This window comes from Oryx dammah, unplaced genomic scaffold, assembly GCF_014754425.2.
Source record: "Oryx dammah isolate SB20612 unplaced genomic scaffold, SCBI_Odam_1.1 HiC_scaffold_2, whole genome shotgun sequence".
Lineage (NCBI taxonomy): Eukaryota > Metazoa > Chordata > Mammalia > Artiodactyla > Bovidae > Oryx > Oryx dammah.
Genome location: NW_024070186.1, coordinates 26,133,888 through 26,205,976, shown reverse-complemented (window position 1 = coordinate 26,205,976; position 72,089 = coordinate 26,133,888). Strand labels below are relative to the sequence as shown.

The 72,089-nt window shown below is 42.3% G+C and overlaps 1 protein-coding gene across 2 annotated transcripts; it reads right to left on the bottom strand.

Annotated features, from left to right (window-relative positions):
- Window positions 1–27,373: 27,373 nt before the first annotated feature.
- CLDN18 (claudin 18) lies at window positions 27,374–55,187 on the bottom strand. Of its 2 annotated transcripts, none has more exons than XM_040233330.1 (5): window positions 54,968–55,187; window positions 34,664–34,828; window positions 33,937–34,054; window positions 31,087–31,197; window positions 27,374–30,076 (listed from the first exon to the last, which is right to left on the bottom strand). In XM_040233330.1, exons 1-5 carry the CDS (start codon window positions 55,185–55,187, stop codon window positions 29,905–29,907), a joined length of 786 nt encoding a protein of 261 aa, XP_040089264.1. In that variant the 3' UTR covers window positions 27,374–29,904. The 2 variants fall into 2 exon arrangements, with proteins under 2 accessions (XP_040089264.1, XP_040089256.1); XM_040233322.1 differs by lacking the exon at window positions 54,968–55,187 and adding an exon at window positions 45,041–45,363.
- Window positions 55,188–72,089: the final 16,902 nt, after the last annotated feature.

Below are 72,089 nucleotides of genomic sequence, written 5' to 3'. Positions count from 1 at the left end.
GACTCTGATGCTGGGAGGGATTGGGGGCAGGAGGAGAAGAGGACAACAGAGGATGAGATGGCTGGATAGCATCACTGACTCAATGGGCACGAGTCTGAGTGAACTCCGGGAGTTGGTGATGGACAGGGAGGCCTGGCGTGCTGCGGTTCATGGGGTCACAGAGTCGGACACGACTGAGTGACTGAACTGAACTGGACTTACTTTCTTAATCTCTCTGCCTTGTCTCTGAATCCTTTTGTGACAGAGAAAGAAACTTGCATTCACTGGGAACAGAAAAATGCAAACCTAAAAGCTGCAGGTTATGTTTTATTCAGGGACCTTACTGAGGACTAAAGCCTGGGAAGGTAGCCTCTCGGATAGCTCTGATGAATTGTTTCAAAGAAGTAAGAGAGGAGCCTGGATATATAGAAATTTTTGCTGAAAAGAAAAAATCAAACGTAGTTGAATATTGAAAGATTGCTGCTAACCACAAAAGACATCTAAAGTTAATAATAGTGATTTTCTGTATTTATGAAAAGGCAAGAATTTGGATTCATCGCAATTTTTTCTTAGATTTGCATCCTAACTATCCAGGACCAGGATCCCATTATTCTTCATCCAGAATTCCTTTCATAGAGTACCATTGGAGGTGGCTGCGGTGGCTGATGGCTTGACGGTGGATAGCATTTGTTGTTTACTGGAACTGCAGACAACATTTTTTTGGTAAGCACTGGTACAGCATCCTGAGATCCTGGGATGCTAACACCTAGGATCACCTCCTGGTAAGCCTGGCTGTCTTCTCATGCTTCTTAAACCCACAGGCAAGTGGCGCTGCCACAAGGTTTTCCAAACAGCCAGGAAATCAAGGCACATCTTCCTGGGCTATCAATTTTATTCAAATATGAGGGGATAAAGTTGATCATTTAAACTAGCTTTAACCCTTAAAACATTACAAGAATAGATATATTGTGAAACAGAATGCAATGTGCAATGAGTCCCTACCTAGAGGTGTAATTGAGTCTGGGCTCTCCAGGCCTCCCAAGGACAAGTTTCCCAATGCTGAGTTTCTCTATTTTTAAAAACATGTTTAAAAAACTGTTTTTTGAGATATAATTGTTAAAAAAAATTGCACAATGTGAGAGCTGTAAGTTAGGCTTTATTTGGGGGCAAAATGAGGACAGCAGCCTGGGAGACAGTGTTTTAGATAATGCTGAGAAACTGCTCTGAGGAGGTGAGGGAAGAAGCTAGGATATTTAGGAGTTTTTGCAACAAAAGGAAGGTAGTTGGGAACATCAAAAAATTACTGTTGATTAAAGAAAACCAGATACCCCAAGTTAAGGAATTTAGCACTTTTCTATGTATGAAACATTTAAGAGTCTGGGCTTACTAAATTGTTCCTTTGATCTGTGCCTCGGCTATCTGGGGCCAGTATCCTGTGCTGTCTCATCCCTCAGGGCTCACCTTAGGGAGCGGCTGTAGTCTGATGCCTGCTAGATGGCAGGTATTCCTCCTTTCCTGAGTTCCCTCAGGGCTCACCAGCTCACCATCTGTGGTGGCTGCAATCTCTGAGGACCGTGCCATTCTTGTTTACCGATACGGCAGGAAATATCCCATTTCTGAAATTTGTATAACATAACTGTCACCACTTTAAAGTCTACAACTCAGTAGTTTTTAGTATATTCACAATGTTGTGCAACCACCTCACTACTACCCTCTTTTTAAGGCGTTCTTTTGTGAAAACGTTTGGGGTGCTGCCTGCCAGCCACTCTGCCTGCAGAGGAGAATTCAGTGTCAGGGACAGGAGGTGGGTAAAAATCCTTATTTGTTGGGATGGGTTTTGATGTCATGGGGATGCATTTTCATTCTTATCAAGTCCTTCCACTTAGGCAATCGTCTCTATTTGAGAGGCAGCCCATTCCTTAAGTATTCATGCTGTGCTGTGGATAGATTATCCCTAGAAGAAACAAGGATGAAACCTTCCTGCCATAGAAATGACTAAATCACAAAGGACTAAACAGCTTAGAAACTGTGAAGACTCCTGAGAATAGTAGGGGCTGGACTTGCTTTTAATCAGGTTTCAATGCAGAGACAGGTGTCCTGTCAATTCTCTCATTCAGGGACACATTTGTTGTGACATTAACAAACAAAATCAGCATTCCCTGGAGACCCATGAAAGCCTGATCCAATGTGAGTCTGTTTTTCTGTAAAGATTTGCGGTAGGATTCCAGGCAGTTTGGGGCTTCCCAGGTGGCTCAGTGGAAAAGAATCTGCCTGCCAATGCTGGAGACACAAGAGATGTGGGTTCAATCTTGATCCAGTATTCTTGCCTGGAGAATCTCATGGACGGAGAAGCCTGGTGGGCTACAGTTCACAGGGTCACAAAGATTCTGACATGATTGAGCACACACACACTCCAGGCAGTTTAAATAATAGCCTTCCTCTCATGGTCCATGGCTATTCAGGGGGCCAGACTATTCACAAGCAGGCTCCAACAATGGTAGGTCCTCTTGGCATTCTTGCTCAATATCTACCCTGAATAAGGATGTGAGAGTGGGAAATGAGTCTCTGAACTTACCTCTTCTTACAGACTTTCTGGGGATTCTTGAGACAAACACAGGCTTTCTCAAAGCCATATAGCAAAATTCTGTTATCTTAGATTCTAGAATTTATACCCATAAACTTGAAAATTTGGTATGCAGGAAAATGGCTCCTGTCTCTTTGAGAAATGGTAATTTACATAGCTACAAAAGTGTTTTCTATATCTATATTTATAAGAAATGGCAATTTGCATAGCTCTGAAAGACACGGTGTCCCCCCACCTCTGTGTCTGAGGCCGGGGGCTGGGGGATGTGGGGGGGACATGCTGCCCAAGAGAGGGAAGAGAGAAAGAGAGCTCATGCTGAGGCCCTGACCTGTGGGGCCCCTGGCCAGTCCCCTTTTGGGAGCTCCCTCGTGCCAGCAAGCGGTCTTTTGGATGTGCCCCTGGGGTTTCCCTGGTGGTTCACAAGGTAAAGAATCCACCTGCAATGTGGGAAACCTGGGTTCGATCACTGGGTTGGGAAGATCCCCTGGAAGACGCCATGGCAACCACTCTGGTATTCTTGCCTGGAGAATCTCCATGAACAGAGGAGCCTGGAGGGTTACCGTCCATGGGGCCACAAAGAGTTGGACATGACTGAGAGACAAAGCGCATGAATGTGTTAGTGCTCACTTGTGTCCGACTCTTTGCACAGCTATGAATAACAATAATTATTCTTTGCAGGCTAGTTCCACGTGCTAGTTGTTTTTATACATAAGATTTTTAATCCTCAAAACAACTTTGCAAGGTAGGTGTTAGTCCATGTTGACTGGGCTGCTGAGGCTGAGAAAGGTTAGTAACTGGCTTGATTTTGTACAACTCACTAGCAAATAGTTTGGCTCCAAATTTCCCAGGACTCCTCCTTGACCTTTCCTTTGAGCCTCACTTCTCATATGGTCCATTGTCTTGGTGCATTGAAACACTATGGGCTTTGAGTCTGTTGACTGAAAAAGAGTCCACACCTTAAAACCGAGAATTATGTTTTATTTAGTACATTTACTGAGGACTTAAGCCCTGGAGACAGCTCTGAGGGACTGATCTGAAGGGATTAGCAAGGAGCCATAACATACAAAAGTTCAAACAAAAATACCCAGATAGATGGAACATCAAAAGGTTACTGCTAATTAGAGGAAACCAGACTTCTCAGGTTAATGAATTTAGTGCCTTTCTATGCATGGGAAGATGTAAGAGTCTGGGCTCCTTTAAATCATTCCTTTGACATACACCTCAGTTATCTAGGGCCAGTGTCCTGCTTGTCTCCATCCTGAATCCCCTTAGGGTGCACAGTCAGGGACTGAGTTGGTTGATGGCTTGATGGTTCCAACACCCTTTTTTTAATGATGTGACAGGCAACATTTTTGTCCACAAGTCAGACAGACATGATTCTAATGCCAACTCCACTAATCACTAGAAGAATGACTGGACAAGTCATGTAACCTCTCCGAGTCTCAATTTCCTCAGCTCTAATTGTGAGAATGAAGCTTTGGGATGTTGCTATGGGGATGAAATGAGCTGAAGCACTTCCAGTTCCCTGGCATGGTATTGGGACATTACATATCACAGCAGAATCTCAACAAGTGATATTTTTTTTCCCTTCTTTATTCATCTCTGTATCTGCCATGGCATCTGGTACAAAGTAGGTACTCAAGAAATATTTGAGGAAGGTAAATCCATGGCCTTATCTCATAGGGACGCTGTGAAGTTGGACCCTCTCCAAAAGCTCCCTGAAAGAACAAAAGCAGTTTTGAAGTACGTCAAAGCTACTCATGGTTAAAATCTTTAGGATGAAAGCAGGAAGACAAGAAAAATCCTAAAATAACAATAACGCTAAAATTCTGAAGTAAAATTCACTAGGTGGAGTGCTGTTGATTTTCAAGAAAGAGCAAGTTGAGGAGTGTCAAGTTGAGGATTGGCGAGGCACAATAAATGTGATGAGAATGGCTCTTGTGCTTGAAGGATTGTTCAGCAATGCCTGAATTGGTTGGAGACAGTGCACTTTTGTAAGTGTATCCTTGTTTAAGAGCTTAAAGAATAAAACATAAGATTTTTGAATACACAACGTGTTGGAGGGAATGCATCCTCCCTGTGATGCAGCTGGTGGTTGGCTGAGGTCTTAAAAGGGATTTGGGAGGGCAGGCGGGTGGCATGGGTGCTGCCTGTCCCCAGCCAGTTCCTGACAGATGCTGCTTACTGACCATGGGAGTCTCTCATGCCTGAGTCCTTCTCAGCAGGGGCGTGCTGTACTAAGCCGCTTCAGTTGTGTCTGATTCTTAGAGACCCTATGGGCCATAGCCTGCCAGCCTCCTGTCAATGGGATTCTCCAGCCAAGAATACTGGAGTGGGTTGCCATGCTCTCCTCCAGGGGGTCTCCCCGACCCAAGGATCCAACTCACGTGCTTTTTGTCTCCTTCCTTGGCAGGCAGGTTCTTTACCACTAGCACCACCTGGGAAGCCCTGGTTCTCAGCACAGTCAGTTGGAATCTGTCTGACCTTTAATACCCAATCATTGTTGTCCCTGGCTCCAAACAGGGAGACATATGTGCCCATTTAATACCCACAATTCAAAGACCTCTCTTCCCTCCAAGGAGGCTTCACTCTAGTCTCCTGACATGGCTAGGTCATAGCTCCAGACTACTAGAACCTCTCAGGATGCCGTTAAGATTAGTTCCCTGTTATCCATGGGGATATGTTCCAAAAGCCCAAGTGGATGCCTGAACCCTCGGATAGTTCTTAACCCTATGTATACTGTATTTTTTCTATACATACATGCCTAAGATAAAGTTTAATTTGTGAATTAGATGCAGTGAGATACTTGTTAAATGATAACTAATAACAACATAGAGTAATTATAACAAGATACTAATAAAAGTACATTTATCATGCTCTGTGGCTATAAATTCTACATTTTGAGGTATGATAGCACAACCAGCACAAACTTTTTTTTCCTCTTCCACAATTTCACAGATAGAAAAATCATTCTGATCATAAGTCTTAGTGTATTTTTTCTTTTCTATGTCAAGAACTTTCACATTTTCACTTAAAGGAAACACTTTATGGCTTCTTTTTGGCACATCTGAATTTCATCAGTACTCTTGTGCATTGGAGTCGTTATTAAGTAAAATAAAGGTTACTTGAATACAAGCACTTTTATATCAGGACAGTTGATCTGATAACCAGGATGGCTACTAAGTGACTAATGGGAGGAAAATGCTGGACAAAGGGATGATTCATTTCCTGGAGAGGACACAGTGGGACAGAGTGGGATGACATGAGATTTCATCATGCTGCTCAGAATAGTGCATAATTTAAAGTTTATGTATTGTTTACCTCTGAAATTTTCCTTTTAATATTTTTGGACCGTGGTTGATGGAGGATAACTGAAACCACAGAAAGTGAAACCACAGATAAGGGGAGGACTATTATTGTCATTAGTACACTTTGTTTTTGTAATGCACTTGCACTAGACTCAAACACAAGTCTATGTGTGCACACTAGACTAGATGACAATCAAAATGACAACCTTCACACTGCATCCAGAATCATCCCTACTCATGCTTCAAGCAAATCTGTTCTTTGTCACTTTTCTTCTCTTGGGATGTCCTAGGATATTCTTTATTCCTCATGTTCCTCAAGTCTACCAAACCCACTTGGCACAGTGGGTATTTCTGTGGGAACTGTACCTGCTCAAGACCTCTGAGAAACCCTGGCCTGGGTGTCCATGATTCTTTGGATTAAAATGCATTGGCTTTGAAGTGAAGTGAAAGTTGCTCAGTCATGTCCGACTCTTTGTGACCCCGTGGACTATACAGTCCATGGAATTCTTCAGGTCAGAATACTGGAGTGGGTAGCCATCCCCTTCCAGGGGATCTTCCCAACCCAGGGATCAAACCCAGGTCTCCTACATTGCAGACAGATTCTTTACCAGCTGAGCCACCAAGGAAGCCCAAGAATACTGGAGTGGGTAGCCTATCTGTTATCCAGTGGATCTTCCTGACCCAGGAATCAAACTAGGCTTTCCTGCATTGCAGGCAGATTCTTTACCAGCAGAGCTGCCAGGGAGTAGTAGTAAATCTATACTGAAATTTAGTTATGTAATAAAGAAAGCTAACTATCATATATCACAAACAGTTTAGAGATGAAATGTCTGCAAATGAGCAAAAATTTAGTGGTCTGGCTCCACTTTTCCTAGGCTTCTCTTCTTCTTTCCTTCATCTTCAGGCTGGTAGCAACCTAGCTTCATTGTTTTCAATCAGCATTTTAAATCTTGATTATGCTTAGAGGAGGGGCTTCCCTGATAGCTCCATTGGTAAAGGATCTGCCTGCAATGCAGGAGACCCTGGTTCATTCCTGGGTTGGGAAGATTCCCTGCAGAAAGGAAAGGCTACCCACTCCAGTATTCTGGCCTGGAGAATTCCATGGACTATACAGCCCATGGGATCACAAAGAGTTAGACATGACTGAGTGACTTTCACAGTTTCTATGCTTAGAGGAGGAAAGGTGTGTGTGTGTGTGTGTGTGTGTGTGTGTGTGTGTGTGTATCTTGGGGCATGGTTCTGTAGATTTTGCTGTCTTCTCATTATGAGAGAAGAAATCTGTTTTAGAATCTTCCCACAGATTTTCTTTTAGGAATCACTAGTGGAAACTGAGGAGAAGGCAATGGCAACCCACTCCAGTACTCTTGCCTGAAAAATCCCATGGATGGAGGAGCCTGGTAGGCTGCAGTCCATGGGGTCGCTAGGAGTCGGACACGACTGAGCGACTTCAGTTTCACTTTTCACTTTCATGCATTGGAGAAGGAAGTGGCAACCCACTCCAGTGTTCTTGCCTGGAGAATCCCAGGGACGGGGAAGCCTGGTAGGCTGCTGTCTCTGGGGTTGCAGAGAGTCGGATATGACTGAAGTGACTTAGCAGCAGCAGCAGCAGCAGCAGCAGTCAAAACTGGATCATATGCTCTTTTCTCTAAACCAATCACTGGGAAGGGGAATGAGCCACTATGATTGACTTATGTCAATCAAAATATATCCCTTGAGCGGTAGCTACACTTATTTAGCAAGAAAAAGTGATGGTTATAGATTGGATGTTGAATAGCTAAGTCTATTGCAGGGACAGAACTAATTGGATCACAGGTGAACCCTTCACAAAGGGTGACAAAACTTTCTGTTGATTAGTGATTAGAAAATCAGTCAGATTCTCATGAGAATAATTTAAGAGAAACATAGGTTCTGCTTAGAGTGTAATAGATACTTTAACTAAAAGTTCATGCAGAGTTGGACCTGGGTGGCGTAACCATTTTTAGCTGAGGAGTAAGCACCTGACAGAGAGGCCCCAAATTTTACAGTGGGTTTTCTGCTCCTGTATACAAAAAGACTTGATCAGGATATTCATGTATGTTTGCATCCGAGGTTGAGAACAATGTAGATTTAGCTGATCCCTCTGCCTACCTAGAATGTGTTGTTATCTTTGTGCTTCTCAAACTAATGAAGTAATTTTGATGTATAAAAAGCACTAAAGCTAAGAAGATGCTTGATCTTTAAGGGCCCACTTGTTCTTGAGTGTCTGAGTATAATCCTCAGTAGTACTTTCTTGGGAATATTAGGAATATTTCTAGGGACTATTAGGTTGGAAAATATCCACCTAGTAAGGTCAACAAGATCTCTAGTTCCTCAGACATGACCCTTTTCCACTGGGGGAATTCTGGGTGGCTCATACATTCACATTGTATTCACTGCTTTCTGAGCACAATGACAGCTGGAATGGCTAGTATCTCTATGCTGGTCCCTGGAAAGCCTTCATCTTGTCCTTACTTTGAAATGATAGCCTAGCTGGGTGTAAAAATCTAGCTTGAAAATTGTTTTTCCTCTGAACTTTGAAGATATGATTACAAAGTCTTCTGGTATTTGTTGGTATTGATGTCAGTCTCATCGCCATGGATTTATAATTATTTTTTACTTATTTTAAGATGGTTTTCTTATTCCTGATATTCTGAATTTTCACGACTGTGTCCCTAAGTGCAGCTTAATTCATTTCCTTTACTCACTCTGCTGAGATACTGTGCTATGTCTGGTCCACTATTTAATTTGACCATGATTCTTAGATCAACAACTAAGTCTTAAATTTCCAGCATTTTTATTTGGTTCATTTAAAAATACCACCTGCTTTCCCCCACCACCAATTCTTTTTTTGGAGGATACATTTAAAGTGTCCTTATTTTACAGCCTCATATTTTTCTATTAGTCATAGACCCTGATTTCTGATTCCTCTTGGTTGTCAAATCCAGGGACTTCCTCATCATGATTTATTTCCTTACATGCCTTATAACTTTTGGTAGTAAGCCTAACTTTAGTGAAAGATGTTTTTGTGAGGGAAGCTTGTATATGGTGGGATGTGGATGCACCCACCTGCTCTGGGACCCTATAGTTTCAGTTATTTCAGGCCATTTTCTTTCTTTCTCTCTTTTCACCTACCTTCCTTCCCTTTTCTCTCTTTCTTTTTTCATTTCCATCACTTGTGGGTGCCCCACTCCAGTTTGGCTAAAGAGAAGAAAAAATTTTTGGCCAATTTTATATAGCATTTCTGTGTAATTGAACTGGTGGTGGTTGGGGGTGAGCATCCTGTGTCTGCTCAATTGCCACCTTGACTGAGAGGCAAGTGTTGCCACTCCAGCTGACACAGGCATCAGTTTGCTTAGTTACTTCTGTCTGAGCTGGGAGGAGGCTCTCATCCAAGAGGAATGCCACCCACCCAGTTCCAAACTCCTCTGCCTAAACCTTGGCATAAGCTCCCAAGGGCTGAGACAAGGGGCTAGGGAGCAATGCCAGCCTGTGTCTGACTTTAAAATGTCCTATGCCAGATATGCTGAATCACTGATCCAGGACCCACTGGGGCACTTAGCCTCTCTCCTGCCTCAGAGTGACTTTTTTCTCTTCATGTATAGCCCCTTCCTTTGTAAACTGGGAGACAGACTTTGTCTTCTCTTGTCGCTAAAGCCTTAACCTCGTGTGCCAGGATCTAAGTGTTAGTTGCATAGACGTCTGTCATCTTTCTCCCAGATCCTCTGGCAAAAAGGTTTCCCGCATGGTGGATGTTCTGTTGTGTAAGAATTTCTGAATCGGTATATAGGCTGTACCCAACTCCACTTCTCCTGTTCTCTCCTCTCCTATACTGATCCCTTCATTTCCTCTAAGGTCCTATTTTCTTCTAGATACACACAAAAAGAGGTGATTAATGTTTTTCCCTTCAAAGTTGTCTGAAATTTTACTTTCCTAAAGGAAAGAATTGATGCTTTTGAACTGTGGTGTTGGAGAAGACTCTTGAGAGTCCCTTGGACTGCAAGGAGATCCAACCAGTCCATTCTGAAGGAGATCAGCCCTGGGATTTCTTTGGAAAGAATGATGCTAAAGCTGAAACTCCAGTACTTTGGCCACCTCATGGGAAGAGTTGACTCATTGGAAAAGACTCTGATGCTGGGAGGGATTGGGGGCAGGAGGAGAAGGGGACGACAGAGGATGAGATGGCTGGATGGCATCATGGGTTCGATGGACGTGAGTCTGAGTGAACTCCGGGAGATGGTGATGGACAGGGAGACCTGGCGTGCTGCGATTCATGGGGTCACAAAGAGTCGGACATGACTGAGCGACTGAACTGAACTGAACTGAAAGGACTTGCTGTGGGATTGGCATACTTGCTGCAGCAAAAATGTTAAAAGAAGGGATTTAATATGTTGCTTTCTCATTCCTTCCTGGGATGCGCAGTAGTAGGGAGAGGGTTGAGGCCGAGGGGGCTCCAGGTCCCAACTCTAGCCTGGGGAGAAGGGGGAGGGAGGAAGAGCCTATTACAAATGTGCATTGGATACTATTAGCTAGGTACATCAAGAGGAGATAAAGCTAAAGGTTATGTGGGAGGGGTCTGACCTGGGAAAGTCCCGTAGAGTCCTTCTTGGTCACAATACCAAAACTGCTGGCCCATGGACCATACTTGGAGTATCAAGGCTTTTCAATTCAGAGGTACAGCCAGGTGCTCACCTCAAGGGAAGGGAGACTAGGGGCTGGACAAAGATGAGATGTGGGAGTTTTTCCATAGTTCCAGACCTTTGCCACAAGGGGGCAGTACCAATGGAGGCATAGAGAAATGAGGTGTCATGTCTCGGCAATGAAATTGTACTTTTACATACTTCATAAATCTGTCTTTGCCTGGGTTTGATTTCAAAGGGAGAAAAGTCCACACAGAGAAACAGAAATATCTACATGACTACTATGTGCTGTGAAATTTTATTTTTCGCTCGTGTTTTCAGATTCTTGGGCCAGCCTTCAGTTCAGTTCAGTACATTTCAGTCGCTCAGTCGTGTCCGACTCTTTGCGACCCCATGAATCGCAGAACTCCAGGCCTCCCTGTCCATCACCAACTCCCGGAGTTCACTCAGACTCACGTTCATCGAGCCCGTGATGCCATCCAGCCATCTCATCCTCTCTCGTCCCCTTCTCCTCCTGCCCCCAATCCCTCCCAGCATCAGAGTCTTTTCCAATGAGTCAACTCTTCCCATGAGGTGGCCAAAGTACTGGAGTTTCAGCTTTAGCATCATTCCCTCCAAAGAAATCCCAGGGCTGATCTCCTTCAGAATGGACTGGTTGGATCTCCTTGCAGTTCAAGGGACTCTCAAGAGTCTTCTCCAACACCACAGTTCAAAAGCATCAATTCTTCAGTGCTCAGCCTTCTTCACAGTCCAACTCTCACATCCATACATGACCACTGGAAAAACCATAGCCTTGACTAGACGGATCTTAGTTGGCAAAGTAATGTCTCTGCTTTGAATATGCTATCTAGGTTGGTCATAACTTTTCTTCCAAGGAGTAAGCGTCTTAATTTCATGGCTGCAGTCACCATCTGAAGTGATTTTAGAGCCCAGAAAAATAAAGTCTGACACTGTTTCCACTGTTTCCCCATCTATTTCCCATGAAGTGATGGGACCGGATGCCATGATCTTCATTTTCTGAATGTTGAGCTTTAAGCCAACTTTTTCACTCTGCACTTTCACTTTCATCAAGAGGCTTTTAGTTCCTCTTTGCTTTCTGCCATAAGGGTGGTGTCATCTGCATATCTGAGGTTATTGATATTTCTCCCAGCAATCTTGATTCCAGCTTGTGTTTCTTCCAGTCCAGCGTTTCTCATGATGTACTCTGCATAGAAGTTAAATAAGCAGGGTGACAATACACAGCCTTGACGTACTCCTTTTCCTATTTGGAACCAGTCTGTTGTTCCATATCCAGTTCTAACTGTTGCTTCCTGACCTGCATACAGGTTTCTCAAGAGGCATGTCAGGTGGTCTGGTATTCCCATCTCTCTCAGAATTTTCCACAGTTTATTGTGATCCACACAGTCAAAGGCTTTGGCATAGTCAATAAAGCAGAAATAGATGTTTTTCTGGAACTCTCTTGCTTTTTCCATGATCCAGCAGATGTTGGCAATTTGATCCCTGGTTAGGGACTTCCCTGTTGGCTCAGATGGTAAAGTGTCTGCCTACAGTGCAGGTGACCTGGGTTCGATCCCTGGGTCAGGAAGATCCCCTGGAGAAGGAAATGACAACCTACTCCAGTACTCTTGCCTGGAAAATCCCATGGACAGGGGAGCTTAGTAGGCTACAGTCCATGGGGTCGCAAAGAGTCAGACACGACTGAGTGACTTCACTTCACTTCACTTCTTCCTCTGCCTTTTCTAAAACCAGCTTGAAAATCAGGAACTTCATGGTTCACGTATTGCTGAAGCCTGGCTTGGAGAATTTTGAGCATTACTTTACTAGCATGTGAGATGAGCGTGCACTTGTGCAGTAGTTTGAACATCCTTTGGCATTCCCTTTCTTTGGGATTGGAATGAAAACTCACCTTTTCCAGTCCTGTGGCCACTGCTGAGTTTTCCAAATTTGCTGGCATATTGAGTACAGCACTTTCACAGCATCATCTTTCAGGATTTGAAATAGCTCAACTGGAATTCCATCACCTCCACTAGCTTTGTTCATAGTGATGCTTTCTAAGGCCCACTTGACTTCACATTCCAGGATGTCTGGCTATAGGTAAGTGATCACATCATTGTGATTATCTGGTTTGTGAAGATATTTTTTGTACAGTTCTTCTGTGTATTCTTGCCACCTCTTCTTAATATCTTCTGCTTCTGTTAGGTCCAGACCATTTCTGTCCTTTATTGAGCCCATCTTTGCATGAAATATTCCCTTGGTATCTCTAATTTTCTTGAAGAGATCTCTAGTCTTTCCTATGCTGTTCGTTTCCTCTATTTCTTTGCACTGATTGCTGAAGAAGGCTTTCTTATCTCTTCTTGCTATTCTTTGGAACTCTGCATTCAAATGCTTATATCCTTCCTTTTCTCCTTTGTTTTTCACCTCTCTTGTTTTCATAGCTATTTGTAAGGCCTCCCCAGACAGCCATTTTGCTTTTTTGCATTTCTTTTCCATGGGGATGGTCTTGATCCCTGTCTCCTGTACAATGTCACGAACTTCATTCTATAGTTCATCAGGCACTCTATCTATCAGATCTAGGCCCTTAAATCGATTTCTCACTTCCACTGTATAATCATAAGGGATTTGATTTATGTCATACCTGAATGGTCTAGTGGTTTTCCCTGCTTTCTTCAATTTAAGTCTGAATTTGGCAATAAGGAGTTCATGATCTGAGCCACAGTCAGCTCCCGGTCTTGTTTTTGCTGACTGTATAGAGCTTCTCCATTTATGGCTGCAAAGAATATAATCAATCTGATTTCGGTGTTGACCATCTGGTGATGTCCATGTGTAGAGTCTTCTCTTGTGTTGTTAGAAGAAGGTGTTTGCTATGACCAGTGCATTCTCTTGGCAAAGCCTTTGCCCTGCTTCATTCCGTACTCCAAATTTGCCTTACTCCAGGTGTTTCTTGACTTCCTACTTTTGCATTCCAGTCCCCTATAATGAAAAGGACATCTTTTTTGGGTGTTAGTTCTAAAAGGTCTTGTAGGTCTTCATAGAACCATTCAACTTCAGCTTCTTCAGCGTTACTGGTTGGGGCATAGACTTGGATAACTGTGATATTGAATGGTTTGCGTTGGAAAAGAACAGAGATCATTCCGTTGTTTTTGAGATTGCATCCAAGTACTGCATTTCGGACTCTTTTGTTGACCATGATGGCTACCCCATTTCTTCTGAGGGATTCCTGCCTGCAGTAGTAGCTATAATGGTCTTTTGAGTTAAATTCACCCATTCCAGTCCATTTTAGTTCGCTGACTCCTAGAATGTCGACGTTCACTCTTGCCATCTCTTGTTTGACCACTTCCCATTTGCCTTGATTCATGGACCTGACATTCCATGTTCCTATGCAATATTGCTGTTCACAGCATTGGACCTTGCTTCTATCACCAGTCACATCTACAGCTGGGTATTGTTTTTGCTTTAGCTCCATCCCTTCATTCTTTCTGGAGTTATTTCTCCACTGATCTCTGGTAGTGTGTTGGGCACCTACTGACCTGGGGAGTTCCTCTTTCAGTATCCTATCATTTTGCCTTTTCATACTGTTCATGGGGTTCTCAAGGCAAGAATACTGAAGTGGCTTGCCATTCCCTTCTCCAGTGGACCACAAGAAACAGTAAAATTACATCAGTTAGAAATACATTCAACAGAAAATGCAATGACAGTGGGGTTTATTGGTTTTACATAATGGAAAGTCTGAACCCCTGGGTAGTGGGATGTTAGCTCAGACCTCCTTGTTCTATATGCCTCCAGAACTTGGTTCTCAACTCTGGCTGAATGAACTAGGGAATTAAAGAAAATCAGGATGTCTAGAGCACAGCCCAGGCTGATTAAATCATAATTTCCTGGGTCAGGACCCAGGGATCAGTATTTATAAGATCTCCCCACATACATCACTAATGGTTGAGAACTTCTGCTCTTGGCCTTGCTGGTGCACAGCTTTCTCCAACATTTCGCATCATGTTCTTAACAACTCTCAGCACCTGACGGCGTTACAGCCAGCATCTGTGTGGGTCTCTTGACCTTTTCAGCTTGGTTACCAGGTGCTTGCTGCAGCCTCAGTCACTCCATTCTAGACAAGAAGGAGGAGGAAGGGGAAAGGCAGGTCTCCGACTTCCACTGACATCTCACTTGTGAGAACTGTAACGTGCCTTCTGCTAGGTCAGAGGTGGCTGAAAAAGTGGACCATTTGAGTTTTCCAGCCTCTTTAGTACAAGCAGATAAGAGTAATGAGGGTTGGGAGTAGCTATGAGGTGAGAGACAATACTGTCTTTTAGAGTTGATTATTATTGAGAAAATAAAAATTACCTGCCTGTTATAGAAATTTTAGAAGAACAGAGTAGAAGAAAATAAACTTACCATAGTCTCAGCACTTCAGGACAAGAACTATCAATAGTTGATGCATTTCCTTCCAGATTCTTGTTGGTTTCCCTATGATTCAGATCATATTGTATTTACAATGATGAATTTTACCTTTTCTTATAATATGAAGGATGAGCATTTCTCTGTTATGGTGATTTCTTAAACATCATTTTATTGTCTGCATCATACTTCACTATGCTACCACATCATAGTTTAACCTCTTCCTTGCTGTTAAGAATAAAGTTCCCTCACCCCACTTTTCTAGTCTTACAGAATTAAAAACAACCCTGTCCTGAACTTCTTTGTGCCCAAATCCTTTCCCTGCCTTTGTTCCTGTCTATCTACCTATCTTGTGTCTATCATCAATAATCTAGTTTGGTGGGAGAGGAAGAGGTTAAAAAGAAAAGTTTCCTGGCTTTCAGGACAGTTTGAATTCCACTTAATGTGTGATGCTTTCTGAAGTCCAGTGTGTTCATTTGGACCTATGTGGAATGTTCCTTGTGTTCTTGGTCTCATGTGAAAGATATTGACATTTTGGCTTCAAGAATAAATTAAAAAATCATAAGTACAACTTCTGTTTGATTTGGGTCTGAGCAGATTACAAAGCAACTATTTAGCAACAATGGTCTCAAATATTTAAATACTCTGTGAAACTGTAATTAATTAAAGAACTGTTGATTCGAACAACTGTGCAACAAAGGCAATGAGGAGAGAGTTTTAAGTCTGGATGCCAAGTTCAGATCAAAATATTAATAATATCCTGCTCACATCTGCAGCATCTGTAATAGAATAGGGGGAGAGGATAATAAGAATTACATGAATAATGTTAAATAAAAGTGTTTCTAAACCAGGAAATTTTTTCCATTAAATTTGCCACTTATTCTAGTTCAACAAAATGCTTATAAGGAAAATAACTATTTAAAGCATTGTTACATTGTTGCTATTCAGAACTTCATGAGAGGGAAAGAATGAACACCTATCAACTCTCCTGCTTTAAACTTAAGTATTTGTCTTAAAATATATTATTTTGTAACTTGAACATCTACTTAATGCCTTGAAAAGTCCAAGAAGAAAGTAAAATTATATTGAAAGCCAGCAATGGCATCAATCATCTAGTCAGATGTTTGCTGGTAGATTTTGGTATCTAAAGCCCTTTTCCCTCACATTGCACAGATGTTCCTTTTATAGACACAGCCCTGGCAGTAATGAGAACCTGGGTTGGTGCATAGAACTTTTGTAAATTCTGCAAGTGGAGGACTTATTCTCTCAATATCGACTGAATTTTGTTTGTTTAGAAGGTAAAGTTTTATTTTTGTTCAGCTTTCTCCCACCACTTTCAGTGGTATTTCTTGCACATGGAAATACATATATTGTCTGATACTAGTACCAGAAGTACTATCAAGTACCTTCAGTTGATGGTTTCCTTAGCTGCAGACCAAGTTTTTTTAAGTCAGAATGATCCCCTTTTGGGTCTTCCCAGGTAGCACTAGTGGTAAAGAATCTGCCTGCAATGTAGGAGAAGCAAGAGACCTAGGTTCAATCCTGGGTGGGGAAGATCCCCTGGAGAAGGAAATGATAACCCACTTCAGTGTTTTTGCCTGAAAAATTCCATGGACAGAGGAACCTGACAGACTGCAGTCCATGGGGTCACAAAGAATTGGACGTGACTGAGAAACAGCCTCCACGTGCATGATTCTCTTTGGGCAGTTTCTCAGGAAGTGAGCATGGGCTCACAGAGAATGAACCAGGTAGGGACTTGGAGTATGTTGCCAAAGTGGCCACGAGGGTCATTCTGACACCAAGTCTCCAGTGCACTCTTCCCTGGCTTCTCTCTGCCCCACTGGCTGTGCCTCTTTGCAGATGAATGGGGCTGGTTTTACTGAACAAGGGTTACTGGTGGGAGGGTTCTGGGAGCTCTCAGGAGAAGACACAGTCACATGCACCCTCCATTGACTTTCAAAATAACTCTACCCACATTCTGACCCCTCAGCCCCACCCCTCAAAATGTTTGCTGGACACTTTTCTTTCTCTCACTCTCTCTTAGTTATAACTTAACTCCTGAGACTTGGGCAAACACTCCCAGGATCATAAGGGATTGGCTGGCTGGGTGGCTTCTGCCCCGTTATGGTATTTTATTCACCCTTCAGCCAGACTCCATCCTCCTTACCAGAATCATTGCCATGGCAACTGTCCTCCTTTGGGCAATGAGTATGGGTGCCAAAGTCCTACATGATTAATATGTTTGATATTTTACCTTTCAAAAAATTCTCTGGGGAAATTCAAGTTGGCTTGTGGAACAAAATAAATATGCTTTTTATTGTCAACAAAGGTGAAGGGCGGCAGCTTTGATAACAGAGAAAGGCTGGACTGGTTACAAAACTGAGACCAGAGTGAGCAGATCATATCCAACTCCACTCGAGACAAGAAAGGAATGGAAAAACTCTTGATTGGTGGAGACTGACTGAGATCTCAGATTGCTAGAGAGCTCTAACCTGAGATTAGCACTGAGATGAAATGAGCCTCAGCCCAAACCCGACCCCAGTGAGCTTTGGGTAGCTTTTGGCTATCATCGCTTGAGGGATCAGGGATTTCACCTGCAGACAGGGGGCCATGAGCCTTCCGTGACTCTCTGGGGGGCATCACACCTCAGACTCCCTTAGCTGGGGAACCCTTTGAAGTGTGCCTGTATCACACAGCACATTGAGAGTTTTGTAGAGGCCAAATGTGTTAGCTCAGAGGAATCAGCTAGTCTGATGTCCTCCTCCATCCCTGCCATCTCTCTGTCCACCATTTACAATAGATTTGACCTTTCTTTGATACTTTTTAAAATTTGAGAATTAAAAGTTAAAGTTTTACTGTATATTGTTTTAAGTATTATGTTTCTTGGCTTCATAGGCAAATACTTTTTCCTTTAAAGTAGATTTATTCCCCCTTTTATCCTCTCTTTCTCTTTCTTCCTCCCTCTTCCTCTCCATCCCCTCTCCCTCCCTTCCTTTCCTCTTCTGTGTGTGCATATAGGTATGTATTTTCCCTTAGTGGGATTCACTCTAGCATAGTGGAAAGAGAGTGAGGTGTGAAGCCAGACAAACCTTCGTTGAAGTTCATGTTTTCTTATTACCTATGTAGCTTTGGCATAGGGTGACCAGATGTCCTAATTTGCTGAAGGCTAAGGGTTTTCCTAGAAGGCAGGACATTCAGTGCTAAACCCAGGATGGTACTGAACAAATCAGGACAGTTAGTATCTAAATCACCTCACTTAGACAAGACACTTAACCTCTCAGAGCCTAGGTTTATTCATTTGTGAAATGTTGTTGTTCAGTTGCTCAGTCATGTCCGACTCTTTGCAACCCCATGGACTGCAGCACACCAAGTTTCCCTGTCCTTCACCATCTCCCAGAGCTCGCCCAAGCTCATGTCCATTGAGTCAGTGATGCCATCCAACCATCTCATCCTCTGTTGTCCCCTTCTTCTCCTGCCTTCAATCTTTCCCAGCACCAGGGTCTTTTCTAATGAGTTGGCTCTTCGCCATCAGGTGGCCAAAGTATTGGAGCTTCAGCTTCAGCATCAGTCCTTCCAATGAATATTCAGGGTTGATTACCTTTAAGATGGACTGGTTGTATCTCCTTGCAGTCCAAGGGACTCTGAAGAGTCTTCTCCAACACCACAGCTCAAAAGCATCAATTCTTCAGTGCTCAGCCTTCTTTATGGTCCAACTCTCACTTCCATTCATGACTAACTACTGGAAAAACCATAGCTTCGACTAGATGGATCTTTGTCAGCAAAGTAACATTTCTACTTTTTAATATGCTGTTTAGGTTGGTCGTAGCTTTTCTTCCAAGGAGCAAGCATCTTTTAATTTCATGGCTGCATTCACCATCTGTAGTGATTTTGGAGCCCCCCCCCAGAATAAAGTCTGTCACTGTTTCCATTGTTTCCCCTTTTATTTGCCATGAAGTGATGGGACTGGGTGCCATGATCTTCATTTTTTGAATATTGAGCTTTAAATAAGCTTTTTCACTCTCCTCTTTTACCTTCATCAAGAGGCTCTTTAGCTCCTCTTCACTTTCTGCCATAAACATGGTGTTATCTGCGTATCTGAGGTTATTGATATTTCTCCTGGCAATCTTGATTCCAGCTTGTGCTTCACCCAGCCTGGCATTTCCTATGATGTACTCTGCATATAAGTTAAATAAACAGGGTGACAACATACAGCCTTGACATACTCCTTTCCTGATTTGGAACCAGTCTGTTGTTCCACGTCCAGTTTTAACTGCTGCTTCTTGACCCGCATGCAGATAAGGTGGTCTGGTATTCCCATCTCCTGAAGAATTTCCCACAGTTTGTTGTGATCAATACAGTCAAAGGCTTTAGCATAGTCAATGAAGCCGAAGTAGATGTTTTTCTGGAATTCTCTTGCTTTTTCTATGATCCAACAGATGTTGGCAATTTGATCTCTGGTTCCTCTGCCTTTTCTAAATCCAACTTTAACATCTTGGAGTTCTTGGTTCATATACTGTTGAAGTCTAGCTGGGAGAATTTTGAGCATTGCTTTAATAGCATGTGAAATGAATGCAATTGTGTGGTAGTTTGAACATTCCTTGGCATTGCTTTTCTTTGGGATTGGAATGAAAACTGACCTGTTCCAGTTCTGTGGCCACTGCTGAGTTTTCCAAACTTGCTGGCATATTGAGTGTAGCACTTTAACAGCATCATCTTTTAGGATTTGAAATAGCTCAGCTGGCGTTTCATCACCTCCACTAGCTTTGTTCGTATTAATGCTTCCTATGGCCCACTTGACTTTGCACTCCAAGATGTCTGGCTTTAGGGGAGTGATCACACCATCATGGTTATCTGGGTCACAGATCTTTTTTTGTATAGTTCTTCTGTGTGTTCTTGACACCTCTTCTTAATATATTCTGCTTCTGTTAGGTCCATACCGTTTCTGTCCTTTATTGTGCCCATCTTTGCATGAAATAGTCTCTTGGTACCTCTAATTTTCTTGAAGAGATCTCTAGCCTTTCTGATTCTATTATTTTCTTCTATTTCTTTGCAGTGTTCACTTAGGAAGCCTTTCTCATCTCTCTCTACTGTTCTTTGGAACTCTGCATTCAGATGGGTATGTCTTTCATTTTCTCTTTGGTCTTTCATTTCTCTTCTTTCCTCAGCTACTTGTAAGGCCTTCTCAGACAACCATTTTGCCTTTCTGTTTCTTGGGGATGGTTTTGATCACTGCCCCCTGTACAATGTTATGGACCTCCATCCATAGTTCTTCAGGCAGTCTTTCTATCAGGTCTAATCTCATGAATCTATTTCTCACTTCCACTGTATAATTGTAAGGGATTTGATATAGGTCATACCTGAGTGGTCTAGTGGTTTTCCCTACTTTCTTCAATTTAAGTCTGAATTTTGCAGTAAGGAGTTCATGATCTGAGCAGCAGTCAGCTCCCGGTCTTGTTTTTCTTGACCATATAGAGTTTCTCCATCTTCAGCTACAAAGAAGATAATCAATCTGATTTTGGTAAACACCATCTGGGGATGTCCAGGTGTCTTGTGTTGTTGGAAGGGGGTGTTTGCTGTGACCAGTGTGTTCTCTTGGCACAACTCTGTTAGCCTTTGCCCTGCTTCATTTTGTACTCTAAGACCAAACTTGCCTGTTACTCCAGGTATCTCTTGACTTCCCACTTTTGCCTTCCAGTCCCCTATGATGAAAAGGACATCTTTTTTTGGTATTAGTTCTAAAAGATCTTATACGTCTTCATAGAACTGTTCAGCTTCAGCTTCTTTGGCTTTGGTGTTTGGGGCACAGACTTGGATTACTATGATATTGAATGGTTTGCCTTAGAAATGCAAAGAAATCATTCTGTCATTTTTGAGACTGAACCCAAGTACTGCATTTTGGACTCTTTTTGACAATGAGGGCTACTCCATTTCTTCTAAGGCATTCTTGCCTGTAATAGTAGATATAATGGTCATCTGAATTAAATTCACCCATTCCAGTCCATTTTAGTTCACTGATTCCTAAAATGTTGATGTTCACTCTTCCCATCTCCTGTTTGACCACTTTCAATTTACCTTGGTTCATGGACCTACCATTCCAGGTTCCTGTGCAATATTATTCTTTACAGCATCAGACTTTACTTTAACCACCAAACACCAAACCTCCAAACCTCCTTCAACATCCACAACTGGGCATTGTTTCCACTTTGGCTCAGCCTCTTCATTCCTTCTGGAGCTGTTTCTCCACTCTTCTCCAGTAGCATATTGGGCACCTACTGACCTGGGGAGTTCATCTTTCAATGTCTTATCTTTTTGCCTTTTCATCCTGTTCATGGGGTTCTCAAGGCATGAATGCTGAAGTGGTTTCCCATTGTCTTCCCTAGTGGACCGTGTTCTGTCAGAACTCTCCACCATGACCCATCTATCTCAGGCGGCCCTACACAGCATGCTCATAGTTTCATTGAGTTAGACAAGGCTGTGATACAGGTGATCAGTTTGGTTAGAAAGTGAAAGTCACTCAGTTATGTCTGACTTTTTGTGACCCGTTGGACTGTACAGTCCATGGAATTCTCCAGACCAGAATATTAGAGTGAGTAGCTGTTTCATTCTCCAGGGGATCTTCCCAACCCAGAGATCAAACCCAGGTCTCCCACATTGCAGGCGGATTCTTTACCATCTGTCACCAGGGAAACCCTATGTTAGTTGGTTAGTTTCCTATGATTGTGGTTTTCATACCGTCTGCCCTTTGATGGATGAGGATAAGAGGCTTGTGGAAGCTTCCTGATGGGAGGGACTGGCTGTGGGGAAAACTGTGTTTTGCTCTGGTGAGCAAGGCCATGTTCAGTTCAGTTCAGTTTAGTCGCTCAGTCATGTCCGACTCTTTGCGACCCCATGAATCACAGCATGCCAGGCCTCCCTGTCCATCACCATCTCCCGGAGTTCACTCAGACTTACGTCCATCGAGTCCGTGATGCCATCCAGCCATCTCATCCTGGGTTGTCCCCTTCTCCTCCTGACCCCAATCTCTCCCAGCATCAGAGTTCAGTAAATCTTTAATCCAATTTTCTGCTGATGGGTGGGGCTGTGTTCCCTCCCTGTAGTTAGGTCTGAAGCTGAACTATGGTTGGGTAATGGTGGTAACGGTGACCGCCTTCAAAAGGACTTATGCCAGCATGCCATAGCTCCCAGAACTGTTGCAGTCAATGCTCCTGACCCTGCGGCATTTTACTGTTGACCCACGCCTCTGCCAGAGACTCCTGGACATTCACAGGCAAGTCTGGCTCAGTCTCTTATGGGGTCACTGCTCTGTTTTTCTGGGTCCTGGTGTGTGCAAGGTTTTGTTTGTGCCCTCCAACAGTCTGTTTCCCCAGTCCCGTGAAGTTTTGCAATTAAATCCCTCTGGCCTTCAGAGTCAAATTCCCTGGGTTTTCTCAGTCCCTTTGCCAGATCCCCAGGTTGGGAAATCTGTTGTCAGCCCTAAAACTTTTGCAACAGTGCGAGAAATTCTTTCATACAATTGTACCTTAGTTTGTGGGTCTTCTGCTCAGAGGCTCACTGGAGCCAATGGCAGCCTCCTCCAAAAGGACCCATGCCACATGCCACGCATCCCAGGTCTGCTATAGCCAGAGCCCCCATCCCCATGGCAGGTCACTGCTGACCCGTGCCTCTGCAGGAGCCACTCAAACACTCAAAGGCAGGTCTGGCTCAGTCTCTTGTGGAGGTCACTGCTCCATTCCCTGGGTCCTGGTGTACATGAGGTTTTGCTTGCACCCTCTGAGCATCTATAGTGAGTCTGAGATTTGATTTTATATATGACTGCCTGCCTCCTACTGTCTTGTTGGGGCTTCTTCTTTGCTCTTGGATGCAGGGTATCTTTTTTAGTGGGATCCAACATTCTCCTGTTGATGATTGTTTGGCAACTAGTTGCTGTTTTGGTGTTCTCTCAGGAGAAGATGAGCACATGTCCTACTCTGCCATGGCTTAGTGGGATAGTAATATTTGTCCCATGAATTATTTTAAGGATTGGGGCTAGTGTACAAAAAAAAGGCCTGAAGCTGTATCTGAAATCTCCTAGATCTCAATAGATGATTAGTCCAGTTCAGTTCAGTCGCTCAGTCGTGTCCGACTCTTTGCGACCCCATGAATTGCAGCACGCCAGGCCTCCCTGTCCATCACCAACTCCCGGAGTTCACTCAAATTCACGTCAGTCGAGTCAGTGATGCCATCCAGCCATCTCATCCTCTGTCATCCCCTTCTCCTCCTGCCCCCAATCCCTCCCAGCATCAGAGTCTTTTCCAATGAGTCAACTCTTCACATGAGGTGGCCAAAGTACTGGAGTTTCAGCTTCAGCATCATTCCTTCCAAAGAACACCCAAGGCTGATCTCCTTTAGGATGGACTGGTTGGATCTCCTTGCAGTCCAAGGGACTCTCAAGAGTCTCTCCAACACCACAGTTCAAAAACATCAATTCTTTGGTGCTCAGCTTTCATGATAGCAAAATTAATATTAGTAATTTTCTGTATTTTTTTAAGCCTCAAAGTGATCTTTCATCATTATTCATTTCTGCTATCAAAGCTTTTCTCTCAACTTCTAATGTCTGTTCAGGAAAGGGGAGTTTATTTTGGTTTCTTCATTTAAAAACATATTTAAAAAATATTTATACTTATTTATTTGGCTGCCCTGGGTCTTGGTTGTGACATGTGGGATCTAGTTCCCTGATCAGGGATAGAACCTGGGGCCCATCCACTGGGAACCAGGAGTCTTAGCTACTTGACTACCAGGGAAGTCCTTGTTTTTTTCATTTTTATGTAAGTCCTAGGTTTCTGAAACTTTACTTTCCCCAATTAAGAAAAAAAAAAAACTACTAAATTTTGCCTGATTCCTAACATCTCTGAGTGGAGTCTAATGGTGACACACCAACTGAGCTTCAGATTATCTTTTAGAAACCCTGAGAAACTCACTGAGGCCCCTAAAGGCTTCCTCTTCACATGCAAGACACACAGCTTATACTAATCTCTGTTTTTCTCAGATGCAGGTTTGACGTGTCCCAGGTGTTGAAGGCTTGGGAGCTGAGGGTCTGCTCGAGATATTTCCCTACACAGGGGAGTGGAGGTCTAGACCATTGGCTGACGTTAGATCATCCGCCCCACAGCAAGTTTGTCCTTGCTCTTTTGGGCTGGTCCTTCTCTCAGAAAAAGGAGTTGGGAACTGGGGAGGCCAGTGGAGTGGGAATGTGTGATCTTGGGGAGAAAGTAAGAGATTAAACACAGGCGTGGACTCTCGTTCCTGGCTCCCCTTAACTCTCTTCTGATCCTCATCCTTTATGGGGTGTGGACCTCTGTCTCCCATCTTCAAGGATGAGTAAAGGTGATGAAATGGAGAAATGAATGCCACAGGATCTCCAGAGGGGAAGAAAAACAGAAACAATTCAATAGAGGTCCAATTTCTGGGCTCATGAGCATTTCATTTTATTAGTTCAGAATAAACACTGAGCTCTGTTCAGCCAGGACTTATTAGCTTCCTCCCACCAAGTTGCCTGAGATGGTTACGTCTCCAGGTAACAGGCTGCACCTGCCTTGTGGACTTCCTGCTTGGATGTGATTTTTAAATTGTAGTTAAAAAGGCAAGTATCATAAAATTTACCATATTAACTGTTTTGAAGTGTATATTTAAGTATATTCATATTGTTGTACCATGACTGAATCTCATTTTCAAGTTTTTGTTTCTCCATAAATTTTTAGTTTTCTTTGGATATGAAATGAAGATATTCTCATTGAAGAAAATTTGGAAAATCTTGAGACGTATAAAGAAAAAGAATCATTATACCACTGTAAGAGCAACCACTTTAAAATATTTTAGAATATATTTCTTTCCACAGCATTTTCAATGCACTACTTAAAAGAATTAATATTTAAAATATCTTACTAATTTAATGGTTGTGTACTAATTTATGACTAATGAATAAATTATTATTTATTTAAGTCTTCTAGTTGGATTTTAAGTTGATCCAGTTTTACTCTTCCAAACAATTGATGTATATCTTTGGGTGTAAATATTTATGATTATTTCCTTAGGGAATATGAAAAAGGAACTGCTGGATTAAAGAACAAATATTTTAAGCCTTTTTTCATATTCAGTTCAGTTCAGTCGCTTAGTCGTGTCCGACTCTTTGCAACCCCATGAATTGCAGCACACCAGGCTTCCCTGAGAAGAAGGCAATGGCACCCCACTCCAGTACTCTTGCCTGGAAAATCCCATGGACGGAGGAGCCTGGAAGGCTGCAGTCCATGAGGTCGCTAAGAGTCGGACACGACTGAGTGACTTCACTTTCACTTTTCACTTTCATGCATTGGAGAATGAAATGACAACCCACTCCACTGTTCTCGCCTGGAGAATCCCAGGGACAGGGGAGCCTGGTGGGCTGCTGTCTATGGGGTCGCACAGAGTCGGACATGACTGAAGCAACTTAGCAGCAGCAGCAGGCCTCCCTGTCCATCATCAACTCCCGGAGTTCACTCAAACTCACGTCCATTGAGTCAGTGATGCCATCCAGCCATCTCATCCTCTGTCGTCCCCTTCTCCTTCTGCCCCTAATCCCTCCCAGCATCAGAGTCTTTTCCAATGAGTCAACTCTTCCCATGAGGTGGCCAAAGTACTGGAGTTTCAGCTTTAGCATCATTCCTTCCAAAGAACACCCAGGGCTGATCTCCTTTAGAATGGACTGGTTGGATCTCTTTGCAGTCCAAGGGACTCTCAAGAGTCTTCTCCAACACCACAGTTCAAAAGCATCAATTCTTCGGCACTCAGCTTTCTTCACAGTCCAATTCTCACATCCTCCTCAGGATTCCTCAGAGATTTTTATGGGTAACAGTGATGAGGCATATTTTAAGCATGTACATTGTGACTTAACACTCTGTTTTTACACAGAGTCTTCAGAATGTCCCTAATCTTAGTTTTCTACTATCCAGTTTGGTAATCCTACTTGTTTAAAAATTGAATGTGAAGGTTTTTATATTTTTTGGGTCATTTTTAGGTTATAATTATAAGTTTCCCATGAGAATAAAACTGGTCTGCCAGACCTTCCCTCTCTGTACTGTAAATACTGTGCTGTTTGGTGAATGGTCAGAGAGGTTCAGAGGTTGTGCCTCTGAGGCTTTCCTTGGAGCTCAGGTTCAACCAAAGGGGCTAAAAATGAGGCAAAGCAGTAAGTGTCTGATTGCTAAGGACTCTGGGTGCCTAGAGTACAGTCTTTGCGCATGTGAGCTCAGTCGCTTCAGTCACGTCTGACTCTTTGTGACCCTATGAACTGTAGTCCACCAGGCTCCCACAGTCTCTCCATGGGATGCTCCAGGCAAGAATACTGGAAGGTGCTGCCATTTCCTCCTCCAGGGGATCTTCCCAATCCAGGGGTCAAACCCGTGTCTCCTGCGTCTCCTGCGTCTCCTGCGTCTCCTGCCTTGCCGGCGGGTTGAGGCAAGTGATGAATCTCTATATTTTGACTGAGGGACCCAGGCTTATTTAAGCTAAATACCATTGCTCTGGTTATAGGAAGAGGGTTAGGGATGGATGCATGACTCAAATAGTCCAGTGAGTTTTATCAGGACTTTTTTCTCCTACAGATATCAGGAAAGTTTGACAAGTTTCCCTAGCTGAAAGATGGCCTATGCCTGGAAATAAGATCCATCACTGCTATCCTATGGGGGCAGGCTGCCTGAGAAGCACACCAACTGACAGGAAAGCAGATGTTAGATGAGGGCAGAAAAAGGTAGAGTCTTGATCCTATCCCTTGATCCAGCTGTGCCTGAGACCTACCCTGGCCTCATATCCTAGCTACACAAGACAAGGCCCTGTTTGTCTTAAAGTTGTTCAAGTCAGATGTTTTCACTTAAATAGATCCTTTACTTACATTATTCCATTAGCCTAATTATTTCTATTCTATAGATAAGGAAACTGAGATTCTGAAAGGTTATGTGCTTTGCTCAAGCTAACACAGCTGGGAATTGATGCGACCTGAATTAGGGGTTGGGCTGTTCTGATTCATGTTGTTCCCAAAGACTACTGCAGCCTCAGTGAGTACGGCTAACTGAGATGGTCAAGCCAGCCCTTGATGTCATCAGGGCACAGGCACTGGATGTCTTGTTTTACTAGCTCCAAGGCTGATTGATGACATTAGACATCCAGGCTGGTGCACTCAGGGTCAGACAAACTAATCTTGGTTTTTGGACCCCATGCTGCATGCCTGGCAGCTCTGGGAATCCCTTTTCATTCAGGCTTCCCAACCTTCAGAAACTACTAACTGGACTGGAGCAGACCTGGCCGACCTCCAGGCAGCCTGGCTGCTGCTGAGAAGACATGGATTCTGCAAACAGAACACCCCAGGGAGATGCGCTCAGCTTTGAGGTGCTGAGGCTCTTAACTCCACTCTCTGAAGCTTAGGAAAAAAGAGCAGAAGCTGTTCAAAAGTGAGATAACAGTATCTTTAATATTTAAGTAACAAAACATGCAGGTCAATACTCAATGCATATACAATAAGACAGAGCAACAAAAAAAATTACAAACCATACTGTAACTACATGGAGGCTTTCAAACAATTCAGTGTTGATAGAGAACATGCTAATTAAAGAGCCACACCTCAGGGCCTCAGAACTGACCAGGACTCTGCCCTGGTGGGAGGGAGAATTGATTGTGCCCACGGCCTTCAACGCCAACCCTGAAGACTCTGAACAATCTCCATTTCTTACATTGCTCAGCTTTTTCTCTCCCAACCCCTACTTTTTTGGTGTGCATGCATTTGCTGATTTATTTATTTATTTATTTATTTTTACAGTAGGTCATTTTGGTTATCTATTTTAAAGATAGCAGTGTGTACAAGTCAATCCCAAACTCCCAGTCTATCCCTCCCTCAACCCTGCCCTTCTGGTAACCATGAATTCTTTCTCTAAGCCTGAGTCTGTTTTTGTTTTGTAAATAAGTTCATCTGTATCATTTTTTAAGATTTCACATACAAGTAATATCATATGATATTTGTCTTTCTCTGACTTACTTCACAGTATGATCATCTCTAGGTCCATCCTGATTTTGTTTGTCCATTCTTTATCCCATCTTAGAGTTTCATGAGTACTGATTTGGTCTTTAAACACTGCTGTCTCAGTGAGAGGGCTTCTCCAGTGGCTCAGTGGTAAAGAATCTGCCTGCAATGCAGGAGACCCAGGTTTGATCCCTGGGTTGGGAAGGTTCCCTGGAAGAGGGAATGGCAACTCACTCCAGTATTCTTGCCTGGAGAATCCCATGGACAGAGGAGTCTGGGGAGGTTACAGTTCATGGGATTGCAAAGAGTCAGACATACCTGAAGCAACTGAGCACGTGTGCATGCATGTCTCAGTGAGTAGGGTCTCTGGGTTGACTCTTTGGGTTCTTGGTGAACATGATTCCTCTCTGTTTAATGGGCCATGGTCTGGAGTTCCCCTGAACATAGTCTTTCAATCCTGAAGACCCCTATGAATATTCCTTGTTTCCTTGGAAGCCACTTTCACATGCACTATTGGCATGAGGGCTTCCTCCCCCACCCTCTCAAATAATAACCCATTGGTCAGATTCCCTCAGTGGCAGTGCTGCTGCCTGACTAGGTAGTTTTGAGAGAGTAGCCTTACCACAGTTCCCTGGTGGGGCCTGTTCTGGCTCTGGTGCTGGGATGGGATGCTAGTGGCCTGGAGGAAGGAGGTTAGGCTTTTGGCAGCAGTGACACAAATGCAGGGAAGGTGGGTCGCTGCAGAGTGTTCTTGAACATCTAATGGTCCAACCAGTGGAGGTGAATTCAGAGAACAGCAAGTAAGTGCTACCCTCAGCTCTCAGCAGCCTGTAGGCTTGTGAGTGTGCCCGCATGTCACTGGGAAGCATTATATCCAGGCTCACCATATTTCAAAATAGAACTAGTTTCAACTCACTTCCTAGGACCTGCTGTGTCCCATTATTTGGTTTTTACATGGATTACACTGATTCTATCATCCATAACCAGAGTCCAGGAGACCTCAAAGGGAAAGAAATAGGATCAGTGAGCATTTCATGAAATTCAGACTTCAATGTGATTTTACCAAGTACAATACAGACAACATCAAAGCAATTATTTTTTCTTTTTCTTCTATTCATGTGCAGGGGTGAGGCTAATTCACAGAGACAGTGTATCATTTCACTAATACATTATTTATTCTAACTATATTTAGAATACCAAATATATTTAGATTACAAAAAAAATAAAAAATAAAAAGGAAAAAGAAAAAATCCTTTTCTTGTTCCTCCAGAGACTTTCTGGCCTGTGACAGAAAGAGGACATGCAGTGGGGAGTCCAGCAGATGTTAGCAGAGGTGGAAATGTTGGTTTCCTCCAAGTGAAATCACTTTGGCCCAAGTAATGTTAAAGATCACAGTGTAAGAAAACTCAGATAATGAACTGCAGATATGATAAATATTTCCCCCTCTCCCTATCTCTTCTTTAATCAGTGTTTATTAGTAGCCAAGTGAGGGCTGGGGGTGGGAGGGGAGGCAAAAGTGAAATAGTAGAAAATGATGTCTTTTGATTGACTCATTTTTTCCTTTCAGAATTGTTCTGGGGGATAAGCTGGGAAATAGATCATCAGTGGGCTGTTAGCTAGGAGGACAGACATTTTGCCTAAGTGATCTAAGTGATTGATAGGAATTCAAACCATATTCTATCATCAGATTAAAAAGGTTATGTCAAAAAAAAAAGATAAGAGGACTGGCAGATGTGGGCTCTAGCCTCTAATGCCATATGATAACTCAGCTGTTTTGTGATGGAACAGTTAGAGACAGAGGCATGTAGCCAAGACCATCTGGCCTCACCACAGGGGAAACCAAGGCTTTCTAACTTCCAACTGTGAGTCAAAACCTATGGGAAATCAAGGTAGAATTCCTTGTTTTGGGGTGAGATCTTGAGGGGTTTCTTTTGCCCTTGCCCGGGTAACTTGCAGGGAGGGCTACACGTAGTCGTACTTGGAAGGATGAGACTGTCCCTCATCCTCTGTGCGGGCACCCCCATCATATATCTTCTTGTTTCTGGTGTTGGACTCAAAGCCAGTGCTGGCTTTGAAACCTCCAGGCCTGTAGGCGACGTTGTGGCCTGAGGCGTGGTAAGAGACCGCTTTGTAGCTGAAAGAAAAAGAAACACTCTATGACCAACTAGAGATGTATTTGGTAGCAGGACAAATTACCCATTTTCTTTAGGATGTCTGACTTTTAGCACTGAAAGTCCATTGTCCCAGGAAACCCTTAGTTCTAGGTAAACTGAGACAGCTGCTGTTTTGGGCTTTGAGACGCTGGCTTTTCAGCCTCTGCAGTGGAGCAGAATTTCTTGCTTTGTATTAGACTTGGGGGTTAGTGACCAGTGAGTTCCATCTGTTCATCAATTCAGATGAAGCTGAACCGGAAACAATGTGCAGGGGAACATGGTTATGCCAAAGAATCATAGAATTTGTAAGCTGATCAGTATGTATGAGCAACCCATCTCCACTATCTGCTCAGTATGTGGATGAGGTAACAAAGGCTCAGAGAAGGCAGATGACTGGCTAGAGGTCCCCGGACTGGTAAGCAGGAGAACCAGACGAAGCCAGGTCTCCCAATGCCAGTCCCAGTGAGAGAAGTACAATAGGTGTTCTCAGCAATAGTGTTACTAATGTTCTGAAACTGAAAATCTTTGTTGTAGGGGCCTGTCTTGTGCTTTGCAGGATGTTTAGCAGTATCCCTGGCCTCCACCCACCAGATTTCAGTATCACTCAACCCTCCACTCCAGAGCTGTAACAATCGAGAGTCTTTAGATGTTGCCAAATATCTCCTGGAGACCAGGGCAGGGGTAGGGGGTGGGGAGAGGTGGGGAGGTGGGTACATTGCTCCCAGCTGAGAATCATCGACTTATGGAGTACTGGAGTTGGGGGACAGCCTAGAGGGCTGTTCCGTTTTTCCTTTAAAAGCATCACTTCTAAATCTTCTCAGGCTGACACATTCCTGTTCTGTTCTTTAGGCTTCCCCATAAAAGATAAGGTTCGTGATCCTTTAGTCAATAGCATTCTTCTGTATACATATGCTGATCGTTCTGGCTGCAAATGATACGTTAAAATGGACTTGGATCAAATGTCTGATTACATTGGGATGGGGAGACTCACTTGGTTTCCTCAGGGGCCAGACCCCGGCACGCGATGCACATCAGCACACCCCCAATCAGCGTGAGGCCTCCAGCGACCCACCCGACGAACAGAGCCGCACCAAAGGTGTACCTGGGTGGGGAGACAGTGGCTATGAATGTGGCTGACTCAACTGCTCAAGCTCTACCCTGTGAAACTGGCCGCGCTCATCCTCTCCGTCCTCACTTTCGGATTCCACCTACTCCAGCCCGCCCCTGAACACACAGTCCTTCGGGTCACGGTCAACTGAATCAGGTGCTCTGAGATCAGAATTGGAACTGAAGCTACTCAGCAAAACAGTTGTGAGATTCTTATGCCCCTAACATCACTCAGGCATAGAATTCACTGTGAGTCTCTAATTTCAAGCACCTCAGGAAAATTCTACTTCTTTCCTATTGGCAAAGGGAAGTGTCTTGAAGGTTTGGTAAGAGAAGTTTGAGCGATATGAGATCAGTCTCAAGTTATTATTTCAGAAGGAATTTTGGTCTCTTGAGTTTTTACTGTGGACCAAGAAGCTTTTATTATCTCGAACTCAAGTAACCCTGGTAACCATCCATGCCAGTAGGAGCATGGATGCTGTTTTTTGAAAGACCTAATGTGAAGAGACCATTCATTTCTTCATTCATTTCTTTACTTACTTGGTCAACAAGTATTTATTGATCTCCTACTGTGTGCCTCCTACTGCCTGGCACTGGAACAGAGGGATGAACAAGATAGATACAGACCATACCCTCATGGTGCTTCTGCTCCAGCCCACACTAAATTCTAACCTGTGGAGGTCTGACTGTAAAACTGGTGACCTTCCCCCTTGTCAATTATATCCAAACAGGATTATCTGAGAACAAAAATCTCTGAAGTTACCTGTCCAAGAGACATGGGCAGGTTCTAAGGAGATGATGTAAGAGAGCAATGGTGGGCATTAGCCCTGGATCCCCGGTAGTGGGTGACTTTTTCAGACACTGCAGACAAGGTGGGCTTTTCTAAGTAGGGTGACTAACCATCCTGATTTGCCCGTGATAGAGAAGTTTCCTAGGATCTGGGCCTATCAGGGCTAAAACTGGGTAAGTCCCCGGAAAACAGTGACAGACTTTACTTTCTTGGGCTCCAAAATCACTGTGGACAGTGACTACAGCCATGAAATTAAAAGATGCTTCCTCCTTGGAAGAAAATCTATGACAAACCTAGACAGTGTATAAAAAGCAGAGATCTCTTGCTTTTTATAGCCTCTTGCATATAGCCTTGACTATATGGACCTCACAGACAAAGGTCCATATAAAAGGCAGAGACCTCTTGCTTTTTATAACCTCTTGCATATAGCCTTGACTATATGGACCTCACTGACAAAGGTCCATATAGTCAAGGCTATGGTTTTTCCAGTAGTCATATATGGATGTGAGAGTTGGACCATAAAGAAGGCTGAGTGCCTAAGAATTGATGCTTTTGAATTGTGGTGCTGGAGAAGACTCTTGAGGGTCCTTTGGGAAGCAAGGAGATCAAACCAGTCAATCCTAAAGGAAATCAACCCTGAATGTTCATTGGAAGGACTGATGCTGAAGCTGAAGTTCCAATACTTCGGCCACCTGATGCAAAGAGCTGATTGGTTGGAAAAGACCCTGATGCTGGGAAAGATTGAAGGCAGGAGAAGTGGGTGACAGAGGATGAGCTGGTTGGATGGCATCACCGACTTAATGGACTTGAGTTTGAGCAAGCTCTGGGAGATGATGAAGGACAGGGAAGCCTGGCAAGCTGCAGTCCATGGGGTCGCAGAGAGTCAGATATGACTTAGTGACTGAACAACAAAAGCAACAACCCAGGGAAACCAGGATGAGTTGATCAGCATGCTTCTTAGTTGTCTTTGTAGTCAAGAAACCATGGGAAGACTGTAAAGAAGGATGAGGTCACCTTATGGGGATCATATCTTTCCGATTCTCAAAACAACGCAGGAACACACATGGTGAATGGAGTTCCAGGGAGCCAGAGAGTAATGGATTTATCACATGCTCACACTCATCTGTCTTCCATGATGGTGTTGCTGGAGAAGTACCAAGCGTATCCACTCCAGAGATGATGGGTCACTTAAGTATAATGTTTACATGACTCTCCTAGAAAAAGATCTTTCTCCTTCAGGAATTTGCTGCTGCTTCTTGCTATGAAATACATTCCTTTGAAGTGGCTAAATGAATACAGGTGTTGGAATTCCTCTTGCATCTTTGAAAAGTTCTACTCTGCTTGCAACACCAAATTACAGTGAGGTTTCATCTCCCTCTGTTAGGCTGTGACCCCCATGAGAACGAGGACTTTGTTGTTATTCCAAGAACTCAGAATGATTCCTGGCCCACAGCAGGTGTTTGATACATTTGTAGAATGAATGAGTTAATGAATGAGAGAAAGAGCAGCCATACAAGGATGAAACATCACTTTTTCACCTATATTACACCTCACTCATTTCTATTCTAGCTTTCCCCTGTCCCTAGCTGGGTTCCTGTCACTGGCTGGAGATGTGGGGTGATGCTCATTTACATGCTTGGGTTAACAGTGCCTGTTTCATTGCCACCACAATGGGGCCTGTGTATGAGTGTTAGATAAATACTGTGAACTGTCGCTATATTTCAATGGAAATGTCAGATCAGCCTCAAGTCATATCACCAAGGATATTTCACTGAAATGAAGTTTATGAATTTACAGATCATTGTTGATTTATGATATGGCATGGTTGCCTCTGATAAATTTTTGCTATTTCAGGTGCTGACAGGCACATTAGGCATATGTGCTTAATCGGATTTTTACAACAATGTTCACTGAGAAATACTGAGTCTAGATTAGGGAGGTTACCTGGTCTGAACGGTCTGCACCATCCCCCCCATGCTGGTGTACATGCTGGCTGTGGACATCCAGAAGTTAGTAACCAGCATGTTGGCAAACACAGACACTCCAGCGATCGCACAGAGACCTGCAAGCAAAGAACAAGAAGACTCTGGAGTCAGCTTTAAAGGGATCACGTTGTTTGTGAGACAGTGTATGCTTACATGAGTTTAGATGAGCAGGTTGCAGAATACTCCATTCCTGTAACAGAATGGTCAATTCAAGCACTGATTACTGAATTCTCACTATGAGTTGGGCTGTCTCTTATCTCTACTTGTGGAAGGATGGGTGTGTGTGCAGAAAGAGATTTTCCATCTCAGGACAAGGGGTCAATAGTACAAATATTAATATTTGGGACCTGGTCCTCTGACAATGTCAAGGTCTCTTCCCTTATAATCATTTTTTAAAGTCTCAACAGAATAATGCCTTTAGGGATAGAGTCACGTGACTACCTTAGAGTTGAGAATCTCCTATAATGAGGAGAGGCTGGCAGCTAAGAGGGACCTTAGCACTCGTGGTAATTCTGTAGAGTGTAATTGAGGCTTAATTTCAGATCTTGAAGCCCAGTGTGTAAAGCTTTTACCCATGTTCAGACTATGCCCAGTAGGGAGAAGCTGTGTTTTCTCTGCCAGAATGATTTTGCTTTGACATTCCCGGATGTGCATCTGAGAGAGGAATCCCCAGGCTCCTTGTTTACCTGCGATGATGAACATGATCCCGGAGGTGAGTGTCATTTTGGCTTTGGCGGAGTCATCCATGTTGCCAATACGGATGCACTTTAGGGCAAAGACGGCCACCAGGAGACCAATGACGCTCAGGACGATGCCCACGATCATCAGGGCTCGCACTGCCTGCAGCATGGCTGTGGGACAAGGGACAGGACACAGCAGACAGATAAGACCACCTCAGCCAGATTGATTAGGCTCTGGTTTAATACAACAGAGAAACTACAACCAACCAATACCAAACTTCTGAGAGGCAGAAAGTCCAGGAACTGTGAACCTTGTCATTGTTAGGAGATACAGAATTGTGGAAAGTGCAAAACCATCACTTAAACTCCCCTGATTGATGGAAGACATGCATACAGATGTCTATAGAATGAGAAAGCTATGGACTATTGGAGCTGGGAGGGTCAAGGGAATTTAGCTATTAAGAATATTAATTACTAATATTTCATCTCCTCATTTTAAAACCTGATAGTGTTCCAAGAAGGGGAAATGGCTTGACTAAGGTGACATTATTGATAGAAAAAAATTATTGATAGAGCTTATAGTAAAACTGGGTTGCTTTATCTTCCAATTCAAACATCTTTCTTCTCTAGTCTTTTCACAGGGGGCTCAGTGCTTCATAGAGTTGTGTCCACTTCCAGAAAACTCAATTTAATTTATAGCCTATAATGAAGCAAAGTCACCAGATGATATGCCAAGGGCACTGTATAATTGCCTCTTCCTAAAGGGACTATTAAGGTCATGGTGAGCTGTATTTGGGGCCTATATAAAAAGATGATTATATCAATCTCAGGTCTTTCAGCACAACCACAGTTTATCAGCAGTTCCCTTTCCAGGAATCAGTGGAAGTTCTTTGTACTCTGGGGACTCTCTTGCAGTGACCTCCCCTCCAGATACTTCTAAAGTGGTTTCTAGTGCCTCCTTAAAGTGCAGTGAGTCTTAGCAACAGGTTTTTACTGAGTGAACCCCCCCTCCCATGACTAGACATAGGGATGACAATAATTAACAGGTCTCTGACCTCATGGAGCTTATGCCAAAGTGGGGAAAGATGGTCATCAAACATGTTCACTACAAGCATAATGAACTTTATAAAAGGAAGACAAATGAGTTCTTGTGTCTTCTAGAGGGAGAGGCCACTAGGGTGGGTAATTCTGGTAGAACAGAACTGAAGAACCACATGAAGCAAAGCAAAGAGCTCTGTCCTATCCAAGTTGTCATAGCCAATTGCTACTTTTAATTGAAAGCTATTAGAGACTTTTCAGACATTAAAAAACTGAATCCATATTTAAAAAACCCTACAATGTAGGTAATATTATTTAAAGAAATCGAAACTCAGAGGTTAAATAACCTGCCCAGACACACATATCAAAGGAAAAGCAGAGCTGGGGGGGTGAACCTGGAGCTGTCTCAAAATAGTTATTTTCCCATCACAGTACGTTGCTCTGAGGTACTTTATCCTGGAAAAACAGGCAGAGTTCTGGCTGCCAGCAAGGTACAGGGTTCTGTAAACTTCTAATAGAATGTATCCTTCAAACTTGGAGACTCGGCCATAAAATGTCATCCTCTGAAATGGATGCTAAGAGTGTATAAAGGAATATTCTCCAAAAGTCATCTCAGGGAATTACCTGCCCCAGGAGAGTATTTATAAATGTGACTCTCAAGACAAGGAAGCCCTGGGAGAAATTCTTTCCAATCTCTTTGCAAAGATTTCCATCTCAAATATGGCCAATATCCATGGAACTGCTTGCTTATTCACTCTAAGATGTGTATCATAAAGCACTTTGTCATGATGGGAGAATTGGCAATCAATGAAAGATACTGAAAAGAGGAGAGGTAGATCGTGCAGAATTCATTAAAGAGCCTTCCACTGTGTCTGAGGAATGGAGCCCTGGGAACTTTCTCACCAGGTAGGGAGACCATGGAAACCAGATACTCTAGTTCTATGCCATTGACCTCCATTCCCTTGATTCTTCTCCCTAAGAAAACTCATGATTTTAACTTTGCTTCCTTGCTGGGAAGAGATTTCTATAAGGACCCATCATCAATCTTGGTCCTGTTAACAACTATATTCCCAGGGTAAATGTGTTGGTTTACAGTGTGGATCAATCCTCTAGGATCTGACCATTCACTCCTGGGAGAACTGATGAACATTGGCATCTTGGGCTTGCACCTTTCTGATGCTAGTGTCAGGGTGAGCGCAGGAAGCTGAAAAGAACTCATGAGGGTTTAAGAATGGCCTTTGGATCTACTCCTTAAGAGGGCTCTAGCATGTTACCTCTGTTTTCCAATGCCTTGCCCAGTGGCTTTGTTGGCCTCACACTTACTGGGAACAAACACCTCATACATTCCCTCACTGGCAAATGCAAGCATGTGTCATCTACTCATGTACTCATTTACACCTTTGTGTATTCACTCAGCATGTTGATATACTCTCAGAGTCATATGTTAACAGATTCATGCACTCATCCATGAATGCATTCATTTATTCATCAAGAATTTTTTAAGCTCAAATTCTCTGCCAAGCTCTTTCCCAGGTGCTGTTTGAGGAATACAATTTCATGAAAAATAATCACTGTCTTCAAGCAGTTTACAAGCTGGGAAGATTATATTTCCATTGGAAATACTGAGCCTTAAATGTCTTTTCACCTTGGAAGTACCTTGGCTAAGAAATCATAATGGAACCGCTTTCTGACTTTACTCATCGTGTGTTTCTAGTTCTCTTTCACACAGACACAGACACACAGACACACACACACACACAATTAAGCTTCAAAATGTGGTTCAAGAAGGTTAGTTCAGGAGAGGACATTTGTGGGGAATCCCCAGACTTCAGGAAATATCCTTAGGGCTCTTCTGTTTTTGGATGTTGCTACCAGAAAACCAGACATATGAGAGGAGGAAGAGACTTTGACTTTCCTTCTATCTTGTCCCCATGGGCCTTTTATGAACTTCAAATATACTCAAAAGCCTATTTGAAGTTGTAATAACTGCTCTTGTTTGGATATCTTAAACCTTAAGCCATTCATGGGAGGGGCTCTTCTGAGGGTGGGGGCTGTGATGGGGGCAGTTGCCAGAGTGAGGGACAATGTTCTTTACTACTCACTGCTAGATTCCCTATGTTTAGTAATGACCATGGAGGAACATGTCGGTGACCGGAACTTCCTTTCCATCTGGAAGACTCTACCATCCAGGATTCTAATCCTTCTTCTTAGATACACAACCAGAGAAATGGTTCCCAAAGGACGTACATTTCTTTTTTAGCTACTCTGTGTCTTATTTGATATTCTGAGCAAGAGGCATAGGCTTATCAGCTGATAACAGGTGAGTCAACTGGCTCTGTAGACTGATTCCCTGACTAAAGGTGTGACTATAGCATTCTTTCCAATGAACAAAGACACATTATCAGAGCTGAAGGGTGGGCAGGATTCAGAGCTGACAGAAGCAAACAGAAAAATGGGAACTGAATGTTCCTTCCCTGTTGCTATATATCTTATTCTTCCAAAGTAGCTATGAACTGACAGGCAAGGTGTTTTGGGACATGGTTCCCAATCCTGGCTGTACCTTAGCATCTCCTGGGGAAATTTTTAGATAAATATTTATGCTTTGCTCTGATCCCTAGGAACTTTCATTTAATTTTCAGTGACATAAAGCTGCAAGGAATAATCTGGGGGCTTAATAATCAAGAGGGCTTAGTAGGAGGTGCTCAGAATGGGGAGTTGAGAGGAAAGAGTTTCTAGCAGCTGATATCATTGAGCTGGCTGGAGGGTGGGGGTGGGGCTGATGAGACAGCAAGTCACCAAATGCCAAAGTCTGGACATGGAGTCTTTGTTGGGATGGGGAGGGGAGATGACTCATATCTTCATGCATAGCTTGGCCTTAGATTGGAGGCAGGTAGATCTGGTAGAAGAGTCCAAAGAGGGGGATCCCAGAAGAGGGAAGTCTGAGGTCAGACCTTAGAGGAAAGGCCTTCAGAACAAGGTGGGAGGGCCTCGATTCTCCAGAGATCCTGGGGAACCCATTCGGAGGTCCTATGCATCTCATGAGATCCCACAGACTTCATGATACCAAGTGAGTGTTGTTAGGCAAGCCTTTTAACCTCACAGAAGCCAAGTCTCCCCAACTCTGGAGTGGGATAGAGAGATTTCTTGCAAAGAAATGTTGTGAAGATCAGATGCTGTTTGGTCCCAGCATAGAACTAAGTCAGGATCTGTAAGATTCAGTTTCTTCCCCTTCCCTAAAAAGAAGCTATTTTTCCATAGAGAACAAAGTAGTAGTTACCAGTGGGGACTGACGAGGGGTAATATAGGGGTAGAGGAGTGGAAGATGTAGATAGGCTACCAGGATGTAGGGTACAACACGAGGAATGTACCAACACTCAGTAATAACTGTAAATGGAAAGTAATCTTTAACAATTGTATAAAAATTAATTAAAAATAAGACAATTGAAAAAAGTAGTTATCTCTCTCCAATTCTACATGACTTTGGCTTGTACTAACCTGAATCCTTTCATTTGATAAAATACAGTTGAGGATTTGAAAAAGCCACGTGTGAGAGAGCGTGAAGGGCAGGAGTGGAAGAAGATTTGAGAAGAGGAGGAACAGAAAGGCCTGGACCAACACAGGGAGGAGATCAGGAAAAGTGGGCTTAGGATCTGGTGGGCAATGAGCAGGCTGATGCAGCATAGGTGGGTTCTGTCCTATTGCCTTTTCAACTCTAAGGCGGGCTCCAACTACATAACTCTGACCATGTATGTTCCCACAAAGAAATGATGCCCCATCACTGACCAGTTCATGCTAGGGTGTGATGCCCCTGCTATCAAATTAACAACCTTGGGACTTCTTTGGTGGTCCAGTGGCTAAGACTCCATGCTCCCAATGCAGGGGCCCAGGTTTGATCCCTGGTCAGAAATTAGATATGATATATTCTAATTAGATATTGTATGTTCTACATTTGGAATTAGATACCAATTTTCAATGAAGATTGAAGATCCCAGGGGCTTCCCAGGTGGTACAAGTGGTAAAGAACTTGCCTGCCAATGCAGGAGACATAAGAGACATGGGTTTGATCCTGGGTCCAGAAGATCCCCTGGAGAAGGGAATGGCAACCCACTCCAATATTCTTGCCTGGAGAATCCTATGGACAGAGGAACCTGGGGGGTTACAGTCCATAGGGTTCCAAAGAGTCGGACACAACTGAAGTGACTTAGCACACGTTTCTCCAGCATATGTGTTGCAACTAAGAGTTTGCATGCTGCAACTAAAGATCCTGCAAGCTGCAGTGAAGATTGAAGATTCCAAGTACCACAGCTAAGCCCCAGTGCAGCCAAGTAAATAAATAAACATTTAAAAAAAAACCCATAGTAACAACCTCTACAACCACAAGCTGAGGAGGCATCCTGATTCCTGAGTCTATATAGCTTTGAGAACTAAGAAGTCAGAGCAACAGCCTCCTTTTACACTCAAGGTACCTTTTACTCTCTTAAGCTTTGTAGATGTGTTCTCAGTTCTCTGTGGAATCTCCTTCAGATGTGCCATAATGTGTACACATCAGATGTTTGTCCACATACTTAAAAAATCACGTTTGTGCTAAAACATGTCTCTTTTTTGAAGGAAGGGAAAGCAGCTTAACCCAAATCCAAGAGGTTCCTCCAGATCTCATTTCAATTTTACAACTAACTTATACTAGCTCTACCTTTCAGGGTCAATTTCTTCCACTGGACATTGAGGAAAGACAAGCTGGTTTCACAGCATCAGGAGTGCTAGACTTTATGTGAAACATTAGCTAGTAGTAAGAAGAAATAAACAAGATAGCTCCTTTTGAAAGGATACATAAGAACAGTTTCATATTTTTTTCCTTATGGATTTCAGATCTTGTGACACTGTTCTCTGGGTTAAATATGATTTCCTTAAACATCCCCATTGCTGTGTGTGTCAGTATGATTGACAGGTTGATAGGAAACTCCCTAGTGCTCCGGTGGTTGTTGTTTTTGCACATTGAGGTGGTAAAGGGGAAATGCAGTCAGTTGTGTGAAAAAAATCAAGACCTTCAATGCCTGCGATGGTGCTGAGAATCAGTGAAGAGCTCAGAGCACAGGGGGATGGGGGAGGGTGGAAAGGAGAAAAAAAGGGTCCTAAATAAATCTTTACTTTAGATATTCAGATTCATAAAAGGCACCTGACTTTGGAGAAGAAAAAAACCTGGAAGATCAATATCCTGACTGAGAGCTTTGGGCGGTGTAGACAGGACAGTAATGATTTAGTGATGCCAAGAGCCAGATCTTGTAGAGACTTTTCAGAAGATCCAGTGGTTAAGACTCAGCATTTTAAATGAAAGCAGGGAGAGCTCAATCTCTGGTTGGGCAACTAAGATCTCTGGATGCCACAAGGTAAGGCCAAAAAAATAAAAAGAGCCAGATAATGGGTCACAGAGCACGTTTACACAAATGACTTCCTGTGAGGCATTCAGACCTAGAGAAAGCCAGGTCAAGAAGTGTAGGTGGCCAAGCTAGGCCCTGGATCCCAACTCATCTGCTTCTAACCACAGGTTCCTGCTACAGCAGCAAATTCAGTTCAAATATTTGCAAACATGTTATAGAAAACATCACTTGACTTGATACTATCATGGAGGCCAGAAATGAATTTGCCAGGCTTTTGCCTCCTCTCCATCCTGTCCATTGACAGCCCTTTGCTTTTTCCTGCCACAGTCTCCAGTCTCCAGGGAGGAGAAATGGAATTAGTATTTTTATAAGTATCTTTATACTTAATATTCTTGATTGTGCATTGTTAATGAAATTACTATCAATGGGTCAGAGTGCCAATGCACCCTCTATTCTTATGTGCTCAAGCCTAGACCAATCCTTTCAACCGTAAGGAAGCCCCTTCTAGCTGGAATGAGTGTGGGCAGGGAAAAGACATAACTTGGAAGTCTCGGTGTGTGTTCATAGCCTACTTCTGCCATCCTCTATCCGTGGGAACTTGGGCATGTTACTTGCCATGCTCTCTGAGCCATAGTTTTTACTTTTGTAAAAATAAAGCTAATACATATTTCCTTGTATTACTGTGAAGATTAAACTGGAGTTTCTGTGCAGTCCAATAAACCATAGCTGTTTTTATTTCTGGGCACTGTCTTTGGAGAATTCCATGCTACATTGGCTGTTTGGAATCCAGTGCAGAGAATCCTGGGCTATAAACTATACAGCACTGGGAATATACAGGTAAACAGTCTTGGTACCACCACCATTTACCTCATTCATCTCTCTGTAGGTATAGTACAGCTAGATGAATGGAATTAAGCTATTCTATGGCTGTCAGTTCCAACTAAATGTGATACAGTTTTATCAGATAAATGAAAAGTGAGATTTTTGCAAGTAAAGAGCAAAGAAGCATTGAATAATTGGTAGTGGTGATTATGATGATTAAAGCATGGCTTTATAGCACTTAAAGGCTTACTCGTCTGCAGGAGGATAATATTCCTCCCTGAGTTCCAGGTCAAAATTAAGCTCTCTGCAACCTTCCATTTTTACCTCCAGGCATTCCTCCCAGCTCCTCTGCTTCAGGTATCTCTTCCCAAGGCCTTTTGTCATGCTCAAGAATATATTTTCAGCAACTGTTTCTGGTGGCTGCATCCTCTCTAGGAGCTGGGTCCTGGCTGGTTCGTGTTAATCCTTTCAACCCCCTGGGAGCCCCATAAGTATCCACAAGCAATCCTCTGGCCTCCTCTGGCTTCTTCATTGCCTTATGATCCTGCCTGTAGCTTTTGAGTTTTTTCCCTAGTCTTTTCCTCCTAATAATCCTGCCACTCTTCCCTTACCTCAGTCAGTCAGCCACATCTTAAGTCATCAAACAAATAATTGTATTTCAAGATGCCAATTTGCACTGTAGTCACTCCTGCTGCTTTGAGGACTGGCTACTCTTGAATCCACACTCTTCTCCATGGCCACACATGATTAGTGATTTAAAGTATCTCTTTTTCCACAAACTCAGTCCCAGGAAATGGCTATCGTGGCTTTTGGTGGGATGCAGTTCTGACGCAGACAGGCAGGGCAGGGGTTCCCTCTGTGAAGGAAGAAGCATGGGCTGGGGGCAGCAGGCTGGTAAGAGATGGGTCATGGAAGGAAGATGAGTAACACTGGAGGTGTGTGTCAGGCTGTCACAACCTAGTTAAGCTGAGAGTGAGGGACCATGGAAGGTGTTTGGGCCTTGAAATATCCAGGAAGAGGAGAGCAGAGAACTGGAAGCTGGTGATGGAAAGATTCTGCCTGACCTTCTGCCATAGCCAAAAGAGCAGACATTCTAAGGAATAAAGGATAGAAACTGGAATGCGAGAGGTTAAGAGTGAGGAGGGAGGGATGGGAGAAAAACTTTTAGTTTAATTGTCAGTGAGCTAGGGAGAGAGAGAACTTGACAACACTCTGAATCAGGAAGGTTTTCCAGGAAAAGATGATATAAGCGTAAGTGAGGAGGAAAGATGAAAGAGGCAAGAAGGGGAGGGGCTGATCAGCAGGGGTGGCCACACAAAAGGGTGCAGGGCCCTCAGAGCCCTGGTGGAGAGGCTGGTCTTGGACAGGTGGGAGGGAGGGAATCTTGTTCTGCAGAGTAGACTGTTGATGGGCGATGAAGAGAGATTCTGAGAGGACTTAGGGATGATGAGATCCCTCAGTAGAACAGGAAAAACAATGAGGGTGGTAGCAATGAGATCTGACCATGTTGGAGAGTGGGGCTATTTGGGATCCTCATGTGTGGGAAGATACAGAATGAGCCACAAATTGATAATGTATGATGGGGTCCTGGGAACAGGTAATTGAGCTGAAGTCATGGAATGTCATGCCTTAATTTTGAATAAAAGGTCATTCTTACTCTATTTTATTTAATAGTTAAAATTGAGTGTAGCTAGCAACTCAACTGGAGAAGGCAATGGCAACCCACTCCAGTACTCTTGCCTGGAAAATCTCATGGACGGAGGAGCCTGGTAGCTGCAGTTCATGGGGTCGCTAAGAGTTGGACACGAACTGAACGACTTTACTTTCATTTTTGCACTTTCATGCATTGGAGAAGGACATGGCAACCCACTCTAGTGTTCTTGCCTTGAGAATCCCAGGGATGGGGGAGCCTGGTGGGCTGCCGTCTATGGGGTCGCACAGAATCAGACATGACTGAAGCGACTTAGCAGCAGCAGCAACTCAACAATCCATGGTCTTGCATCTCCTCCTTTCTGACCTTTGCCCTGTAGCATCAGCCACTCTCTGGGGCTTCCTTCCCTCCAGCCAGCCTCCCTTACTGCTATAAGCAGATCTCAGTCAGTGATCAGTCTGTTTCACAATACAAGTGGCTTCTAAAGATAGAATAAACACCCCAGTTCTACTCTGACACCCACTTTTATTTCTTTCTGCAAATGGAGATAATTAATTGAGTTGCTTTTCACAATTCAATTTCAAGGGCTTCACAGGCCTCGCAGTTTCCTGCAAATTTATCCCCATCTACCTGTCCACGAGGTTTTTGTTTCAGAGAGGCAAAACCTAGCCCTGTTTTCCTTTCTTCAACAAACTCACATCAGGGCCACTCCTTGGGGCCACTGATTAGTCTAACCTTTTATTTCCTTCTTTGCTTTTTTTTTTTTTAAATCAAGTAGAGGTCCCATAATATCTAGAATGCAAAGTTCCTATGATTCCTATTTGAACTAATTATCTATTGAAACAAGGATTTAGCTGATATCATTTCCAGGGGTGAAAGGATGTCATTTATAATTATATTTATATTCTGAGACTATTATAATTACTATAGTTCTGTAATTATATTTTGACATGCATTGTTTTTTAAGAGTGCACACCAGAATCTCTCAACACAAATGCAGAGAAAGGATATTTGTAACTTAAAGGCGATATATACTTTCTGGCACTGACTGAGACTCTGACTTCTCAAAGGAAAAATTAACCAAATTGGTAATGAAATTATATTAACTTCTGATAAACTTTTTCAATGATAAGAAAATATTCACCATCCTACCTAGCCCTAGGTATGTGCAGGCAAGAGCAAGTCACACGCACATACCTGCACACGATTACTTTTCTCCTTGAGAAATATTGTCTCTTCTAGCATCAGGAGCCTGCCCTCACCATACCTGCCTTGTTCTTATGACCTGCTTCCTCACTGGCAATTCCTTCGAGTGTAAAATCTTGGATGTTCTCCCCTAGGTCTACATAGCCCTCTTTGACACGGGGCCAACTTCTCCTCTTACACCTCTGATGGGAGCGTGCTGTGACAGTACTGCCCTGCGCCCAACTCCAAGGTCCCTCCTGGCTGCGGTGAAAGCCTCAGTCGGCTCCCGGCCTCACCTGTGCCCACGCCTACCTGGCAGGCCCAGGATGGTGAGGTAGGGCCGGCACTCGGTGAAGCCTGAGCTCTGCTGCACGCAACTGCGCCAGAGCCCTTCGTACTGGAACACGGCGGTGACCGGGTTGTCGTATAGGTCCTGGGTGCTCCACATGTCCATCTCCGTGGCAACGATGCAGCCGGCCAGGCCCAGGATGGACAGCAGGAAGCCCACCACTTGGCATCTGGTGGTGGACATGGCCCGGCTCTGCGTCCTCCCGCCCAGCTGCCGCCTTTTTCCCTGCCGTGCTCCCGGGGAGCTGCTCTGATCAGATGGTTTTCCTCGGCCCTCTGTGTTTGTTCACAGTGTTTTCCTTAGATAGTTCAGTTTCACTCTTGGTTCAAGGACATTATTTTTTCATTTGGTAGGGAAGCAGCCCCAAGAGGCACTTGTCTGGGGAGCGGCACAGGCCCTGTTGATTTGAGGGCGCGGCAGTCTGAGTGGACCCCCGCCCCACCCCGGCTCGTGGTCTGCCCCGAGGGAAGAAGCGCAGCTAAGACTCGCGTCCCTCCACCCCCGACCACACACACAAGCCTTCCTTGAGGCCCTGTTCATCATGGGAAACCAGTTTGACTGACCTCACTTAAAAAACAAGGCTCCAGAAATCTCCGTCTCACACCAGACATTTTCTCTTCACAACTCGTAAACCACCATTACATTGACATCTTTCCATTTTGATCTTACAGAAATGGGTAGAGCAGGTATTAATTATTCCCCACTTATAGTTTTGGGGGGAGGGGGTGGTAAGTCAAGCAAGGTACAAAGAGGTTAAGGTACTTGCCCCGGTGCCTTGCACCACAGCTGCTTAATTTAAAAGATGGCAAAGGTGGAAGTCCCATCTCAACTTCTAGTCTGGGACTCTTTCTCTGTTTCCATATGGAGTAACTGGGGCAGGCAGAGTTGTCCTCACTCTTGAGAACAGGCAGCCATATCCTACAGCTATACCCCGGGTCTGCAGGCATTGGATCTGGGATGGGAAGAAGCAGGGCGTTGTGTTGACGGACATCTCACCCTTTCACTAGCAGGAACCATATGAAGACCATGTGGCAAGCAGACACAGAAGTTCCACAAAAGGCCATGAGGAGGAAACAGGCAGGCTGGACCAGAGACCCTGACCTGGTTACTGAGAGGCCATCTGCTCGTGACCCTGTCCCTAACATGCTGTGTGCTGGGTGACTGGGGCAAATGGTTCCACTTACGTGGGTCACAGTGTTTTCATCTGTAACGTGGACAGGGTAAGCCGAAACACTTCAGAGCCCTTTCAGGTGTTATACACTGTTCTCTTCTACATTTTGCAGAACAATCTTTACTACAGTTGGTCAAAATGTCAGGAATCACCAAAACAGAGACTTGACCAGCGATCAGAGAGTGTGTTTTGTCTGCATAATTTGATTTTAGAATTACATTAGAGAATTGATGGACCTGCTACTTCCTGTGGGTGGTATGTGTCTGGCGTCTGAATTCAGACACATTTTAGCAAGACAGTCCTTGAATCTGGATGTCAAGGCCCTGATACACACCCACACACACCTATACCCCAATCTCTAGCCTATACACGTTCTCCAGGAAACAAGCCTGTGCATCTGGACATTTCAATGTTATCTTGGGTGCACCCAGTCACCACTCCCATGGCTTTATTCCCAGCAAACACAGAAAACAAATATGCAAGGTCTCCACTCTGATTTGAATGGAGGCAACACTCCCCTCAACCGCATTAGGTTCTGTGATCAGGGTTTGCACGGTAAGAAGAATGAACCAGAAAAGCCCAAAGAAGAGAGTATGCAAGGGTTATACAACGTAGGTGAAGTCCTGTTGGTGGCTCTGTAACTCCTGAACTGAGCTATAAGGCCAAGTCTAAAAGGTGGGGAGGGGGCAGCTAGAAGTGACCCTGCTCTCTGCTGGTGGATGGGGATCGACCAATTAGATTGGAAAATGTTGGAATAATTCAGGAATGATTCTGCCACTGTTTCTGTGGACAGAGCTCATTTCACTCTTATTTCAATTAAAGTTAGGCTTTTTACTCACAAAGATTTATAAGAGTTTGGTTTCCAGTTGTTCATTTTATGACATTTGTTTACACCCTCACCCCCATCATTGACCACCCAAATGTAGATTGAAAATGGCAAAACTAAAAAGAAAAGATCATTATAGTTACCTAGTCTCATTCATGACAGTTTTCCCCCTCATTTTCCTATGAAAATGTTTTTTATGCAAAAGTTCAAGACAGAATAAAAAGATATCAGGTAACAATGAATTAAGCTTTTTTTCTTGTTTGAAATGGTGACAGTGACTTTATATTTTTGGAGGAAGGAAAAGTTAGTTTTAAAGGATAAAGTAAAGCTCCCTCTACTTAGGCAGAATATTAAATGAGTAGAGAGAGATTCTAAGTGTACACACTTTAAAAAATATGAAATAAGTATACATTTATGTGCGTGCAAGCTCAGTTGTGTCCAACTCTTTGTGACTCCATGGCTCCTTTGTCCATGGAATTTTCCAGTCAAGAATTCTGGAGTGGGTTGACAAGTATTAACATGCTTTAAAACATGTGGAAGATGGGATTTTTCACTTCCTGGTGAGTTTTCTGTGCTCTAGAATGAGTGGACTGCTGCTTTAGCAGTCACTCCTAAAGAGTAATTGGGGGTCCACAGAGGAACATCTGGCTTCCTTGTTTATGGCAATGGGCTTTGTTAAAATATATTAAATGTATCTCTAATGATAATGACAGTTCATGGTCTGATTACAATAGTGTATAATAATAATGATAACAATCCATGATCTCATTGTGTTTAACAATAATGGGTCTGTTTCAACTTTGTTTAATCACTTTTACAATGAAGCAAAAAATTTTGCTGACTTCTTAGGGGAATCCTCCCTATATTCAACTTTAAATATGGTTCTGGTGTTGCCATTTCAAGTTGTACATTTTCAGGAGTTTATGTTATTTTACTGATATTGGAGAAAACATTTCCCCTAACTTTTCTTTATGTTGTTATAGGAATATTAATACAATAATATCTATGTTAATTAGGCAATATGGCAGTCAAATATCAATATAAAATATTATAGCTAGGAATATGGGAGGAGTTAAATTAGTATTATTAGCAAGACAAATGATTGATATATCCATTGATTCTTTTTTTAAAAAATATTAACACACTTTATAGTCTTAACTTCTGACTCTACTTTTTGGTGCTCATAATAGAAAATTTAGAAGCGGGAAAATGTTAACAAATCTTACTCATAATTTTAAACCTTAGACAAAATATCTGGCATACTTTCTTTTTAATCTATTCTCTGTATATATTTTTTACATAATTAAGAGATCATAAAATTTAATGTTTTTCTCTTTTCACTTAATTGCATACATATACAATTAAAGTACTTTGTAAAAATTGTTTAATATATTTAATCTTAAGTATTTAATCTATGAATATGTTAGTATTTCATTATATAGAAATGCTGGACTTCTCTGGCGTCTCAGACAGTAAAGAATCTGCCTTCAATGCAGGAAATCCTGGTTTGATCCCTGGGTCAGGAAGATCCCCTGGAGAAGTGAATGGCTACTCACTCACAGTATTCTTGCCTGGAGAATTCCATTGACAGAGTAGCCTGATGGGCTACAGTCCATGGGATCACAAAGAGTCGGACACAACTGGGCAACTAACACTTTCACTTTCATATAGAAGTGCAACTGTTCACCAAAACAGCATCTATTCTTAGATAATTAGACTTTACCCCTCCCCCAGTTTTTTGTTTGTATGAAAAACAGTGTTAATGATGAGCATTTTTCACATGACTCTTTTGCCAGTATTTCTGATTACTCTTTTAGGACAGATTCCTAAGAGAGGAATTAAGATGTCAAAGGGTATGAGGCTTTAAAAAAATCTTAAAAAAAAAACTTTTTTATGTAGAGGCAGACTTTTTTTCTATGAATTTTATTCCTAGTAAACAGCATTTGAAGCATCAACAGCATTTGAAAGATCTTGCCTCACTGAAACCCTTACCTGCTTTGCTAATTTGTTGTTATACATGATCGCATGTTTCAATTTGCATTACTTTGATTATTAATGAGTTTGAAACCATTTTTTAAACAAATATTCGTGAAGTGTTTGTTTTTCTTTTTTGTGAATTATCACTTCTTCCTCATATATTTACTGGAATTTGGCATTTTGTCTATCAACTTTCATGAATTATTTGTTAAGGATCTTAATATAGTGTTATGATTACTAAAAAGATCTTTTCACATTGAATATTTGCTTATTAATTTTTTTGTGGTTTTAGAAAAATATAGTGTTTTCCATTTACATGTTCACAGTACCTAGTACATAATAGGTGCTTAATAAAAATCTGTTAAATGATATAGTAAAATGAGTGTTCTTTTCTATGCTTAGGAATTTATTTTCCATTTAGAAATGATACTAGAATTATTTTAGAATTTTAGAAAATTTAAAAATGTTTTGTGTATCTTTACATTTAATTAATCTGAACCTATTTTGGTTTGTAGTCTATGATTCATTTTTTTCCCTCAATAAAGCTAATCAATAATTTTTACAGCACTTATTAAATAACTTTCCCTTTCCTCATGCTTTGTAAAATCTCCTCTACCTATATTAAATTCACATATATGTCTTCCTAATTTTAAACTTTGCTCCATTGACCTGTGTCTATCTTCGGGACAAAGCACACTTTTAATTATCACAGCTTTAGAATTTGGTTGAATATCTGGCAGAGTTAATGCTGTACTTTTATATTAATATTATCCTTAAAAAAAATTTAAAAATTAATTTCATCTGCTTCTTCTTATAGATAACCACTTTGCCATGCTCCCAAGGGAAAACTCTCACTAGCATTTTGATTAGAATTCTTGTAATATTATTCTTACAGGCTTAGGCTCTGCAAAAAGTCTGCCTGGGGTTGAATTCTCAACTGCCACTTACTATCACAGTGTCACTGGGAAAGTTCTATAGCCCTTTTGTGCTTCGGTTTCCTCATCTATAAAATGGAGATAATAGCAATACTTACCTCATAGAGTTATTGTGAAAATTAAAGTAAGTATAAGGTAATTTATGTAAATTTATATAGTCACACAAATTAGATTTAAAATATAAATTAACATATGCTAATTTCTTGAACCAATGCCTAGGGCAGAGTAAGGTCTCAATATGTTTTGTTATTATTATAATACAATTAATTAAATATATTATTTATTATACATTAATTAGGAAGAAATTCACATTTTTATAATATCCCTATCTAGGATCCTGTAGTATATATTCCTTTTTAATTGATGTTTAAATTTTCCTTGGTAAACTTCCTTTTTCAGTTTTATTCTTGCCTAACATTTAAAGGTATTATTCCTAAGTGTTTAACACATAACACTGCATTGTGTTGCCTCACAAAGAGATTTAAGTTATTTTACTTCTCTTAATACATTACACTCTCTCATGCCACTGTGTCTTTTCCAGTGATGTTTCTCTCTTTCTGAAACACTCTTTACCTCTTTGTCTTTGATGGCTCAGAGGGTAAAGGGTCTGTCTGCAATGCAGGAGACCCGGGTTTGATCCCTGGGTCAGGAAGATCCCCTGGAGAAGGAAATGGCAACCCACTCCAGTACTATTGCCTGGAAAATCCCATGGATGGAGGAGCCTGGTAGGCTACAGTCCATGGGGTCACAAAGAGTCAGACATGACTGAGTGACTTCACTCTCTTCACATACAAGTAACTCAGCTCAGCTGTCATTTCCTTTGGGAAGTCTTCCCTTCCCTCATGTCTACATCCTGTATGAGGCACTGACTATGCTTTATAACAGTGGTTCTTAACTGGGGCCACTCTTGCCCCCCGGGGATATATGACAAGTCTGAAGACATTTTTGCTGTCTCAACTAGGGAGGGAAAGGTGCTGCTACTCCCACCTAGTGGGTGGAGGCCAGGGATGCTGCTAAATATTCTGTAATGTGGAGAACAGCACCCTACAATTGGAATTATATGGCTTAAAGTATCAGTAGTGCCTAGGCTGAGAAACTTTGCAATGGTTTGTTTGTCCTCTGTCTCTCTTTTAGATTTGTGAGCCTTTCCCCATGTGCAGACAGCTTGGGACATAGTAGGTACTCAACAAAGCATAAATGTTCTTTCTAATGCCATGATTTCTGTGTTACTGAGTTTAAAATTTTTTTACTTTTATTTTTTTGTGTGTGTTACAGTTATTTCCTTATTACTTCTGTGTATATGGGAAGACCAAAGGCTTTACTTTTCCTTCCTGTCCCTGCCAAGAGGGGACCTTGTCTAAACTTGGTCAGTCCAGGATAGGGTGGCTACCAGTTTTGGTTTTAGTGAAATGACTCTGTTTGGGAAGGTTGACTGTCAGTCCAGTACCTCGCGTTTCTCTGGAGGGTTCGGTTGTGCTTGACTTCTTCCCTCTGAGCCCAAGTATCTGTGTTTGCATTCTTGGGAGTGTGTAGCTTCTCCATGGAAATTAAAAAATTCTGTGCTTTTATTTCAATGACAATGTAAAAAAGTTAAAGCAAATATGTTCCAGATCCTCAGGCTGACCACTTATGTCTAGGTTTACATTGGCATATATGATCATGTTTATACCAGGAATCAGTGAAGTGAAAGCCTTAACTGATCCATGAACAAAGGGTTCATTCCAGCTCAAATAGAAATGGAGTCAGGGGAATTTCTCCCACCTGTGCCACTGGTACTATGACTCAGACACCTGTGCCCTGGTGGTCAATTCTGCAGGAGCATCACCAATAAGTGCTGCACGTCCTGTTTTGCACAAACCTGATTGCAACAATTAGTGGTGGGTGGCACAGTGGTAAAGAATCTGCCTGTCAATCTAGGAGACGTAGGAGATTTGGGTTTGATCCCTGGGTTGGGGAGATCCCCTGGAGTATGAAATAGCAACCCACTCCCTGGTGGCTCAGATGGTAAAAAATCTGCCTTCAAAGCAGGACACCTGGGTTCAATCCCCGTGTTGGGAAAATCCCCTGGAGAAGGGACTGGCAACCCACTCCAGTATTCTTTCTTGGGAAATTCCATGGACTGAGGAGCCTGGATTGCTACAATCCACGGGGTCACAGAGTCGGACACGACTGAGCACACATACTTGCAAATACACAGCAGAGAACTTTTCCTCCCTAGATCCCAGTAATAATCAGGTCAATAGTCTTAGAGCCACATTTCAGAAGCACTGCATCCCAACCTCACCTCAAATGAACAAAATCATTGCAAAAAGCATCACATCACAGATGCCTCATCACCGCAGATAAGAGAGGACAATTCCCCGATGAAGTGGTGGCTAAGGGTGAGAGATGTGAGTACCCTGAATTTATTAATACCACTTTGTAAAACAAACTCATGTGAATAGAGACTATGCATTAATAATACTAAAGTCAAAGGTTTGAGAGAGGTGAAATACAAAATTGAACTGTATCTTTGTCCTATTAAACTCCAAGTGAAAACCAATAATATCCCTAACACCAAGTGGATTTTGACATTTGGGTTTATTTAGTGGTATTTAATTACAACTGCAAATGTGATTTTAGTTCCTTGTATAAAATTTATGTGCATTAGGAATTTAAGTCTATTGTTATACATGTCCATGTTAAAGCAACGTAAAATGAGTATAATTGAAATCAATATTGAAGGGCTGCAAGAACTTTTTTCTTTTAAAATGGATTTCTACAAAATTCTTTTTGAAAAATACTCCTCTGAACTATCTAGTGGCAGGATCTTCACATATAACACACACAAAGGTTCTAAGAGAAGGCCCTAAAACAGTTTCAGTCTGGCCCCAGTTTAGCTCTGTGAATGTGGGCAAGTCACTTTGCCTCTCTGAGTCTCCATGTCTTGACCTGCAAAGTAAACATGGGTGAGGGGGGTGTTGACAGCTGTTGCTACTCTAGGACACCCCCAAGACTGCAGCCTCAGTCTTAGGTAAGAGGTGAGGCTAGGAAGTTGCTTTTGTACTGGGGATTTCTGCTTTGTGTCTGAGAGCCGTGGGGCTCCCTGTGAGGGCTGTGAGCTGGGACTTGGGTGCAGGTAGGACACAGTCTGAGCCCTAGCTCTATCTGCATGTGACCTTGGGCAAGTTACCCCAGCTCAGCTTCCTTGTTTCTAAAAGGGTGGTAATGATAGCATCAAGTTCATGGACGGAGTGGCTTATAGAGATTACACAAAGTACTTCAAGGCAATTGTTGGCTCAAGTGCTAGTGCCTGGTCTGCCATTGTTGTTTGCAATTTATGAAGCTGTGTGACCCTTCAGGTGTCACTTGGGTGCTCTGCCTCAGTCTGACTCTCTCCTTCAGGGCCTCTAGCTCTGTGTGGACCCAGGCCCATGAACTGAGGTCTCTGAGAGACCAGGGGCATTTTGCATTTGAGTTAAGGGTGAATTCCAAGGGCAGATGGTTAGATCTGAAGCTCAGGAGGGGTCAGCAGGACATAGAGACGTGGGAGTGGCTCACCTTTCTCCAGTCCCTGGAGGAGGGAGATCCCACTGAATCGGCCACTGGTCACCCAGGGATCTGGCTTATGTTCTCGTTTGAATAAAGGCCATTCCTCTCTTAGCCTGGCATTCAGTGCTCTCCACCATCGTCTCCATATAAATCCTCTCTTCCTACCAAGTTCATTCCTCCATTTCCTCCTGAGTAAGCCTCAGGTGGAAACAACCTTTAACACCTTCATGCCTTTGCCCATGCTGTTTTTCCTGCTATGATGCTGCACCTCTAACTCGTAACTACCTTTCAAGGGTCACTTGTGAGATTCCCTTTCCAGTGGGTCTCTTCCTGAACAAGTCATCTTTCTCTCATCTCCTGCAGCACAAGCCCTCTATTTTCCTTACTTGTCATCTTATCATACCACCCTTGTGTGCACTTTCACATTTTGGGGATGCCAGGCCCACAGAATCCTGAGGCTTTTCTGAGCTCTCCATCCCCAAGTGTGGAATGTATGAAAGACCAAATCACTGTGAGACAGTCTTCACCTTGTACCTTCTGTGCGGGCCTAAGTCTTGGCTCTGCAACCTAATGGGAAATTCCTGGAGGAGAAACTCTAGTATCTATTTCTGATCCTCCTTACTGTGCCCACCTTACATCGTTGTCTCTCTCCAGACTTTGATGAATATATTTGAAAGGAAAAAAGAACTAAGAAATAAAAATAAGTGTATTTATTGTCTTACTCTGATACCTGAGTGAAAGACACTTTTAACAATCTCTGCTCTTGAGGCTTGAAGTTTTCTTTGTTAACATGACCCATCTGTGAAGCAAACAAATCCTTATGAAACTAACAGGGCAGCCTGCACATCACAGCTGTCACTCTTTTGCCCTGCATGGCTGAGCACACTTTCTACAAGATTCCTCTGCACAGAGAGAACTCAGAAGCTGGTTCCATGTGATCAATACATTTTGGAGGTCAGGAGATGCAGAGAAGGGGCAGACCCATCTGGTGTCCCCCAGAGAAACATAGCACCCAGTTCTTTTCCTCTACCCACTTTCTTTTGCTGCTCTGTGCATAGGTGCCCTGGAACCTGGGACCAGGCACAGAGGGCCGGAGATGAAACTCCATTCAGGAGATTCACCATCCCCAACTCAGGGAGGAGGATCTGGGATTAAAGGAAGGAAGTGGCTATGACCTGGGCCTCCTGAGCCTGTGGGTGATTGAGACTTGTGTGCAGGAGAGTTATTTTTAAAATGTGCCGGTTGGGTACCACCTAGTTAGGGATACAGGAGCCCTACCAGCTCCAAGAAGCTCCTGTCCCTAAGTTTCCTGCACTTCCTGTTCCCACCTCAGTGGTGGGGATTGTTGCTTCTCCCTCCCCAGTGGTCCCTTGGTGGTGCCTCAGGTAGAGGTGGCTGTATCTTGTTCAGCTCTGTCTGCCCCCACATCTTGTCAGGTACCAGTCCTTACCTGGCAGCCCCAGCAGGGTGAAGTACCCCCGGCACTCGGTGAAGCCAGAGCTCTCTCGGACACAGGAGCGCCACAGCCCTTGGTAGTTGAATACAGCTGTCACCGGGTTGTTGTACAGATCCTGGGTGCTCCACTGGTCCATGCAGGTGGCGGCGATGACGCCTGCAATCCCGAGCAGTGAAACCACAAACCCCAAGCCCTGGCAGGCGGTCACAGACATGGTGGTGTGCAGGGCTGACACAGAGTACCACTCGATAGGGGGACAGTCAAGTTCTGAGGGTGCTGGGTGTCGGTATGGAGCTTTCTTAGAGAGGCTGGCACACACGTCACCATGCACCATGAAAGGAGGCGGGGACTCAACACTGCCACCTGGGCTTGCCCAGCACCTTTATCTTCCCAAGTGAGATAATTTCCACAACATGGTACCAAGAGCCATTTGTCTTCCACCATATGTACACTCTGCTCACTGTTTACCTTTTGAGGGAGTTTCTTTCCTGATTAGCCAGGCTCTCCTCTGTGGGGGATAAAGCAGGAGCAGAGGGCACTGCCTGTAGGTCCCAGCAGGTCGGCTGAGTAGGGCTCCCAGTGGCTAAGCCACACAATACTTGGAGATGCCAAAGGAATGGATTTATATCTGAATCACTTTGCTGTACAGCAGTAATTAACACAACATTGTAAATCAGCTCTATATCAAATAAAACAGTGATTAGAGATGAAATGGCTTTATTCATGGGTCTCTCCCAAGGTACTACTGCTGCTTTACTTAAAAACCTAGGTAAGGCAGGTTATGAGGCAGCATGAAATACAGCTGATTCTTCTTAATCACTGTTATTACATTTTATACAGTTGCCAGGAACACTGAATTAGCGAATATGGAATCATTGCCCCCTGAGGGAATACAGAGTTCAGTTACTGTGAGCCTCAGGTCACATTTTATCAGTTGGTCAATACATAACTTTGTTTTATGTGGGTTTCTGCTTAAAGACACCTTATTTAATGTACGTTGTTGATTCATTAACATTGAACTCATGACCAACAGCACTAGAACTCACGCCTGAATAAAGCTCATCTAATATATCCTTTTCTCTGTAAAACACACCGCAGTCTTCTTGTGCATAGGAGCCCTAGCCAGCACTTTAGAACTATGTTTGGGCCATTTTAAAGAAAGAAATCACCAACAAAAACCACAAAGATATGACTAATATGGCACTAAAAATACTGTAAGAAGGGCATTTGTTTATGGGAGGAGCTGAAACAGGAAGGCAGAATGTCGTCTTGTTCCACCTCACCTAGGAACAATACACATCCCACCACCCACATTTTCTGCATTATGCATACATACATGTCCAGTGATGATTGAGGAAGTACCTTGAACACTGATTAAAATACATTTTAGGGAGCAGGTGAATTGGCAAGTATGAATCTGCAAAGAATCAAATATAGTTATTTGATGGAACTGGGTAGTGAATGTGGTCAAGCTATTTGCAGCTTCTGTGGCACTGACCCTGCCTTCAGCCCAGAGACCACAGGAGAGGGAAGATGGCAGAGGAAAGTAGCAGGAAGGTACTGGGCTCTGGAACCAACAGCCTGGGTTCATCCTCATGGCAAGCTGACTAGCTGTTAAAGGCAACAGCAATATCACTTCACCTCTCTGATCCTCATTGTGTTCATCTGTAAAATCACATAATAATGGTGATTATCTCCCTGGGTTGATTGTAGCTTAAAACAGCAAATAATAGTAGAGCAGACTGATGGCAATATAATAAAAAGCGTTAGTGATTGACTAGCAACTTTCACATTGTCTTTCTTCACACTGATCAGAAACTAAACAATAGCCTTCCACACAAAGTATCTCTAGAAAGGTTTAAAAATTTTTTGGTCCAAATATCATTTCTACATACTTTGAACCTAGATTCAAGTCTCAACTCTTTCTCCAGCTCACAGGACTATATTATACATTGTTGGCTAACACTTCTGTGCCTCAGGTCCCCCATTATTAAAGTAAAGGGTTTGTAATGTATAGAAACATTGAATCAATATGTTGTGTACCAGGAAAAAAAATAAAGTAAAAGATTTGGAACATCTCAGAAATAGAAAGCTAACAATGGGTAAGTAGGAGATTAAATACAGCTAAAGTTAGCATCAATAAACAAAAAGATAGACCTGAGAAAAGTACACAAAATACAGACACAAATAAAGAGATGGAAGGCATGAAATGGCAGTAAGAGGCATGGAGGATAGAATGAGAAGTTCCAACATACAATTGGAGTACTGAAGGAAGAGAATCAAGAGAATGAGAGAAGGACACTATTTGATAAGTTATGGGCTAAGAATTTTCTACAACTGATGAAAAGCATTACTCCCATATTAAGATTGTACAGTAGTTCCATGAAAGGTAAATAAAAATAAAACAATATCTGAATGTATTGTATATTGCAAAAAAACAACAAAGACAAAGAGAAAAACCTTTTAAAAACCTGAAAGAAAAGAATTACAGCTATTGTATCAACTATACCAGTAGAAACCAGGAAGTAACAGAATTATATCTTTAACAATTGAGAATAAAAATAACTATCAACCTCAAGAAAATAAGAAGATAGGCCACAAATGGAGAGAAAGTATTTGCAAAAGAAAAATATCTGCCAAACTACATTTCATACAAAAAACTTTTAGATCAAGGACTCATCCCAAATATATAGAGAACTCTTTGACAGTCAGCATTAAGGAAATGAAAAACCTGATATAAAAATGAGCAAAAGATCTAAAGAGTTCTTCATCAAAAAAATTATACAGATGGCAATTAAGCATTTGAAAGGATGCTCATCATCTTATGTCATTGCTGCTGCTGCTGCTAAGTTACTTCAGTCATGTCTGACTCTGTGTGACCCCAGAGACAGCAGCCCACCAAGCTCCCTCGTCCCTGGGATTCCCCAGGCAAGAACACTGGACTGGGTTGCAATTTCCTTCTCCAATGCATGAAAGTGAAAAGTGAAAGTGAAGTCGGTCAGTCGTGTCCGACTCATAGCGACCCCATGGACTGCAGCCTTCCAGGCTCCTCTGTCCATGAGATTTTCCAGGCAAGAGTACTGGAATGGGGTGCCATTGCCTTCTCCATCTTATGTCATTCAGTTCAGTTCAGTTCAGTCGCTCAGTCATGTCCGACTCTTTGCGACCCCATGAATCACAGCATGCCAGGCCTCCCTGTCCATCACCAACTCCCGGAGTGCACTCAGACTCACGTCCATCGAGCCTGTGATGCCATCCAGCCATCTCATCCTCAGTCGTCCCCTTCTCCTCCTGCCCCCAATCCCTCCCAGCATCAGAGTCTTTTCCAATGAGTCAACTCTTCGCATGAGGTGGCCAAAGTACTGGAGCTTCAGCTTTAGCATCATTCCTTCCAAAGAAATCCCAGGGTTGATCTCCTTCAGAATGGGCTGGTTGGATTTCTTTGCAGTCCAAGAGACTCTCAAAAGTCTTCTCCAATACCACAGTTCAAAAGCATCAATTCTTCAGCCCTCAGCCCTCTTCACAGTCCAACTCTCACAATCATACATGACTACTGGAAAAACCATAGCCTTGACTAGATGGACCTTAGTCAGCAAAGTAATGTCTCTGCTTTTGAATATACTATCTAGGTTGGTCATAACTTTTCTTCCAAGGAGTAAGTGTCTTTTAATTTCATGGCTGCAGCCATCATCTGTAGTGATTTTGGAGCCCCCCAAAATAAAGTCTGACACCGTTTCCACTGTTTCCCCATCTATTTCCCATGAAGTGATGGGACCAGATGCCATGATCTTTATTTTCTGAATGTTGAGCTTTAAGCCAACTTTTTCACTCTCTTCTTTCACTTTCCTCAAGAGGCTTTTTAGTTCCTCTTCACTTTCTGCCATAAGAGTGGTGTCATCTGCATATCTGAGGTTATTGATATTTCTCCCGGCAATCTTGATTCCAACTTGTGTTTCTTCCAGTCCAGTGTTTCTTATGATGTACTCTGCATAGAAGTTAAATAAGCAGGGTGACAATATACAGCCTTGACGTACTCCTTTTCCTATTTGGAACCGATCTGTTGTTCCATGTCCAGTTCTCCAAATTAAAACAACAACAAGGAAAAATATTTGAATAGAACCACACATAGTGTGATGAGATGACACAACTTGCAACATTTCTAATAATGATCATGTATGAGGCAATAAGATCAATCTCAAATTTAAACAGCAAAACCAGCGAGATACTACACTCTACTTGCTAGATTGTCTAACATCCAAAACCCTGACACCAAATTCTAGTGAGGATGTGGGTGTGGAGCAACAGTACTCTCATTACTGCTGGTGATAATGCAGAGTGGTACAGCCATTTTTCGAAGACAGTTTGGCGCTTCCTTGGTAGCTTAGATGGTAAGGAATGTACAATATCAAGAGTGTACTCTATGTAAACTACAGACTTTGGGTGAGAATAATTTGTCAGTGTTGATTCATTGATTATAATAAGATGTACCATTCCAGTGCTGACTGTAGGCAGTTTGGGAGGCTGTGCATGTGTGGGGCAGGGCTTACATGGGAACTCTCTCAATCTTGCTGTGAGCCTATAACTGCTCTAAAACATAAAATCTATTTTTAATAAAAGGGCTGAGCTCCATCGTTGGGTTGATATCTGACTGGAGAAAGAACAACTCTGGAAGGGTAGAACAGAGAAGAAGACTTCAGTAGGGGCAGGGAGCTGGAATGAGAGATGCCTGTGAAAATGGAAAATTCCTGGGAATTCTGAAAAGTCTTGGAGTAAGCAGTAGACTTTCTCAAGGTGTAGAATGAGAGCCCAAAACAATCTCACACAGGTCTTCAGGGACAGGGGAGACTCTAGGGGAGATCTCAGTTGCATGACAAGCAGAAGAAGCAAGGACCATATCCTAGTGATGTGCTCAGTCATGGAAGGGGGTTAAGAAGTTAGAACACACTCAAACTCTTGGCAAAGGGGAGATTGTGAGGCTTGAACTGGGGAGAGAGAATTTCGACTCAAAATGTCCATCAGTGACTGTGAAGCTGGTTCCTTGTAGCTCTAACCCTCTGGCTGCCAGATACACATCTTAAGCCCTGTGACCAAGAAAACACTCTTTATATCCAACCTTCTGTCCATATGGTCAGTGGTCAAGGATGTAAAAAAATTTGTAGGAGACTTCTCTGGTAATGCAGTGGATAAGAATCTGCCTGCCAATGCAGGGTACATAGGTTTGATCCCTGGTCAGGGAAGATCCCACATGTCTCAGAGCAAATAAGCCCCTGCACCACAAATACTGAAGCCTGTGCACCTAGAGCCCATGCTCTGCAACAAGAGAAACACTGCAATGAGAAACCAGTGCACTGCAACCAAGAGTAGTCCCTGCTCTCTGTAGCTGGAGAAAGCCTGTACAAAGCAATGAAGACCAGCTCAAACAAAAAATAAATAAACACAAAAAACTTGCAGGATTTTTTTTCACCAAATCTAGGAATTGCAAGCAAAGCAATCTCAGTATATATGCTAACATATGAAGAAACTCATGTCCTAACTCTAACACTGTGGGATTTTGCTTACACCACTTTACCAAAAGTGAGTCTCTGTCCCCCAGAGAAATGAGGACATTTATTATCCATACTATAGGAATGCTTTGAAAAATAACAGGCTGAATACCACAACATCCAGAGATCTTTGTCACTGAGTGTGAGCTCTGAAAAAACAAATTCAGATTTCCCAAAGAATGAAGGGATGGAGCCAAAGCAAAAACAATACCCAGTTGTGGATGTGACTGGTGATAGAAGCAAGATCCGATGCTGTAAAGAGCAATATTGCATAGGAACCTGAAATGTCAAGTCCATGAATCAAGGCAAGTTGGAAGTGGTCAAACAAGAGATGGCAAGGGTGAATGTCGACATTCTAGGAATCAGCGAACTAAAATGGACTGGAATGGGTGAATTTAACTCAGATGACCATTATATCTACTACTGCGGGCAGGAATCCCTCAGAAGAAATGGAGTAGCCATCATGGTCAACAAAAGAGTCTGAAATGCAGTACTTGGATGCAATCTCAAAAACGACAGAATGATCTCTGTTCATCTCCAAGGCAAACCATTCAATATCACAGTTATCCAAGTCTATGCCCCAACCAGTAACACTGAAGAAACTGAAGTTGAACAGTTTTATGAAGACCTACAAGACCTTTTAGAACTAACACCCAAAAAAGATATCCTTTTCATTATAGGGGACTGGAATGCAAAAGTAGGAAGTCAAGAAACACCTGGAGTAACAGGCAAATTTGGCCTTGGAATGCGGAATGAAGCAGGGCAAAGACTAATAGAGGTTTGCCAAGAAACTGCACTGGTCATAGCAAACACCCTCCTCCAACAACACAAGAGAAGACTCTACACATGGACATCACCGGATGGTCAACACTGAAATCAGATTGATTATATTCTTTGCAGCCAAGGATGGAGAAGCCTATACAGTCAGCGAAAACGAGACTAGGAGCTGACTGTGGCTCAGATCATGAACTCCTTATTACCAAATTCAGACTCAAATTGAAAAAGTAGGGAAAACGCTAGACCATTCAGGTATGACCTAAATCAAATCCCTTATGATTATACAGTGGAAGTGAGAAATCGATTTAAGGGCCTAGATCTGATAGATAGAGTGCCTGATGAACTATGGACTGAGGTTCGTGACATTGTACAGGAGACAGGAATCAAGAACATCCCCATGGAAAAGAAATGCAAAAAAGCAAAATGGCTGTCTGGGGAGGCCTTACAAATAGCTGTGAAAAGAAGAGAGGAGAAAAGCAAAGGAGAAAAGGCAAGATATAAGCATCTGAAAGCAGAGTTCCAAAGAAAAGCAAGAAGAGATAAAGCCTTCTTCAGTGATCAATTCAAAGAAGAGAGGAAAACAACAGAATGGGAGACTAGAGATCTCTTTAAGAAAATTAGAGATACCAAGGGAACATTTCATGCAAAGATGGGCTCCATAAAGGGCAGAAATGGTATGGACCTAACAGAAGCAGAGGATATTAAGAAGAGGTGGCAAGAATACATGGAGGAACTGTACAGAAAGGATCTTCACGATCCAGATAATCATGATGATGTGATCACTAATCTAGAGCCAGACATCTTGGAATGTGAAGTCAAGTAGGCCTTAGAAAGCATCACTACGAACAAAGGTAGTGGAGGTGATGGAATTCCAGTTGAGCTGTTTCAAATCCTGAAAGATGATGCTGTGAAAGTGCTGCACTCAATATGCCAGCCAATTTGGAAAACTCAGCAGTGGCCACAGGACTGGAAAAGATCAGTTTTCATTCCAATCCCAAAGAAAGGCAATGCCAAAAAATGCTCAAACTACTGCACACTTGCACTCATCTCACATGCTAGTAAAGTAATGCTCAAAATTCTCCAAACCAGGCTTCAGCAATACGTGATCGTGAACTTCCTGATGTTCAAGCTGGTTTTAGAAAAGGCAGAGGAACCAGAGATCCAATTGCCAGCATCTGCTGGATCATGGAAAAAGCAAGAGAGTTCCAGAAAAACATCTATTTCTGTTTTATTGACTATGCCAAAGCCTTTGACTGTGTGGATCACAATAAACTGTGGAAAATTCTGAAAGAGATGGGAATATCAGACCACTAACCTGCCTCTTGAGAAATCTGTATGCAGGTCAGGAAGCAACAGTTAGAACTGGACATGGAACAACAGACTGGTTCCAAATAGGAAAAGGAGTACATCAAGGCTGGATATTGTCACCCTGCTTATTTAACTTCTATGTAGAGTACATCAAGAGAAACGCTGGACTGGAAGAAACACAAGCTGGAATCAAGATTGCCAGGAGAAATATCAATAACCTCAGATATGCAGATGACACCACCCTTATGGCAGAAAGTGAAGAGGAGCTAAAAAGCCTCTTGATGAAAGTGAAAGAGGAGAGTGAAAAAGTTGGCTTAAAGCTCAACATTCAGAAAATGAAGATCATGGCATCTGGTCCCATCACTTCATGGGAAATAGATGGGGAAACAGTGGAAACAGTGTCAGACTATTTTTTTGGGCTCCCAAATCACTGCAGATGGTGACTGCAGCCATGAAATTAAAAGACACTTACTCCTTGGAAGAAAAGTTATGACCAACCTAGATAGTATATTCAAAAGCAGAGACATTACTTTGCTGACTAAGGTCCATCTAGTCAAGGCTATGGTTTTTCCAGTGGTCATGTATGGATGTGAGAGTTGGACTGTGAAGAGGGCTGAGGGCCGAAGAATTGATGCTTTTGAACTGTGGTGTTGGAAAAGAATCTTGAGAGTCCCTTGGGCTGCAAGGAGATCCAACCAGTCCATTCTGAAGGAGATCAGCCCTGGGATTTCTTTGGAAAGAATGATGCTAAAGCTGAAGCTCCAGTACTTTGGCCACCTCATGCGAAGAGTTGACTCATTGGAAAAGACTCTGACGCTGGGAGGGATTGGGGGCAGGAGGGGAAGGGGACGACAGAGGATGAGATGGCTGGATAGCATCATGGGCTCAATGGACGTGAGTCTGAGTGAACTCCGGGAGATGGTGATGGACAGGGAGGCCTGGCGTGCTGCGATTCATGGGGTTGCAAAGAGTCGGACACGACTCAGCGACTGAACTGAAGTGAACTGAAAGTGAGAGAGCCAACCTTCTCTTTCCAGGTGAAAGATCTACCCCATATTCTATAGGAGAAACTTAGCATGTCCTTGTCATAAGCTTATGCTCCTGAGTTAGTTATGACTCAGAAGAATGACCACTGAAGCCTGAGTTTCAGCCTAATGTGGGTGTTCCACATACAGGAGTTAGCCATGCAGTGACTCATTTCCATTTGGTTTGGCTTGTGGGAGTAACAAGATAATAATCCCTTGACTCTGGTGGGGGGCAGGGAGTGGAATAAGCAGCTCAAGTACGTCACCCCATTTGAGTTTCAAGAGTCAATCTAAAGCCAATAAGCAAGGCTAATCAATATGCTACCCAGCATTCATCAGCTTTCTAGATCTGGCTATGTTTTTGAGTCCCAGTTGGAGTGATTAATTGTATATAGATTTTTAATAAAAACATGCCTCATATATCTGGAAAAGAATTTGAACAGGATTCATCATTTCAGGCTAGATAAGAAACACAACAACTCAAAACCTATGGGACTCAGTAAAAGCAGTGCTAAGGGGAAGGTTCATAGCAATACAAGCTTACCTGAAGAAACAAGAGAAAAGTCAAATAAATAACCTAACTCTACACCTAAAGCAACTAGAAAAGGAAGAAATGAAGAACCCCAGGGTTAGTAGAAGGAAAGAAATAATAAAAATTAGGGCAGAAATAAATGAAAAAGGGACAAAGGAGACCATAGCAAAAATCAGCAAAGCTAAAAGCTGGTTCTTTGAGAAGATAAATAAAATAGACAAACCATTAGCCAGACTCATCAAGAAACAAAGGGAGAAGAATCAACTCAACAAAATTAGAGATGAAAATGGAGAAATCACAATAGACAACACAGAAATACAAAGGATCATAAGAGACTACTATCAGCAACTATATGCCAATGAAGTGGACAGCTTGGAAAAAATGGACAAATTCTTAGAAAAGTATAACTTTCCAAAACTGAACCAGGAAGAAATAGAAAATCTTAACAGACTCATCACAAGCACAGAAATCAAACTGTAATCAGAAATCTTCCAACAAACAAAAGCCCAGGACCAGACAGCTTCATAGTTGAATTCTACCAAAAATTTAGAGAAGAGCTAACACCTATCCTACTCAAACTCTTCCAGAAAATTGCAGAGGAAGGCAAACTTCCAAACTCATTCTATGAGGCCACCATCACCCTAATACCAAAACGTGACAAAGATGCCACAAAAAAAGAAAACTACAGACCATATCACTGATGAACATAGATGCAAAAATCCTTAACAAAATTCTAGCAATCAGAATCCAACGACACATTAAAAAGATCATACATCATGACCAAGTGGGCTTATCCCAGGGATGCAAGGATTCTTTAATATCTGCAAATCAATGTAATACATCACATTAACAAACTGAAAGATAAAAACCATATGATTACCTCAATAGATGCAGAGAAAGCCTTTGACAAAATTCAACATCCATTTATGATAAAACCCTCCAGAAAGCAGGAATAGAAGGAACATACCTCAACATAATAAAAGCTATATATGACAAACCCACAGCAAACATTATCCTCAATGGTGAAAAATTGAAAACATTTCCTCTAAAGTCAGGAACAAGACAAGAATGCCCACTCTCACCACTGCTATTCAACATAGTTTTGGAAGTTTTAGCCACAGCAATCAGAGGAGAAAAAGACATAAATGGAATCCAAATTGGAAAAGAAGAAGTAAAACTCTCACTGTTTGCAGATGACATGATCCTCTACATAGAAAACCCTAAAGACTCCACCAGAATATTACTAGAGCTAATCAATGAATATAGTAAAGTTGCAGGATATAAAATCAACACAGAGAAATCCCTTGCATTCCTATACACTAACAATAAGAAACAGAAAGAGAAATTAAGGAAACAATTCCATTCACCATTGCAATGAAAAGAATAAAAAACTTAGGAATAAATCTACCTAAAGAAACAAAAGACCTATATATAAAAAACTATAAAACACTGGTGAAAGAAATCAAAGATGACCCAAATAGATGGAGGAATATACCATGTCCATAGATTGGAAGAATCAATATAGTGAAAATGAGTATACTACCCAAAGCAATCTATAGATTCAATGCAATCGCTATTAAGCCACCAACAGTATTTTTCCGAGAACTAGAACAAATAATTTCACAATTTGTATGGAAATACAAAAAACCTTGACTAGCCAAAGCAATTTTGAGAAAGAAGAATGGAACTGGAGGAATCAACCTGCCTGACTTCAGACTATACTACAAAGCTACAGTCATCAAGAGAGTATGGCACTGGCACAAAGACAGAAATATAGATCAATGGAACAAAATAGAAAGCCCAGAGATAAATCCACACACCCATGGATACGTTATCTTTGACAAAGGAGGCAAGAATATACAATGGAGAAAAGACAGTCTCTTTAACAAGTGATGCTGGGAAAACTGGTCAACCACTTGTAAAAGAATGAAACTAGAACACTTTCTAACACCATACACAAAAATAAACTCAAAATGGAATAAAGATTAAATGTAAGACCAGAAACTATAAAACTCCTAGAGGAAAACATAGGCAAAACACTCTCTGACATAAATCACAGCAAGATCCTCTGTGACCCACTTCCCAGAGTAATGGAAATAAAAGCAAAAATAAACAAATGGGACCTAATTAAACTTAGAAGATTTTGCACAACAAAGGAAACTATAAGCAAGGTGAAAAGACAGCCTTCAGAATGGGAGAAAATAATAGCAAAAGAAGCAACTGACAAAGAATTAATCTCAAAAATATACAAGCATCTCCTGCAGCTCAATTCCAGAAAAACAAACGAACCAATCCAAAAATGGGCCAAAGAACTAAACAGACATTTCTCCACAGAAGACATACAGATGGCTAACAAACACATGAAAAGATGCTCAACATCACTCATTATCAGAGAAATGCAAATCAAAACCACAAAGAGCTACCATTTCATGCCAGTTAGAATGGCTGCGATCCAAAAGTCTACAAGCAATAAGTGCTGGAGAGGGTGTGGAGAAAAGGGAACCCTCTTACACTGTTGGTGGGAATGCAAACTAGTACAGCCACTACAGAGAACAATGTGGAGATTCCTTAAAAACTGGAAATAGAACTGCCACATGACCCAGCAATCCTGCTGTTGGGCATACGCACTGAGGAAACCAGAATTGAAAGAGACATGTGTACCCCAATGTTAATCACAGCACTGTTTACAGTAGCCAGGACATGGAAGCAACCTAGATGTCCATCGGCAGACAAATGGATAAGAAAGCTGTGGTACCTATACACAATGGAATACTACTCAGCCATGAAAAAGAATACATTTGAATTAGTTCTGACAAGGTGGATGAAACTGGATCCTATTATACAGAATGAAGTAAGTCAGAAAGAAAAACACCAATACAGTATACTAATGCATATATATGGAATTTAGAAAGATAGTAACAATGATCTAAATGTGAGACAGCAAAAGAGACACAGATATAAAGAACAGTCTTTTGGAAGGCAAGGGTGGGATGATTTGAAAGGGTAGCATTGAAACGTGTATATTATCATATGTGAAGTGGATTGCCAGTGCAGGCAGGTTTGATGCATGAGACAGGGTGCTCAGGGCTGGTGCCCTGGGATGACCCTGGGGGATGAGATGGGGAGGGAGGTGGGAGGGGGGTTCTGGATGGGGAACACATGTGTGCCTGTGGCTGATTCATGTTGATGTATGGCAAAACACACTACAATATGGTAAACTAATTAGCCTCGAATTAAAAAAAAAAATTAGGTCCTTATTAGTTTGCCAAGCAGGGTTTTAGTTGGGAAACTCAAATCTTGCTTCCTTTGGTGATAAAGTAAAATGCAGTAGGAACATGGACATATCCACAAGAACCATATTTTTCCTGTTGGCAGCAACACACCAATATTAAGAAGTCTCCTGAAATATAGTAGACACTTTTAGTTAAGATTCTAGGACAGAATTAGCCTTTGGTGCCAGTGTGATGTCATCATAGATGATCCTCAGAGCCTCCTGCCCTTACCTGTCTCACTTTCTCATTGATGCTCAGTGCCCCAGGTTCCTCAAGCTCCCTCCTGGCTCTAAGATTTGCTGTTAGGAAAGAGATGTGTGAAGACATGATTGAATGGCAAAGCTTAGTTTGTAACCTTGTTTGGACTCTCCGTATTTTACCCATGATTCAACTTCTCTCCACCTGAAAAACAAATAAAACACCATGTGTTTACTAATAGTTTGGTGATCTCCAGACATTGGGTTGTATGAATGAGTAAATTTTCTTGTAAAAGATACCAGGACACAAAGAAGATCACCAAATTTTTCTTTTGCCCAGTAAGGATAATAACTAATTATTATGATCATCAACATTTGTAAGAGAAAAATATTTTGATATAAAAAATATAGAAAAACACAATCTCAGAAAAAAAGACAGTCATATAAAGGACAATAAAGGACAACTAGAAAACATATATATATATATATATATATATATATAATTTGTATATATGTTTCACATTGTCCTTACTTTTCCCTTTGTTTCTTTTTAGATGGGAAAACATCATCATGGACCAGCATGGCCATAGAAGCCTAGAGTCAGAGGACTAGATATTGACTTATAGCCAGTGAGATATGCACTGTTAAGGCTTGTTGGGGGTTGGGAAATGCCAGAATATAAGGACCAGAAACATGATTTTTGAGTGGGAGTTTTGGTGATACTGAAGGCAGGTGCCAGCTTTGTAGGAGATACAGATGGGCAAAGGTGGGAGATCCTGATATCTCAAGATTATCTGATTGAGGGTGCAGAGACTGAGGTGGGTGGAAATGCAGTTTGTCTGATAAAAAAGTCATTATCAGCAGATGTGGAAAAGAGAAAAGCAATGAAAAGCCCCTAAGGACAGTGCCTATGACCTTACAAGGACTTATTTAGAATGTTTTGTGGACAAAGACTAAAGAACATCATTGATACATTATTGATTTTATGTGACCTATTTGATTCATTCATGGACACGTTGGCTTAAAAAGCAATTGCTGAATCAGGTAGTACACTAAGCACTGGGAATCTGGAGATAAGTTAGAATCAGTTCTTGTTCCCAGACATGCAAAATTATTTATAGATTATATATGTGCTACAATATTTACATATTATGTTGCAAAACGTGGCCTCACATGATGAAAGGAGGATAATACAAAGTGACTGTAAACAGAAGTTCTGAAATAATCTATTCCTATATCCCAATGTAATGTTTTGTCTGTCCCCACACTGTATGTCTCCTTATTTTGAAATTATTGACCAAATCAGCTGTGAGCAAGTTGATAGACAGACTGGTGGGTCAGAGTAATGATGGCTTTGCAGAGAGGAGTATTACTACAAGTCTGAGGAACAGACACAAGGCTAAAAGAGAGTAGTCCAAGTTCTTTAGGATTAAAGAGAAAAGAGGGGGGAGGAGTGAATAAAAATGAAATGAAGCAAAAAGAAGAGAGAATGTAGCTTTGGAATTGGGGGGAAAGTAGAGTGATCAAGAAATTTGTGGAATGACCCTTGAGACAGAGCCTATCAACAGAAAAGGAGCTTGAAATTCTAGATGGAGAGGATCAGGCTTATTTGAACCCAGCTAAGTGAGCAGCATGAGGTTGGGTGTGTGATTTACCCATTCAGCCTCACATTGTAATACAATATGGTTGAGCTCAACTAAAAAGGATGGGGCAGGAAGTTCTCCCATGAGACCTAAAAGAGGGAAAATCCAGAAATCTCCAGGGAGGACCTTGCACTGCTTCTGTTTTATGAGTTGCAAGGCACTGTGTCTCAATGTTAGCTTTTTGAATCATCTGATACCAGCACTGGAGTCACTAGTCATCCTGGTTTGCTTGGGACTGGCCCAGTTATATCACTGAAAGTCCAAGGTCTTGGGAAACCCCACAGTTTCGGGAAAACTGGCACAGCTGGTCACCCTAAGTCAGAGCATCTTGCTCACTCTTTTGGGGAATGGAACTTCTTACCTCTTTCAATCCATTAGGTTCCAGTGGAGTGGTTTCCTCTATAGAAGTGGACATGTGACTGAAGCTGGCCAGTCAGTAAGTTTCACCTCCTTGATTACAATGATTTTATTATGGCTGTGCATAAAATGCAAACCAGGTTAGAGACTTGATTTGGGGCATCTTGTTGGGCCAATGTGGTTGTTTTCACTAGGTCCATTGGCATTGAGTCTGATGAACACTTGAAGATGCTAGAACCAATTGTTGAATAAATAACTTTAGAGAAAAGTACAAAGTAGAGGTAGTGAGAGATACTGATGAACATGGTTATGTCTGAGCCCCTCTACCAGATCTTGTCTAAAGAGAGTTTACACTTAAGCTTTTCAGTTACATGAGCCAACAAATCTCTCTATCCCCACCATCCCAGCCCACCCTCTGTTCAAGCCAATTTGAATTAGGTTTTTCTAAGTTTTAACTGATAGAGTCTTCACAAATACAGCTTGCAGTGATCAGATAGAGATAAAGAAATGCGTATTGTTCTATGGAACAATGGACTGGTTCAAAATTGGGAAAGGAGTATCTCAAGGCTGTATATTGTCACCCTGTTTATTTAACTTATATGCAGAGTACATCATGCTAAATGAAGCCCAAGCTGGATTCAAAATTGCTGGGAGAAATTTCAATAATTTCAGATATGCAAATGACACCACCCTTATGGCAGAAAGTGAAGAGGAACTAATGAGCTTCTTGATGAAAGTGAAAGAGGAGAGTGAAAAAGTTGGCTTAAAGCTCAACATTCAGAAAACGAAGATCATGGCATCTGGTCCCATCACTTCATGGGAAATAGATGGGGAAACAGTGGAAACGGTGTCAGACTTTATTTTTGGGGGCTCCAAAATCACTGCAGATGGTGATTGCAGCCATGAAATTAAAAGATGCTTACTCCTTGGAAGGAAAGTTATGACCAACCTAGACAGCATATTGAAAAGCAGAGACATTACTTTGCCAACAAAGGTCTATCTAGTCAAGGCTATGGTTTTTCCAGTGGTCATGTATGGTTGTGAGAGATGGACTATAAAGAAAGCTGAGCGCTGAAGAATTGATGCTTTTGAACTGTGGTGTTGGAGAAGACTCTTGAGAGTCCCTTGGACTGCAAGGAGATTCAATCAGTCCATCCTAAAGGAGATCAGTCCTGGGTGTTCATTGGAAGGACTGATGTTGAAGCTGAAATTCCAATACTTTGGCCACCTGTTGCAAAGAGCTGACTAATTGGAAAAGACCCTGATGCTAGGAAAGATTGAGGGCAGGAGGAGAAAGGGACGACAGAGGATAAGATGGTTGGATGGCATCACTGACTCAATGGACATGGGTTTGGGTGCATCCTGGGAGTTGGTGATGGACAGGGAGGCCTGGTGTGCTGTGGTTCATAGGGTTGCAAAGAGTTGGACACAATTGAGCGACTGAACTGAACTGGACTGGAAATAGCCCCGGGTACCTGGCATAAAGCAAACTCCAATTATCTTTCGCATAACATCTCTTGTAAAGAGATAATTGTTGAGAGTTTTCAGAGCTGATGAAAGACACCAATGGACATATTCAAGAAGCCCTCAAATCTCAAGCAAGGATGAATCAAAAGAAATATATTCTTAGACACATCTTGACATCACTGTAAATCAAAAATTAGGAGAACTTTAAACAGCAGCCAGTGAATAAGAGATTCAAAAGGAGCAGCAATTAGACTGTCAGCAACAAGGGAAAACAGAAGACAGTAGAATTATACCTCCAAGGTGCTGAAAGAAGATAGCTGCCAACCTACCATTTTATATTTGGCAAGCACATCTTTCAGGACTGAAGATAAAGAAAAAGCATTCAAACAAACAAAAAAATGAGTGAGTTCTCCATCAGTAGATCTATAACTAAGGACAGTCTGGAGAAATTTTGTAGACAGTAAAGAAAATAATTTCAAATATCCTAAATCTGATAAAGAAGTATCTCTTAAAAACTAACATCGAATCTAAAGGTGAAAGATTGAATTCTTTCCCTCTAAGATCAGGAACAAGACAAGGATGTCTATTGTCATCACTTTATTCAACTGGTGTCAGATTGAAAAGGAAGAAGTGAAACTGTATTTGCAGATGACATGATCTCATATACAGAAAATTCTTAGGAATCCACTAAAGAACAAATGGAGCTAATAATGAGTTGAGCAGGTTACAGGCTACAAAGCCAATATATAATAATTGATTGTATTTCTATATTCTTGCAATGAAAAATCTGAAAAAGATATTAAGAAAACAATTTCATCTAAAAATAGAGTAAAAAACCACAAGGGTTAAGAATAAATTTGATGAAAGAAATACAAAACTTATATTCTAAAAACTATATAACATTATTGAAATAATTTTAAAAAGATGGAAATAAATGGAAAAGCACCTCCTGTTTGTGAATAGGAAAACTTAATATTCTTAAGGTGACAATACTT

Bases quoted from the DNA above. Each gene is read 5' to 3' on its own strand.
- CLDN18 (XM_040233330.1), bottom strand. From the start codon at position 55,187: ATGTCTGTGACCGCCTGCCAGGGCTTGGGGTTTGTGGTTTCACTGCTC. The intron at 34,055-34,663 runs GTAAACAAGGAG...CTTTGCTTGCAG, and splicing joins GATCATGTTCATCATCGCAG to GTCTCTGTGCGATCGCTGGA. The intron at 31,198-33,936 runs GTAACCTCCCTA...CTCCCCACCCAG, and splicing joins GTGCAGACCGTTCAGACCAG to GTACACCTTTGGTGCGGCTC.